Raw genomic sequence first — 61,233 nt, 5'->3', positions numbered from 1 at the left:
CCGTGCATATAGGCTACACATTCACGCCGGCATATCAACATGTAGAGAAAACCCAAACAGATTTTCAGATGTTTAGGGAAATGTTTGGAAGTGTCAGTTGTCGTATTTAGTTTTTATTGTCTCTGCATATTCACTCATCTGCAGTACATCTTCCCTGGCTTTCTCTCCTTCTCTCTTCTATAATGTGAGTCTATTCCTTGCTCCTTTTACTAAAAGGTGTCTCATTAAACTGCTGTCATACATTTTATCGATGTGTTGGAACTTTCTCTCTCTTTCTCTCTCTCTCTCTCTCTCTCTCTCTCTCTGTCTTTTCCTTCTTTTTTCCCTTCATCCCTCCTTTCCCGACTGCACCGCCAGCCAGGTTTCACGTGTCTTGTAGCTCAGCAGACTCACCCGAGTGATGTCGGGAGGAGCTCAACGCTGATTGGCTATCGCGGCGCGGCCGGCGGCGAAAAGTTCAATATTTTCAACTTCTGCGGCGGCCGCAGCATTCGCGCTGCGCCGCGCCGCCCCTGGCCGCGCCGCGTGATCCGCTCGCCGCCGGCCGCCGATTCACGCGGCGGCGCTCGAAATACATTGACTTTCTATGTAAACTCGCCGCGCGGCGATGTGCAGTGTGTTCGTACCTTAAGATGGTAATCTATTTGTGCTCCAAGAATAATGTATAACTTTTTTTTCTAAAATTCAAATCAATTCCTAAGTCAGTACATAACCACTGAGATCTTGCTGTTAATTGTATCATGTTGCAGGCAGCCTTCCATAACAGCTGTTTTTATTGTTTTTACATTGTGTTGCATTAATTTTACAAACCCCTAAATATATTATGAAAATTATGTATATTAGGCTATCCCAAATATCCCTATGTTGACAGATTAAAATTCAAATATTGCTGGGAATATTATCTTCCGTTTGGAGCCATTGCTTGAAGTGTTTCTGAAGCGTTCATTTTATATCGACTTCTTAACTTGACTATCCTTCCATACGTCTCTCTTGCTTTTACAGTTAAGCTTGTGTGTGCATGAACAAGACTACTTAGCAGGCTGATATCAAACACCAAAATAATAATGGGGGCACTCGTGGTGTAGTGGTTAGAGCACCCCCCCCCCCCCCCCCTCCATAGAGTCTCAGTCCTCTTCACAGCAGACCCAGGTTAGAATCCAGCCCGGGTCATTCTCTGCATGTCATTCCCCTCTCTGACCTATGTCATATCTGTCTCTCCACACTGTCATTAAAGCATGGAAAATGGCTAAAGATAAAAAAATTTACAAAATAAATGCTTTTTAAGGCAGATCTTAGTGGACTCATAACTTTGGTAGTATTGTAATAGTATTACTTATACAATATATATATTAATTTCTGATCTTCCTCTGTCCACCACTAGAGGGAGCTTGCGTGCCACTGTTGGTTATACGCATAGTACTGTTTCCCAAATGATGACACAGACACACTGGGTGATGCTTAGCCAAGCTTTAATCATTAAGAAAAGACACTCATAGGATCACAGAGTACATTGGTGTTAATGCTGTAAATACCCGGGTAACATACCAAACAGAAAAGTCACATTTTTGAGGCTTGAGCTTGATAGTTTCCAAGTAATTTTGACAGTAGAACATCAATACATAGGGAAACAAATTTTATAAAACCCAAAAATGTATTTCACATAAGAGATGTTTTTCAGTGTTATGAATTGATTGTACAAAATGGTTGATGGTACAAAAAAAGGAAGAATGCTTTGGATAGATATACAGGTATACAGTTTAAAATAAAAAAAAAGTGCATAGCGTATTTTTTAAATCTTATTTTAAGCGCAAGGCAATTTTTCTATCTCAGACAGTGGGTTTATGGGACTGCCGTGGATTCCATTTTAAGTTGACAAATCTACAGAGACACACTGATATTGTGGAGGGTATTGCTAAAGCAGTATGGAGTTATCCATACACACAGTAACCTATAGTAAAGACAAATGCACATACGCCCACACAGACCTGTCAAACGGTCTACACAGCTATTTTTTTTTTTATTATTATATTATCACATTTTATAATATCTATGAACATTTCTTTTCGATCAGAGTTTTTTGTAAAAGCTTATTTAAGACACTTAACTTTGATATCAGGTTTCCAGAGGTTTTAAGGGAAATGCCGATATATTTGATATGTCAATACAGATTTTTGAACAAGTGGAATAACAGCAGTCCCAAAAACCTTTTTTCTACCGTCAACCACTCTGTCTGAGTTTTTTTGACCTCAACCAGAAGTCGATGGCTTGTTGTAAAAGCAAGTTTACCAGACTAATCGGCCACGCAATAGTCCGCAACATTCCCACCGTTGGAGCAGCTTTGGCAAGTGACCAAACGGCCAATCTTTTCACAGCGGTAAATATTCCCTAGTCCGACGCTCCCACCCAGCCGCAGAAGGCCTTGTGTCCTCTCTGGCACTGTATTGGTGAAACCACTGTTGGCCACGAACGTCCTAGAAAACACGACAGCGTAACTACCGAATCGGCGAATCGCGGTTATCCTTGTGAGGATGCTGGCCTCGTGTCCGTTGCTCAAACATCTTTCAACACAAGGGGCGGCATACACGTAGAAAAACAGAAAGTCGTTCGCGTTGCATCCGGTCAAGAGGGACAGGTTGTTTAAAACGCGAAACTCTGCGTGATCGGTTGCACTAACTTTGGCTGCCACCACGCGCCCGCCCGTGTACACCTCGTTAGCGTTGTAGCTATTCCTCACGTTGTCCCGTAGGTCGGTGGTAATGACGTCGTTAAGGATGTTGTTGAGATTCTGTCCGCGAGCATCAGGGTTGGTCATGCATGCGGCCACACTGAACATGCCCCTTGTTCCATAGCTGAGGAATAAACACACAAAATATTGGGTTTTAAAAATCATGTCTGTGATCATTTCCTTATTTCCCCTATGTTCCCACATTTCTAAGTAATCTAACTATATAATAGAGAATTGTCTGTCTGTCTGTCTGTCTCACTCCTATTCTAACCTCTCCCTGTCCCCTTACTCTAACCCTAACCACGCAGCTGTGATGCCTGAACCTAATTGCCAATTTCAGGAAAATAGGGCTCTGGGAACATAGGGATGACCCCCATTAGTCAATATAAGAAAATATAGCTATTATTTTCATTGTACAGTCACCTATACGAATAAATTGGGAGTGCCAGCTGAAGGTGCACTATACATTAAAAAAACAAGTTAAAGGTGCTACAAGGAACTTTAACATATTTCTGAAACAGTCTCATTTTCCTCTGATCATCATAAATTACATGTTACAGCAAACAACACCATCAGTGCAACATTTTTTATTTGTATATAGTTGTTCTTAATGCCTCTGTCATGGGTACACTACCGTTTTTCTCCATAGGGGTGCAATAATTAACACAAGCTGAAAGTTCCTCAGAGCACTTAAAGGTGCTATTATTTATAAAAATCGTAAAAACAAGGCACAGACATTTGGCACAAAACATTTGGTGCAAGACAAGGACAGGTGATGTAATAAATAATAAATAAATGTATTCAGTGAATGAAACCGAAGTCGTCTTACGTTCCTACGATGCGATTTTCAATTATAGCGAGTGTGTTCAGTGTGAAAGAGTCCACGGTGTCTGGAGTCCAAAGGAAGAGAGCCAGCATCACAGCCATCCAGCACACAGCCATCTAAAAAACAGGTTGAAGTATTTAACAACAAAACTATCATATCAAAAATGTGTATAAAAAAACACACTTCAATTACCCTTTTTTTTGTATAATTATTTGTATTTACAAAAAAAAAAACAAGAAAGAAAGAAAGAAAGAAAGAAAGAAAGAAAGAAAGAAAGAAAGAAAGAAAGAAAGAAAGAAAGAAAGAAAGATAGAAAGAAAGAAAGAAAGAAAGAAAGAAAGAAAGAAAGAAAGAAAGAAAGAAAGAAAGAAAGAAAGAAAGAAAAAGGACAAGTGTATATGTTATTCATTGTTTGATTAAAAACATGCATCTTTAACCTTGTTTGTTGGAGGTCGGACTTCTTTATGTCTCAGTGGTGGGAGCAAGTTGCTGCTGCAGTGAATGAAGTCGGATAAGAGGACGTTTTTATAAAGAAGTTAACCACGCCTAAGAGTTGCTCCAAGCCCTTATATGGACATGTTTTTATTCGAATCACAAAGAGAGTCATACTGAAAGTTGATTAAGGAAGTTCAAACACTGAAATAAATCCTTTTTGTAATTCAGTTGTTTTAAATGTGTCTTGTGACAACACACATTAGGCATTTGTATCGTGTTGAAGTACGTTTGTCCCTCAAAGGCTAGTGTGTTCTCCCATTGCTCCCACTCCGTACACACAGGGCCGACGGGCTGCGGGGGAAAGTGCAACAGTCGTGGGGGGTCCCAAGGCAGAGGGGGACCATCAAAAAAAAAAAAAGAAAAGTAAAACAATTTTTTTTTTACTTAACTTAAATGTGGAGCCCCAATCTTCGAAGGCCCTGAACAATGCCATTCCAAAAAAAGAAATAATTGACTGGCTTTTTTCTCCCCTGAACCTTGCAAGGAGATCAGGGGCCTGCGCATGACTAAGGCATGTGTGCGGGAGAATAAGCAGGAGCAAGCCGACAATGAATTGAACTGGTGGCGAAAATAAACGCAGCAATGTTTCTATGGGGATATTTAGCTGTACAGAAATAAGTGCTGGCAAAGCTAGAACAGTTTAACCTTCCTCCTGTGTTAACTTTCTGCTACCATCCATGGTGTTAGCGGGTCGGTTTCGACCCGTGTCTGAAATCAGCTGTAAAAAACACTAAAAACAATTATCTATCATCCAGTTTGTTTCTCGTCTCTTGGTTACCTTGTTAGGCTTCCTTATCCATGAAAATATTGTTTTTAATATGTTTGGTGTAGGCGGTTGGGCCTTTTTTTTGTCAGTATGCGCCTCAATTTCAGATTAGAAAATGGTAAAATTAACCTTAAGAGAATCATATATATAAATATTTGGTTGTTGTGTTACCTGATTATTACTGAGGGGTATGAGAACACATTTCTTAACAAAATTTGTTTTATTTATTTTTTCATATTAATATTATTGACCTTTTTAACATCTATGGTGTTACTAATTATTAATTAGTTATTAATTACGACCCATAAATATTTATTTCAGAAAAGAGCAAAAAAACTTTTATTTCAGCATTATACAAACACACAATGAAAACCAGAACAAGTCACAACACAAAATATAGATTTGTAAGGTCAAATAAACAACAACCAATCAACAAATCAAACCAATCGAAATCAATTACTAGCTCCAAAACTAGTACAAAAAACAGAGTAAAAGTCTCTGTGTGCATATGTTTGGTTGTATGTTCAGATGTGTGACAAAAAGCAACACTTGTAGTGTTCTTTGCAGAGATATTTATTGCAGGTAAAGCACAATCCGTTTATCTTTCTGTCCTTAGTGCTTCGGCAGACCTGACACCTCTTATTTTTAGAATCAGGTGGCCATTTTCACCAAAAATATGATCCAGAACATGGCTCACTGTATATCTCCTCATTTTTGAATACTGCAAATAGGAGATGTGCACTCTGCAAGTCACCAACTCTATACTGAATTGACCTCACATGTCTGGATATGCCCTTCTGTTTGTTTTGCTTTTATGCAGGTATGAGGGCAAAAAAAGTCAAAATGAGAACCCCCCCAGAGCTCACATGGTTGGGAGAGGAGCTGACTGTCATTGTGTTGGCTGACAGTGCACTTATGATTTCAGTTTTGGCTCTAGTTATTGTTTTTTACATCTTGTTCTATAACCGGGTCGAAAACGACCCTAACACCACAAGTGTTATAATTTCCACCAGAGCATTTTATAATTAAAGGCCTACTTCACCGGTTTGAATATGAAGGTGTATTGAATTCTGAGATCCTATGTAGTATAAATGTGCAAAAAAAAATCAAATCGGTTCATCTTAGCCTGAGAAAAGGCAGAAAGAGTGTTTTTTTAACCCTATATTTCTCTTTCTCGTTACATCACAGAAAGAGAAATATAGGCTTAAAAAAAAACTTACTTTGTAAATATTACTGTGATGTCACAGTAAAAGACATCACAGTTTTTTATTTTTTTTATTTTGTTGAAATAGAGGTTCCTGACAAAGTCAAGAAATCTTGATGCAATAAACAAAATGTAAGTGGTTCTTTTATGCATTTGAAAACCAAAACGGGTCGGTGGCGACCCTAACACGAGAGGAAGGTTAAGACTCCATATCACTGTGGCAACACAACCTATCTTTCAGCTCAGACAGCGCAGAGAAAAGTCTGATGAATGCATGAGAGTGATGGCCATACAAAACTGTAAGGTCAGTGTGTGTTGTATTTTCGTATTCAAATTAACAGTTGTTTATTTTTATAGTGCGCATTGGCATCTTTGAGCAAAATACCCCCAACATTTTTGCCGCGCCGCACTGCGCCGCGCCTCCTGTGACACTGGCCAGTGACCACCTTCATTAAGACATTTTCTGGGAGAAACACTGCTAAAAGTAATGATTTGGTCATTCATCAGATGAAATATTGTGGAGTTGTCTGGCTCAGAGAGCCGTGTGTATTGTAAGACCGCCTTTCAGGGGGCCCATCAGGACTTTTTGTATAGTCATATATACATCCATCATACAAACAAAACAACTCCCTTAGTGAGAACAACCTGTTGCAGCATTATCTGTAACTCTATCAGCTGAGTCATGGAGATGTACAGATATGTAGAAATACTTCTGCTTGGTGGATGACTTGGTAGATTCAACCCAAAACCAAATGTTCCTGTTTTCATGTTTTTTGTCCATCTGTTAAGTAGAGTGTGTGTGTGTGTGTGTGTGTGTGTGTGTGTGTGTGTGTGTGTGTGTGTGTGTGTGTGTGTGTGTATCTGTTAAGTAGATAAAATAAACTTTTGGACCGATGCCTTTACATGCGTTTAAACAATGTGTCACCAATAATAATAATTGATATGTTTATATAGCACTTTTTTGAGGGCACTCAAAAGACACTTGAATACTACTAACTACTCTGTGTGTGTGTGTGTGTGTGTGTGTGTGTGTGTGTGTGTGTGTGTGTGTGTGTGTGTGTGTGTGTGTGTGTGTGTGTGTGTGTGTGTGTGTGTGTGTGTGTGTGTGTGTGTGTGTGTGTGTGCGCAGTGTGTGTGTCTGTGCGGTGTGTGGTGTATGTGTGTTTGTTTGTGTTTGCACGTATTAGAAAAAGTTTCATAGAAAGAGGCTTACATGTAAATGAAGCAATACAAGTCTGGTTAGCTGAGTAGATAAGTGGCCGTGTGTATTGTAAGACCGCCTTTCAGGGGGCCCATCAGGACTTTTTGTATAGGGGCCCAGAATTTGGTGCTACACCCCTGCATACACACACACACTAGTGTGTTCTCCCAGCGCTCCATGCTCCACATACTTCCTTGGCCCTGGCCCGGTTGGAAGAGGTGAGCTTCAGCACGGTGTAGGAGCACCAGCACAGACAGACAGACAGACAGACAGACAGACAGACAGACAGATAGACAGATAGACAGACGGACAGACGGACGGACGGACGGACGGACAGATAGATAGATAGATAGATAGATAGATAGATAGATAGATAGATAGATAGATAGATAGATAGATAGATAGATAGATAGATAGATAGATAGATAGATAGATAGATAGATAGATAGATAGATAGATAGATAGATAGATAGATAGATAGATAGATAGATAGATCTGACCTCACTTTATATCAGACTGTTCCCCTCCACCCAATACCTCCATATAGCCACAAGCACATTTAAACTACATGTCTATGAGTTTGTATATTAAGAAAAACATGAAGTATTAAGTGGTGGCCTAAGAGTCTGACCCTCTTGTTTTCACTGTGTTTCGAAACCTCTGACCTGAAGTTAGCCTTTCAGACGTCTTGCTTCATCTTCAGTTCCTCTTTCTAGTTTAGTGTTGAAACAAAAACATCTTCTTGACCCCGACGAGTTCAATTTGAATTTAAGCAGAAAAGAGAAGCTCCTTACATCTGAGAAAAACTGCAAAAAAATTATGTTTTTTAAGCGCTGCTATGAAGAAAATCACTGTTTTAATGATTGTACTACTGGTCAGCTGGTTGTCATTCATTTTTAATGTTGTCTTCATTTCGAACAAAAAAATAAATAAATAAGAAAAGCAAGTATGACACATTATACAAATACACATAACACAAAACACTGATAATTATAACGTGTCATAAACAATATGTATAAAATAAATGTAGTATATGTAGTGTCTATGTCCGAAAAGGAGTGAGAGGAATCCAAGGCTTATGCATTCCCACACCTTGTTCAACTGCTCGTGATTATCTGCTATGCATTTATCAGTTTTTAACAACTATTTACATAATGCACATTCAAATTGTTCATATGTATACACTACTCTTATATTTACAACATTTACAAAGCTTTATCAAATCAGTTTTGTTTTACTGGTTGTCCTTACTTGTGCAATGACAATAAGGTTGAATCTAGTCTAATCCAATCTAGAAAAGTGTTCAAGACTCAGGACTGAAGAATTTGATTTATCATTTGCATAAAAAATACATCAGCAGTAGGCCTACTCATTTGGCAATGGCTTGAATGCTGTTATCATTGTATAGGGGCAGGCACTGGTACATAATTGACCAATCAAAATCATGTTATAGCCCTGCGTTGCCATTTCATACAATTTATCCCAAGTATCCATACTCAGAAGTTGTTTTTGGTTGAATAAATCAATCCTGAATGTAAGTGACTGAAGTTATTCTGATACATTAACCCTCCTGTTATGTTCCGGGTCAAATTGACCCGTTTCAAAGTTTGAAGATCTAGGAAAAATAGTTAAAAGTATTTTTTCAGTATGAAACTTCTTCTGCTTGCGTTAATTAGGGTAATCAACATATAATATGAAAATATTTCATCTCACACATTTGCAACCACCCCCTGCATGTTTATATCACATAGATACTGTTCGGGTCAATTTGACCCGGCAGTAAAACTGGAGGTAAAAGGGTGTCAGACATGTAAGACTATTTCTTTCTTTACAACTGTGAGACATATTTCACCCAAATCTCACACACGCACACACATACACGCGCCCACGCACGCACACACACACACCCACACACACACAAACACACACACACACACAGTTGCAAGTGTTATGACTTTTGACGGGAACCATTTATGTTCCCTTGGGAAAACTCCAGCCACATTCAGTGGACACTCAACAGGGGAGGGGCAAAACATATAAAATCTTCTCTGCATGGGAGTCCTACCAACATTCCACTCTGTCAGGCAGACCTTTACAAAATGAGAAGCAGAAGCAAAAGGATGACAGGATGTGTCTCAAGACGAAGACGATCTTGAGCTAAATTCTGATTCTAATGATTCTGAATTTGAACCAGATGAGGGAATTGCTATTCCTATTCCTCCAAGCAAGACATTCATGTAAAAAAATTGTGAAATTCATCCCCAAATATGCATCAGGCAAACCTGTCTGCAGAAAGCATACAGGTGAAACTCATCTAATTAGAATATCACGGAAAATGAATTGGAATTGAGGCAAGAAGTACTGAGTACACATGCATGATTATACTTTATAGAGGGCTGATATTTCTGTATTAAAAATCCCTTTTTTATTGATTTCATGTAAGATTCAAATTTTCTGAGATTTTAAATTTGGGGTTTTTATAAGCTGTAAGCCATAATCATCAACATTATAACAAATAAAGGCTTGAAATATCTCACTTTGCATGTAATGAGTCTATATAATATATTAGTTTCACCTTTTGAGTCAAATTACTGAAATAAATGAACTTTTGCACGATATTCTAATTTTTTGAGTTTCACCTTGAAGACAGTGCCAGGGCCCACTAGGATGGCATTGACTCGTGTGACTGACATGAAGTCAGCTTTTGAGCTGGTCATGCCAGATTCAATACAGAAAATCATTCTGGAAATGACTAATCTAGAAGGGAGGTGTGTTTTTGGGGAAAAGTGGAAGGAGCTGGACAAAACACATTTAGATGCGTATTTGGGGCTCCTCATCCTGGCTGGGGTCGGAGGATGAATCTACAGCCAGTCTGTGGGATGCAGAGACAGGCAGGGCTATATTTCAAGCCACAATATCTCTGGAGACTTTTCACGTTCTCTAGTGTTTCAAAAGTAATAAAGTGGTGACACATTACAAAAAAAGTTTGAACATGTATTTTTTTAATGAAAAACGAGTGAATTATCCTTATTGAACCATTACCTGTTAGGTAAGGAACACCACATTGAACTAAATATTGATAGAATAGTTAGTAATGGAGTTGGTAATGACATGTTCACACTGCTTGTTAGGAATTCTTTTGGTTTAGGACATCTTTTGGAGATTTAAACATGCACCGGGTCAAATTGACCCGGGAACACCATAGCTGTTCCTAACAAACGAACATAACAGGAGGGTTAAGCATTTGTCAGTTCTGATATATGTATTGAGATCAGCAGAGTGCCTTTAACTATAGATTCATAAAGTATTGAACTAACACTGCACACTGAACACATTTCTAGCTACAAATGTCGCAGTATACAGTGAGATATAAAAGGAAGGCTAACTGGCTAGTGGATTTTTTATTTTTTTTACTGATCCGTTTGTAAATGCATTGTGGAACAGACATGCAGTCAAGCAGTGGCGTTTCCAGATTGTATATACACACAAAAATATTTTAATATTTTTTTTAAACTGACCAGTGACCAGTTCTAGTGGCCACTGTCCAACCATTACTCTAGTAGGTGGAAATGCAAACAGGTCCTATATCAGTGGATTTGCTGTGAGCATTGATGGATCAGTGTGATGAAAATATTCAACAACCAAAAAAAAGGTAAGAAAGTAAATAAATACATATGAGCCTGACCATGTCCTCAGTGAGACATTCACACTAATGCCCACGGCGCTATTATTCAATCAGGGCACACACAGTGAGGTACTGCCACCATTTTATCCCTGCAACCATCAGGTTACTAAACGATGACAAGAGTCAGCAGTAGGTGGAGAGCCCACCAGTGTAGCTGGGTGTTTCCAGCTGTAGGGTGGTAGTTACTGACAGGCTGAAATGAATATTCAATAAGTTGAATGTGTTTATGCCTCTAAACAGTTAAAAGAGAGACATTGAGCATTTGGAGTGGTCTCTTTTTTTTCAAGAGCTTTATGTTATATTGTATCAATAAATTATTTCTGATTATGTGTGTAACTTTTAACCTGACAAGTTATACAATACATTTTCTCTTTCAAACAGGTGCATTTGTATGTGTATCGGGTTAATGTTAACATGTACTGTCTGAAGTGATACTGATGTTATGTGCACCGCCTGCCAACCCCCCCCCCCCCCCCCCCCCCCATAGAGTCAAAGTCCTCCCGGGTCGTTCTCTGCATGTCATTCCCCTCTGTGCCCCATGTATTCCTTGTCTCTCTGCACTATAAATGAAGTATTAAAAATATCCAAAGATAATTATTAACATTATTAAAAATATGAGCAGCCCCAGCTCCGTTTCTTGGTAATCAAACTCTACATCAGCTGTCGCCTTTTCTGAGAAGTAGCAAGAAGCCAGGGGCGTAAACGACACACACACACACACACACACACACACACACACACACACACACACACACACACACACACACACACACACACACACACACACACACGATAAAGAGTATGCGAGTGTGCTTATGGTCACTGAAGCCTGCATGTCTTAATTTAGAGATTACCCAGATTGATATGAATTAACACCCACTCACTCACTCACACACACACACACACACACACACACACACACACACACATTCACACAAAGTAAAAAATATTACTTAATAGAGACTGTGAAGCTTTTTTGTTTTTTACTTTGGCACAACATTTTAAAGTTTCAGTAACTAATAAAAATTTCAAAAAGTTAATTAACTTTACTGAGTTACATTACATTACATTACATTACACTGAGTCAGTACACATTTTTAATTAAACCATAATCAATATATTTTCTTTAATCACAAGACAAAACTTAACTGAATGTAGGTCGTACAATAATATTCTTTGTTTTGTGCATTTTAAGAACAAGTGTATGTGTCTGAATATAATTTAATTTGCAAATATCAAAGCCGTGAAGGCACAGAAAATAATATGTGTGGATATAATAATAATAATATATTGTGGATGTTGAACTTAATCTTAGTTTAAAATATTAAATTAAAGCTGCTTAAAATAATACAAATTATAAATCAAAACAGTGAAAACTGGGCTCCGGGTTTTGTCTTTAATTTTAAGCCTTTATTGAAAGAAAATAAAATCATCTAAAAAATAGCAATCATATTGCGGCAATAACACAGCTAGATACAACAATTATATATGTTGAAAAGAAATCCCCTCACAAAAGAAATCACATTATCGTGAGATTTTAAAGCAAAACATGAATGCACATTTTTTTGTAAATTATAATAAAACAAGATTTTAAAAAGTATGAAATCACATAATAGACCAGACCCACCCTATGTGCCGTGGTGTGAAAAAAAGAAAACAAAGTCTGGCCCGTGGTTGTTATCTGCATGTCACATTTTTTAATGTGAGAATAACCTTCATCACTGCCTGACTGTCTGTCTCAAGAACCACGGGTTAGAATACAGCCCTGGTCGTTCTCTGCATGTCATCCCCCTATCTGCCCCATTTCATCTCTGTTTCTACAAACTGTCTAATAAAAAGCATAACAATTACAAAAAATTATCTTAAAAAAATAAAAAAATAAGCAAAAAACCATGAAGGCCTACATATCATTTTTTTTTGTTGCCAGAAATACAGCCATATCAACAAACTCATATACATGGTTGAAAGAGGACTAAAAAACGTCATGAGGCAATGAGGCACATGCAAATTAAGCAACTGAAATAATACAAAAATAAAATGGATTAAAATACTCATTAATATATGATAAAAAAACAAACAATGTTAATATTTTTTGATGTGAGAATAACCTTCATCACTGCCTGACTGTCTGTCTCACGGACCACGGGTTAAAATTCAGCCCGGGTCGTTCTCTGCATGTCATCCCCCTATCTGCCCCATTTCATCTCTGTCTCTACGAACTGTCTAATAAAAAAGCCGAAAACTATCTTAAAATATGTACACCTACAAACTTGTACAGAATCTAAGGGGGAAACTTTTTTTCATCAGCATTATTTTCTACAATAATTAAACCCGCTTTGACTTTATACTAAATTATTATGAGATGTAAATTTCTCTAGAACCACTTCCACGTTTTGTTAATTTCCAAAATGTTATAATAATAATACTTAAAAAATAAAGTTAAGAAAGTGGTTGACATGGTTGAACCAGGACTAAACAATTTAAGGAGGCAATGAGAGGCAACACATAAAAATCAAACTGAAATAAGACAAAAATAATATATGATAAAAAAAACACTGTTAATATTTTTTGATATGAGAATAACCTTATCACTGCCTGACTGTCTGCCTCTCATTTTTAAGATGAAATTTGAACAAATGCATATTAAAAGGTATAGTTCAGTATGTTCTGAAGTGTGGTACTTATGCATAGTTATTATCTTACCTTATGGAGATGGTGATCAGTGCAGTCACTATTAGGAGTTCGGGGGAGACGTGCCTGCAGCAGAAGTCAGCATTGTACCGTTGCAGAGGGGGCCAGAGGAAAAATGGCTGCACGAGTTGACAGAGTAATACATGGCCGAACTACTGTATGCTTGAAAAAAAGTAAAAAAAATAAACGTTTGTCTGCTGATGAGGTGCAGCTTATCAGTCCGCAAATCAGCAGTGAAAAAATCCTGAATTTAGTGAACAATTGAACGAATATTTACTTTTTTAGGTAAGCATTTGTATACAGTACGTGGCAAAAAAGAAAAAGAAAAAAAAAAAAACGTTTTTCTGCTGGCCCCCTCTGCAACAGTTCAAGCTTGACTTCTGCTCCAGCCACGTCTCCCCAAAACATTTTAAAATAACTGCGCTGTTCGCCATCTCCATAAGGTAACACACTAACTATCATAGTATCTCATACAACCACACTTCAAATATACTGAAGCTTTAAGCCTCTAATCAGTTGGTCTTATAGATCACAATCACCACAATCACACAGAGAGCCACCAGCACAATACTGAGCACTATGCACCTCACTGTGTAGAAGGTAGTTTAAACCCCAACGGGATCTCTGTACATCAGGAGAGTATTGGCTGTTGACACACACTGGTATTCTGAGTCCATACCTGCACACCAATACTCCCCTGTGTCCTCCAGTGAGACATTGAAGATAGTAACCGACCCATCAGAGGTAATTATTCTGTTCTGATCGAACTTATCTTGATAAACGACTCTGCCTTGTGTTTGTTTCGACTTCATGAACCAAAGGAATGTCTCACCTTCACTCAAATCTCCGATACATCTGATAGTGACATTTTCTCCTCCTGAGAAGAGCTCTACATCAGGGAGGCCAAATTTGGGGCACACCACCAGATCAAAATAATTTCTACTGTAATAACTTTGACAAATGTACCGACCTGAGTCACTTAATGCTAATGATGAAAACACTAGTGACTCGTTTTGGAAAACTTCTGGTTCTTGGGAATATTTATACTTCTCCCAACGTGGCTTGTCATCACCGGAGCCCTCGCACTGCAACACGGCCGTCTCTCCCACCGAGCGGTAGATTGTCTCTGCTGGTATTGTTACCTGTACAGGGCTACTGCTGACACACTGCTGTTGGTTCATCACAAGACAAGTGAAGTCCCCCTCGACTGGTGTCGTGATGTTGGACTGACGAGGACCTGATGCATTTATCACCACTTGAAATCCTCCTTTAACAATGTCCGTCACCGATGTCAAACCGTCCTTAAAAACGCTTGTCCATAATGTATCTATAGTGTCCACACTACTATAATATCTATCAGTCATGAGCCCCTGGATTTCCAGACCGTCAGCCGCGTCCTCACATGGCAGGTCCACTGTGTCTCCACGTCCCAGTGGGAAAACTTTTTTCTTATCTATCCAATTACAAATAATAATACTGGTGTTTCTCTCCAATGTCAGATTGCCATCAGTCCAACACTCCTCTTGGTACAGGCCTGAGTCTGAATGGGCAAGATTGTTGATCCTGTATCCCCAGATGGAAACTCTCAGTCGTCGTTTCAAGCTGTCCGGTAGTGTAGAGTTCTCAGACGAGGAGTCAGAGGTGTTCCATAGGACAAGCTTCTCCTCTCCAACAGACCTGGAGATCAGGCAGAAGGAGTTGGCCTTGTTATCGTGTCTGAAGGTGTAAGAGTCTCCTTTCTCCTTGATGAAGATATTTTCTTCTGAGTGAATGTTGCTGATGAAAGCAAACAGCATTAAGGCAAGGTGTGCGACTGCAGCCATTCTGCTCCGAGGTCTCAGTGTGTGACTGTCACTCAAACACTGACGCCAACAGCTCCGTGTCAACGCTCTTCAGCAGCTTCTGAAAACCGCAGGTCTCTACGTCATGGAAAACTTTCAAGCACGAGGCTCTTTATCGAGTCACGTTATGCCCTTTACAGAGAATTTCAGATCAATAGATTAGACAAACATACATCGTGAGGCAACTTCTCGAAAACATCCTGAGTTGTTATCTCAACTGACATGCTCATGTTATATGTTCCCTATGCCCGGTCTGAGCTTGGTAAAACCGCTTTTAGCCATAGTGCCCCTGACTCCTGGAACAGCCTACAACATACAATTAAAATAAATACACTCATAACTGTTAACCAATTTAAAATTATTATTTTGAATCAGCCCCTCTACACTTGTAACTGTTTTAATTAGGCTATTGTCTCTTTCATTCAATTGATCCGAACGTTTTAAATTCTTGTTGTCTGTGTGTGTGTGTGTGTGTGTGTGTGTGTGTGTGTGTGTGTGTGTGTGTAAACTTGTTGTGTATTCTCATTGTATATCGTGTATCTGTACAAACTCGACGTCATTGTAAAAGAGGGTCACCCCTCAATTGATCTTTCGAGGTTAAATAAAGGAAAATTAAAATTAAATTAAAATCTTGAGTTTAGGGGCACAGGACAATATTGCTGCTGATGCAATCTGTCTGTCGTCGCATTAGCAGGGGAAGTCCAGGTTGAAGTGACAGATAAGCTGATACTAACACAATTCCAAAAGTCCAATACTCTCTGCTTCCAAAAATGTATGGTGTATAATGTAGGCCACTTATTGGTGAATATTAACCTGTGATGAGACAGTGCATACCTAAAGTATTCACAGCGCTTCACTTTTTACACATTGTGTTATGTTACAGACAAGGCAAGGCAAGTCTATTTGTATTGTACAATTCAGACACAAGGCAATTCAAAGTGCTTTACAGGGGAAAGATTACAGCCTGGAATAACACTGGATTGTAGAAGTCCAAATTCTACTCATAATACCACATAATGACAAATAAAAAAAAAATGTATTTGAGATTTTTGCAAATGTGTTAAAAAGAAAAACAGAAAATATAATATGTACATTCAGTAAGTTTTCACTATTCGCCTTTGCTCAATACATTGTTGTGGCCCTTTTGGTAGCTATTACAACCTCAAGTCTTTTGAAATATTAAGCAACAAGCTTGGCTCATCTAGCTTTGGCCAGTTTTGCCCATTCCTCTTAACAGAACCTCTCAAGCTCCCAAAAGCAAAGAAACCCACGATCAATGAAGCCAGAGCCAGGATAGTTTTAGAACTGCAGATAAATTAGAATATTTTCATGTATGATCTTGTTATGGATGTCACATTGATTGATTTCCAATTAAAAATATTAATATAAATTGAACAAGCTCTAAAATCCGATAAAAAAAATAACTGTGTCCTGCCTGACCTGTTTGATACTATGGAATACTTTTGAGTGGCTGGGTTAGAAAAATCAATTATTTTGTCATTAAAATATTTGTTTAGTATTAGTGCTGTCAAACGATCCAAATATTTAATTGGGATTAATCACATTAAAGTCATAGTAGTTACATCACGGTTAATCGCAATTAATCGCACATTTGTATCTATTCTAAATGTCCCTTGATTTCTTTTAGGCCCATTATTTTTTTCTCATTTTAATGCTCTCATCACACACATTCTCTAAATTATTGTAATTCAGTGTATTTTTATCTTTAATACTCTCTCCCCTCTCTTCCTTCCCTCTCCTCTGCTCCCGTGAACACTGGACTGTGAACCCCCCTCCCATTGCCCCCAAGAACTCTGAACCAATAACTCTTAATATAATCATTCATACTCAGCCTGCACATCAATGCCCACTCCTATGTAGATATAAAATATTTATTCTATAAGGGAATACATTACAGAACTTCTATTTTGAAGAAATATGTAGGCCTGCACTAATTAAAAAATACTTAGGAGTATTGTTTTTTTTTTTTATGCTTTATTGATAGTGTAGAGACAGATTTGAAATGGGGCAGAGATGGGAGTGACATGCAGAGAACGACCGCGGGCTGGAATCGAGCCCGGGTCCGCTGCTGGCCGAGGCCCATGGGGGGGGGGGGGGAGGGGGACGTCCTACCAACCGAGCTAAGGGCGCCCCCACTTAAGAGTATTGTATTCCATTTCGACCAAGTCTGTTCAGAAAAAAGCCAATAGATTCTTCACACTGTGTCTTTAAAATAAAGTGATCACAAGGCGAGTGACTTAAAAAACACATTTTATTATGAACAAAGTATGCATGGCAAAAACTCAAACTGTTCCAAGGTAAAGAAATAAAATAAATAAATAATAGAATTAACAAAAGGGGCTCCATAGAACGTATTTAGTGAAGTGTCAATATACTCCTTTAACCCATAAGAAGCCATAGTCCTAGAATCATGTGACAAACAACATCCTGGTGTGGTGGTAATAAAGACAGTTCTGTGATTGAAACAGGGTGTAACGTCCCGAAAAAGGCAGTGCTTGTTTTAAAAAAAAAAGTGAGTTTAAACCCATTTAACCCTAACCCTAGCATTTAAAAAAAAGAAAAACATATCAGAAATGTGTTCCATGTGGTCCACTTGGTCTGTGTTATATCCCCCATAATTTTCCTTTATGGGGAAAAAAAAATATCCACTTTTGGCAATGGCTTGAATGTAACCATCATTAATTTTTTTAAAGTTACGCACTATAGCTTTAAAATATGTAAAAAGAAAAAAATTGTCTCTAATTGTTTTAAGTACCCCATTCCCCCTTCTCCTACATAATCTTAGCTTGCAAATTTTGTGGAGCTGATCGACTTAAATCAACTTTGTGTGTCAACACCTTTGGGTATGGCTCGAATGAAACCAACATTCATTTTTACACATGTACGCACTATAGCTTTAAAAATATGTCAACATGTATATTTTTAAAATCTTTTTTCTGGGTAAGAGGTTGTACCCCATGCCCCCTTCTCCTGTTGTTCCCCCACGTAATATTGGCTTGTGTGGTGTCCCTCTTCTACTAAACAATGCTCACTGAACAAGTCCTTCATCTGCATTAGCTCATCCAAACCCCTATCGAGCTCCGTTGCTAGATTTCGTATCTTCTTTGCAAACTTAGACCCGAGGCCCTTCTTCAGCTTGGGACCAGACTTTTTCAGGGTAGCCCTGACGATAGCTCCACTGGAAGACGCTAGTTTTATTGCACTGGCTACTCTCTCCGAATCCTTCTTTGCCTCATTCAAAACGGACATGGTGTGCCTCTGTAGCCTCTTTATTCCCTCGTTGACGAATTTCAGGCAATCCTGGATAATGGCCATGGTGTACTTGTATTCCTGGAGCGTTTTTTCAATTTTCTTTGTGTCCTGAGTGACGTTGACCTAGAAAAAAAACATGTTGGATACATTTGTTACAACAGCAGCTTTCAAAAAAAGGTGGAGTCAATAATTCTGGAGAACGCTTGTTGTCAAAATCACTGAATATCTCCTCATGATTCGCTACCTGTCTGTACTGTGTGTGCGTTACATAGTGCACCTTCAACTACCACAGGTCGTTTACAGCAACAGGGCCCACAGTTTGGTTTACAAACATGTTCTATAGTCTTACGTTTGGTTCCAGGTTTCTCAAATTCTTTAATTTGAGTAATGATGATACAATTATTCAATACCAAGAAAAAAACTAACTGCAGGGTCTGCAAATGTAAACAAATCCCCCTCCTCTGAAACTGCATAGGGCATCTTTAAAAGGTGGAGTCAGTGATTCTGGAGAACGCTTGTAGTCAATCAGTCAATATCTCCTCATGACATGACTGTCTGTACTTTGTGTGTTGAAAATATAAATCCGCTGTTAATAAACAGCCTAGGCTCTGTAAACGGGTATGTAAACAAAGATGCACCTGCAACATGCCCGTTCACAGAGCCTAGGCTGTGTATTAACACTGGACTATGTTTTGCAGTGCACACACACTACAAACAGGTAGCAGATCATGAGGAGATATTCACTGTTTTTTTACAAAACGTAATTGTGACAACAAGCGTTCTCCAGAATCACTGACTGCACCTTTAACTATAAAACAATAAATAGTCTGTATTCTGAACCTGCTTGTTTACTGTACATCCTTTACTTCCTGAACCGAATGCACCAAAATAAGAACAATGGTGCCTCCTAGTGGGAAGAGTAAGCTATCAAATACAATCATTTGAGAAATTAGAATCACAACAAACTATGACCTATCATATTACACAAGGCCTATCCAAACATTACACCTTTAAAGGTGCTCTGAGGAACTTTCAGTTTGTGATCATTCTAGCGCCCCCTTTGGACAAAAGCGGTAGTGTTCTTACTATGTCAGCTGTTGTTCCTGGGTGAGCGTACCCATGACAAAGGCATTAAGACAAACTATATACAAATTGCATTCTTTGCACTGATGGTCTCATTTGCTGTTCAGAGGAAAAATTAGACTCCTCGTAGCACCTTTTAATCAGTAAATCAATTTGTGTAATTGCCAAACACCACTTTCGTCATGTCTACGCCAAATATATTGTAAATTAATTCATACAAAAAAAATAAAAATCAGCGATGTCAGCAATCAAAACAACATTTTAAAAGTGTACACAAACAAACAAATACATGCTAAATTAATTTCTTGCCTCATCAAATAATCATCGATAAAAACACAAAAGATGGATGACAAATTCACCTTGTTTGCGATGGCCGCTGAAGCCCCGGTTACGCCGCCGGCTGTTGCCACGCCGACCCCGACCACGGTGAGGGCGAGTGACGCTCCGAAGGTGAAGGGAGCCAGAATCACCCCGGCAACCGCTGCTACGGCGCCCGTTGCTGAGGTCGCGCCGCCCGTTATACCTGCGATCTTTGTGCCCCTTGAAACTGGGTATGAAAGAGAAATGAATTGATATAGTCAAAAAACCATTAAAAGATGCTATGGGGAACTTTTAAATATTTCTGAAACAGTCTCATTTTTCCTCTGATGATCATAAATTACATGTAACAGCAAACGAGACCATCAGTGCAAATAAGGCTATTTCTATATAGTTTTTCTTAATGTCTTTTTCATGGGTATACGCTCACCCAGTAACAACAGCTGGCGTAGTAAAAACACTACCGCATGTAAAATCCAAACCGCAATGTATGATCATCACAGTAAAAATGAGACTGTTTCAGAAATATCAAAAAGTTCCTTGAAATTGTGACTGACAGCACATGGTTTTACCTTGTCTAAGTTGTCAGCAATGGAGAGCAGCTCCTGTGTGTGTTCCTTTAAGGTTCCCACGTGTCCACACACCAGACTGTTGTAAACCTGCACAGCTTTATACAGCTGTTCAGCTTCAACTTTGATTATCCTGCAATGTAGGAATATTATTTTAAATGTATTTTTTTTATTATCGGGAAATGTATTAAAAAGCACAATAAAAAAATATTCTCCTACAAAATCCCTACAGGACTAAATGGCAGTCACATGTAGTAGGGGAAGGTGGGGTGATTTGTGCATTTTGGAAGTTGCAAAACCCCTTGTTTCTAGAAAACCGTGGAAGAAATTGGAAATGTGACCACATATTTAAGAAGAGCCATCCATTTGACTCATCCTGTAAAGAAGGGAGACACAAGGAATAAGATATAAGCACATTTAAGCTCAAAAAACTGTGTTTTGCCTTTCAAAGTAAAATTTCCATGATCAAGGTTTTTTGATTATTGTGTCTGAACAATTATAGACACGTTTGAAAACATTTGACACATGTTTTAGTGCTTTGGTATGCTACACTTTGAGTCTATATAGTTAGCACAATGTCAACCCTAAATTGCTGCATCATGCCTATTATCCAAAATTCTGGGGATGGGGTGATTTGTGCGCAAGGGCCTGGGTGAGTTATAAGTAAGTAAGTAAGTAAAATGTATTTATAAAAGCACATTTATGACAGTTTGCACTGTCCAAAGTGCTGTACATAGTGCATTCAGTAGGTAAACAATGAAGGTAAAATAACAATAACCAAAATAAAAGACGTAAAGCCCATACATCCACATAAACACAGATAGTAGTGCAGAGGTAAGTAAGTAGTGCAGAGGTTAATGGGGAGGAAACACCAGGGTGTACATATGGGTTTTGAGCCTTGATTTAAAGGCAGTAATGTAGGGGGAATCACATTTGTCAGGTGGCAGTTGGTTCCACAAGCACGGAGCAACTAGTGCAAAGTACATTTCTGAGAGTTGTGCCAGTGGCATGGCTGTATACGCTGGTCACCAAAATAAAGTGATTGTCTACAGTAGCTCAGAAGAGAGTGACATCTCAATTCCACTTAACGACACCACTGATGAGAGTTCAGATGGCCAGAAAGATGATGATGGTGACTTTGTCATTGTGACACAATGACGCACAAATCACCCCACGTAGTGGGGTGATTTGTGCGACAAGACAACTTTTTTTCCGAAAGCTATATTTCTTAAACAGTTTATTCCAGATCCAAAGTTTTTATTGCCAGGGATGCACAACATCCTGAAATATATGTACATATTTGAGTTGGAGACTTAACTGTCAAGGCCTCACTTTAAAATCACTTTGAGTAAAAAGTTGCACAAATCACCCCACCTTCCCCTATATATATTTTGTTTTAAGATAATCTTTTGGCATTTTAAAGCTTTATTAGACAGTACAGAGTTGAAATGGGGAGACAGAGAGAGAGAGAGAGAGAGAGAGAGGGGGGGGGGGGGGGGGGATGACCTGCAGTAAAGGTCCGCGAGTCGGATTTGAACCCGCGACCACTGCAACGAAGGCCGGAGCCAATATTGTACGCGCTCTATCCACTACACCACCGGAACGCCCCGACACACATGTAATATTAGAAGATATAATTATCTACTTACTCTGTTTCATTGTCCCCCCTGAGTTTGAGGTCCATGTACAGAACATTCCAGGCTGTAAGTCAAGACAATAAAAACTTTAAAAGGTGCTCTGAGGAACTTTCAGTTTGTGTTCATTCTTGTGCCCCCATTTGAAAAAAGCAGTAGTGTTTTTACTATGCCAGCTGTTGTTCCTGGACCTATGGACCCATGACAAAGGCATTAAGAAAAAAACAATATAAAAATAGTATTCGTCGCACTGATGGTCTCGTTTGCTGTTACATGCAATTCATGATCATCAGAGGAAAAATTTTGCTTTTTCAGAAATGATTAAAAGTTCCTCATAGCACCTTTAATTGGATACAACTGAGACATAGTTTAAATAATTAACACTAACACAGAACATATCTCTTTTCAAAACTGTTTTGTTTAACTCACGTGCCAACCCTTCCTGCCAATCTGCCAAACCAGTGGGATGCTGCAATGAGAGGGTATAGGTCAATCAAGCTACAATTGTATATTTGTATAATAAATACAATTGATAGCTGTATCATCTTAAACATTATTTTAGCAAAATATCTTATTGGTTTAAAATAGTTACCAGGATTTCATCTTTTTCGTCGACTAGTTCATTTTTGTACAGCGGAGGAGGTTGGAATCGTTTCTTGACAATGGAAATGACAATGTTGTGACTTAAGGCAAGGCAAGTTTATTTCTATAGCACAATTCAGACACAGGGCCATTTAGAGTGCTTTACAGGGGCATGAAATACATCAAGATTAAAATACATCAAGTATAGTATACACATTAGAAAAGGGAATACAAAATATGAATATAAATAAAACATTTAAATAAAATAAAAATTAAAGGTTTAAGGGAAATAGAAAAGTCTTCAGATTTGATTTAAATGAGCTGAGAGTTGCAGCAGACAAACTCAAGTTTTCTGAGAGTTTCATCCAGATATCTGGAGCAAAAAAACTGAAAGCTGCTTCTCCTTGTTTAGTCCTAACTCTGTCTGTCCGTCTCCTTGTTTAGTCCTAACTCTGTCTGTCTGTCTCCTTGTTTAGTCCTAACTCTGTCTGTCTGTCTGGGGGGAATCTTAGAATACATTCTAACAAAATTAACTCAAATTAATTTGTTCAGCATTTGGTTACAGGTGCTCCAAGTAACTTCTGGTGTGTCTGAAGTGAACATTTTCTAAGTTATATTCTCCTAACTGAATAAACAACTTTCCACACGGGTAAATGTGATCCCAGGAACACTGTTTGAAGTTAGAAAGCTTCCTGAAAAGTTACTGTTTCACTATTGTTGTTGTTGTTTACAGCAGCAAATAGCAATACAGCTTAACACTTCAATACACAACTACTTCAACTGGTTAGAATCACAACAGAACGCTAGAACATAATTTAATAATTGTTTTCCTTACCGTCGGCATTGTGTGAAAGTCCCTGCTGTATTTAAGTCTGACTGCGGACACACACACACAGGTCTAAAGCTGGGCTTACACTAAAGGACTTTGAAAAGACTGAAGACTGAAACCCTCTTAAATCTAAAGACAATCAACTCACACCTGAAGACAATTAGGCATCAGTTCTCAGTCACAGACTGAGATTTTGAAAAGACAGGGGGTCTCATATTTCAAGACTACAACTAGATTCCTTTTGGAATTAATATAATTTCCAATCCTTCTACGGGGGATTAAAAGTGATTTCAGTGAAATAAAAAGTTTTTTTTAGCAGGTAAAATGGACTGGGTGTATAAACAACTATATGCCCTTATCACGTAGGCGAAATGTTTGGAGGTATTTTGCTTTATTGAATACACAAATACAACAGACACTGACCTTACAGTTGTGCAGTTTTGTTTGCTATGTGCAGGTACAATCAGACAGTACAAAACACAATTAAAGAAAACGTACTACTACTGTTTTGGTGCAATACTATGCAGACACACTAAATACAAATAATAGACCATACACTTGTGTATGCACATCAAGTGCAAATTCAACTTTTTAAAGTTCCTTTATGGATGGGGGGCTGTGATTATTGTGGACAATAGGCCTACTGTGATGGGATAGCCTATAATTCATTAATGGTTATTATTAGCCTACTTACTTGATTTATTTTTAAATACAGAGGTCATTGGTCATTTTGGAACATGTCTTTCCCAATTTAAAACATAAAAATAAAGCAGCATTGAAAATTCAGAAAAAAAATCTTGTTGGCCTACACTAGCGTGCTGTTCTACAAATAACCCAATACTTTAAATAATAAATATAATGTGTTATCCCCTTAAAATGTCTAAATGCATTTCAAAGACAGTAAAGCCTGTTACATACTCCGCGAGAAGAAAGAACAAAGTTCTCGGTGACAGAGCTGCGAGAAGAAAATTAAGTCATTTTCTTCTCTCAGCTCTTGTCTAGCTGTTCTCGCAGCTTGTTCTCGACACATCACCCGGGCCGAACTTTCTTCTTGCAGCTTGTCCGATAACTATTGTGTGATTGGTCAGTCTGAAGTCAATGAGGAAAGGGAAGTGCCCGTTTTAAAGAAATAAGGAAAATCAGCTAGTGCTACTGAGTCAATTATTTACTTTTTAATATTTCTGAAACTGTCAAATTGTTCCTCTGATGATCATAAATACCATATACCAGCAAACGAGACCATCAGTGCAAAGAATGCTATTTTTATATAGTTTTACTTAATGCCTTTGTCATGGGTATACTATACACTCACCCAGGAACAACAGCTGGCGTAGTAAAAACACTACCACTTCTGTCCAAAGGGGGGCGCTAGAATTAACACAAACTCTAAGTTCTTTGGAGCACCCTAACGTTTGTATTAGTTTTTAACATATACACATTATGATGAAAGTGTAGCTGTCCTTGCCATGTTTGATCAGGAAACTGAAGGTGCACTAGGTTGAATAGTTTGCTAAGTACACTAACCCTATTTACATCTTCTGCTCACCATTTAGTTACTTCATACATAAATAGTGTCTTTATTTTATATATCTATTTTATTTTTTATTTTTTTTCTTAGGTCGCTCAGGATCTTATCAATTTAATTAAATGTATTGAATTTATGTAGTCACCTAAATATGGCGTGTGTGTGTGTGTGTGTGTGTGTGTGTGTGTGTGTGTGTGTGTGTGTGTGTGTGTGTGTGTGTGTGTGTGTGTGTGTCTTTGCACCTGTGTCTATTTCAGTGTGTGTGTAGGTGGTCAGTGGTGGCGTCACAGCTGCAGTCAGACTGAGCTTCCTGTGTGTGTGTGTGTGTGTGTGTGTGTGTGAGAGAGAGAGAGAGTCATAGAGAGAGACCGAGACAGAGAGAGAGAGAGAGTGAGAGACAGAGAAAGAGAGAGAGAGACAGAGAGAGAGAGAGACGTGAGTGGGAGAGTGTCACTTCCTATTCACTTTTGTTAACCCTGCGATCTCAGCTCTAAAGGGAGAACACACACACATGGTGAGTCACACACGCAATTTCTCAATCTATTCATTGAGGCAGCAACATATTGTCATATTGAATTAGTTTTATGTTGACCTATGCATTTCTAAGCTATCAATACGGACTTAACTCTTACTGCACTGCAGGTAACAATATGGTGGATCCAATTGCACTTAGAATGTAATACAGTGAGTATTTAATGGTTTTTAATTTGTGTGGCTTTCAAAACATTATTTAAAGTAATAATGATTCTGGATGTGTGGGTTAAATTCCATTGAGTGTTTTAGATGTCTAGGTATGAGATACTGTTTCCGTCAATGGTTTAATGTTAGACCGGCTTCAGGTTCAAGACATACTTCTTTAAAATAACTTATGATCCAAATTTAGGTAAATAGAAGTGGAAAATGTACAATTTAAGTGAACTAACAAATGAATTAGATTAATTTTCTTTTTTTAATTTCACCATTTGTAGTCTTGTAAACACATACAATGGTGGTAGGATGTCCTAGAGTATGAGAGTGTCCTCCCAGTAACCATGAGGTCTCTGGTTGGATCCCCGGCACCGGACAGGAGGGTGTTAGTAGTAAAACTGGTGGTGGCTGCTATTACATTTACGGTGCCCACCATCTCTACCATTGTGTCCTTGAGCAAGACACGTAACCCCAAACTGCTCCAGGGGCGCTTTACTATGGCTGACCCTGTGCTCTGACCCCCTCTGGAGTGTGGTAACATAAGGAGGGGATATGAGAAAAGACATATTTTAATGTAGCCATTGACTAATAAAGTAAATTAACTTAACTTAACTATAACACAATTATAAATACTTTTATTTGTTGTATGTTTCTTTAAGCTCCTGCGCTATGGAGGCTACGGCCAAGTACGACTATGAAGCTTCAGCTGACGATGAACTCAGCTTCACCAGGGGAGAGCCATTGAAGGTTAAAGAACACACATGCGCACACACACGCACACACACGCAGGAACACATGTCAGAACACATATGCTGTACTGGCAGAGACACAAAAACACACACATCCAAACATACACACACAATCAGTATCACACACACACACACACACACACACACACACACACACACACACACACACACACACACAGTTTCTACATAGTTCCTTATTTGTGTTTTTAGCCACCTTGTGTACACAATGTTCATATTATAAATAGCGCACACTATATGAAAATCATTCAAATCATTCAAATTACGTTCTGTTTTCATACGGTGCTGCATGCAGGCAAATAGAGCAACAGCGTTTGCATTGTTGGGCCATGTGTTCTCTGGAAAATCAATTAGAATATTCCAATACAAGTTTATGTCCTACTAGCACACCTTGTTGCAATGGAATTTTTCTAAAACCATTGTGGGGCTTTTTGACAGAAGTGTTAAAATAATTTGAACAACCAAATATTGCAGGCGAGGAGAAATGTACAGGTAAATATAGATGCATTGACCACACGTCTGAAATTAAACTATAGTAATAAAATTCACTAGTTTCCAGTGTGGGAAATTCCGTGTTATTTCCAAACAGACTCTCACTTCTTTGTAAAATTTTAAATGTCTGCTGAAGACACATTTTTTTTGCACTGGCCTTCGGAACCAGCTGAGCTGAGTATTTTCTTATGTGTTTTTCTTTTGGTTTCTTATTTGTAATAAATGTGGATTATTTTATTATAATTTAACCTGTACAGCACTTTGGGGCTTGTACTTGGTTTGTAAATGTGCTTTATAAATAAATTTGACCTTGACCTTGACCTCTTTACCAAGACATCAACAGTTCAAAATGACTTGTACGTTTATAATAAAATTCAAAATAAGTATTCTTTTTTATTAAATTAGTTTTATTTTGGATGTTCATAAAGCTTGCTGTGTCTTGGATTCAAAAGGCTATCAGCAACTTGTGACAGAATAAAATGAAGAAATACAAAATAGTAACATCAGAGAAGCTGAGAGAGAATTGAGCACACACCCACGTCAGACACTCTATAAATATGTTTAGCAAACCCCACAGACACTAACCACACACACACACACAAAGAAGCACACAAACGCACAAACACAAGCACACAAATGCACAAACACACACATATTCACAAACTCACAAAACACACAAACTCACAAACACACACACACACACACACACACACACACACACACACACACACACACACACACACACACACACACAAACTCACAAAAACACAGGTGTGAGAGCAGTACCAAAGACACTGCATTTTGCTATCTAAACTTGCCTTGCCGTGAAGTAAGATAAGTAGTCCATAAATATAATAAATAATGATATAATTTTGCGTGAATGATTCTGTGTCTCACTGAGTCAGATTCTGCAGATGAATGGAAACTGGTACAAAGCAGAACTACACGGAGTCCAAGGGTTCGTCCCTAAAAACTTCATTGACATTCACCTGCCCAGGTAAAGCTCACAAAATGCCACAGAATACTCACACATAGGCGTATGTCTGTCTATCTGTCTGTCTGTCTGTCTGTCTGTCTGTCTGTCTATCTATCTATCTATCCATCCATCTATCTATCTATCTATCTATCTATCTATCTATCTATCTATCTATCTATCTATCTATCTATCTATCCATCTATCTATCTATCTATCTATCTATCCATCGATTTATCTATCCATCCATCCATCCATCCATCGATTTATCTATCCATCCATCCATCTGTAAAGAAATAACACATCTCTTCATGTGTCCTGTGTATATATTACTTTCTATTCTATTTTATATATACCGTTTTATTTTGTACCCTTGCACTATTTAGTATTTAGAATTTAATTTACTGTAAATATGAGTGTATTGCCTACTGCATCTTAACTAGATTGTTTTTATGGTCAGACACAGTATGTAGAATAGAAGACAAAAAAGAGTATACGTATACATAGTATGCGATTTGGAACGCAGGGCAACACATTCCTGTTTACAGAGCCTAGGCTGTGTATTTAAGGTGGGGTATGTGATTTCTGATTGGTCAAAATTAACATGAGTGGTAAACTTTGACCAATCAGAGCGAGGCTCCGGTTCTAAAAAAAAAAAAAAAAAAAAAAAAAATTATAATAATCCGATTCTCTGTTCTCTCTTATTGGCTGTTGGGACTGTCCATTCACTATTTGGATTCAAATCTCTATCCCAACCGCTACTTTCTCCCCAAAGTCTCCACCCCAGCTTTAACACTGGATTTCTTTTACCTTTATTTCATCTCCAGTTGGTACCAGGAGGGTTTCAGTCGCGCTGATGCCCAGCTCAAGCTCTTGCCTCAGCCGGTCGGATCGTTCCTCATACGGGGAAGTCAGAGCGCGACGCCGGGGGACTACTCCATATCAGTCAGGTTAGTGTGTGTGTGTGTGTGTGTGTGTGTGTGTGTGTGTGTGTGTGTGTGTGTGTGTGTGTGTGTGTGTGTGTGTGTGTGTGTGTGTGTGTGTGTTTGTGTGTGTGTGTGTGTGTGTGTGTGTGTGTGTGTGTGTGTGTGTGTGCGGAACCTGTCTGAACTAAAGTATGATTACTATTTCCCAGCTAACAGTTGGTCATTTGTTGAGATTGACCAAATTACTTTTAGAGTTGAATAGATATCTGACACTGGTTGATGTCAGCTATGTATGTGGGGTTTTTAATTAAGTTTTATGGCCACGGATAGAAGAAAAAAAAAATATATGCATTTTGATAAAACAAGTCAATTACATGTAAAAAGGAAAATTGAAAAACAATTAAGTAAACTAGTGTGGTAGTGTTCGTATGTGAACACAGAGTACTCTCTAACACTCTTATGTCATTTGAAAAAATAAAATAAATTAAAGAAAACAAATGTAATATACATGCAGAATTACATTTAAAAAAGGAAAAGAGACAAATATATAATAATAAAAATAATACTTGATAAGTAATTCTAGTGTGGTATTTTTCATATGTATTTACAGAGTCCTCTCAAACACTATGTCATTTGAAAAATGTATTGAAAAATAATAATAATTAAAGAACATTATAATAATAAAAATAAATAATTACATTAAAAAAGGAAAAGAGACAACAAGTAAATTGTTAAGTAATCTAGTGTGTTATTGTTCATACGTATACACTGAGTAGGCTACTCTCTAACACTCTTATGTCATTTGAAAAAATATATATATTAATAATTAAAGAAAAAAAATGTAATATACATACAGAATTACATTAAAAAAGGGAAAAGAGGTTAACAAATATAAAAATAATAATGTCAAGCAATCTAGTGTGGTATTGTTCATATGCCTACACAGATTACTCTCTAATACTCATGTCATTGAAAAAAAAAAGGAAAACACAAACAAAAAGACAAAGAAATAAAAAAAAAAAATTGTTAAAGGAGCAGTGTGTAATATGACATCATCAAGAAAGTTCTAGAAAGTTCTAGAATGCATCGCTCCCTGGGTAACCCCACCCCTTTCGAATAATAACAGAAGCTACAGTGGCCTTCAAGGACAAGAACAATTCTAAATTCTAAACAATGCACCTGATGACATTCCAACTATGACGCTTCCAATATGGCAGCGCCAATGCCTTGGTCCATGGTATGGAGAAATATGGACATATATGAGACCCTTTCTAAGGGATAATTAAACAATTCTAAAAAAGTTTTTCAACTAATATGCACTCAATTAAACGTACTTATGGATATTATAATTATTTTCTACAAAGTCTGCTAGGAAATAAAATCCAAAATTCTACACACTGCAGGTTTAAGTAATCTAGTATGGTATTTTGCATATGTATACACAGAGTACGCGGCCCCTAATACACTTGTAATGTGATGTCACTTTTAGACAGCCGTTAAACGTGGAGCATTTCAAGGTGCTGCAGGACAGCCGGGGGCGCTATTACATCTGGGATGAAACCTTCTCCTCTCTCAACCGACTGGTGGAACACTACCAGAGCAACTCCGTGTCCAGAAACAGCTATATACTACTGCTGGACACACACACACAGGTAGGAGTGGGGGGGGGGCGGGGGGGAGAGGCAGACAGACAGACAGACACACACAGGCAGGGGTGGACTGGGACAAAAATTCAGCCCTGGCATTTTTGGCCATGGCAGCCCACCATGATTATTTATACGATATGTGGAGGCAGGGGCGTTGCTCCAAATTCTGGGCCCCTATACAGGAAGTCCTGATGGGCCCTCTGAGAGGCAGTCTTACAATACAAACATGTAAAAGCTATGTTTGTCTATAGTCCAAAACGTATGAGTGACTGGTCACTCTCTGAGCCAGATAACAACACAATGTTTCTATTGATGAATGACCAAATCATTACGCGTACTTGAACACAACCCCTGGTCTAATGACTCTTAATAATCATGCACACACACAGTGTTTCTCACAGGAATTTGGGAGACTGTGTCGTGGACCCTGGACCTTCTAGGGGGGTCCGGGGGAATGCTCCCCCGGAAGATTTTTTTTCAAATGTTAAAGTAAAATTCATCAATCTGGTGCACTTTGAAGAGAAAACTAAGGATAAATCAACTGTTTCCTATGTAAGCTATTTAGTAGGCTATTATTTGCTGGAATAATGTATAGACACAGATGACCAAAAAGCAGAAAGAAGAAATGTACATGTTTAAAAAATCCAGTCAGCTTCGGGAATTTTTTTCCTTTGTTTGTATTTTTTAATGGCCCAATATAGGCCCCTGATCTTCGTAGCCCCGAACAATGTTATTTAAAAAATAACATAAATGTACTGACGAATGAAAGGCCCATGAAATCTTTTTTTTCCCTAAATAACGTTTTTCTGGGCCTTCAAAGATCAGGGGCCTATATTGAGCCAGTAAAAAAAAAAATAAAAAAAAAAATATATATATATTTTTTTGGGTGCAGCCCCCCTCTGCCTTGGGCCCCCCAAGCCTGTCCGCAGTCCGACGGCCCTGAACGTAACTGACCATCGTCAGATGCTCATAATTACGGAGTAGAAGTTGAATGCATGATAATACAATTTAATGCAGCCTCTGAATGGGCGGCCCTCTGCTGTGTGTGTGATTGGGCCAGGCCCAGCCTAGAACCAATCATAATGAGTAATGGCCTGGGACAAAGTTTTATTTAACTTTCAGGTGAAGTTGACAGCCTGCACGCACAATTATATGTCCATGGCACTCCCGAGAGGGAAGGGCCCTCGGCCCGGCCAAGTCACACAGCCGAGGGTCCATAAAAAAAAAAAAAAAAAAAAAAAAAAAAAAGGATTTTTAATTTTTTTTTTTTTTTTTTTTTTTTTTTAATAAATGGACCCGGCCCGGCCCAAAATGCCTGCCGGCCCACCGGGACGATGCCCGGTATGCCAGATGGCCAGTCCACCCCTGCACACAGGTAGGAGGGGGGGAGAGACAGACAGACAGACAGACAGACACACAGGTAGGAGGGGCGGGGAGACAGACAGACAGACAGACAGAGGTAGGAGGGGCGGTGAGACAGACACACACACAGACAGACACACACACAAACACACACACACACACAGGTAGGAGGGGCGGACAGACAGACAGACAGACAGACAGACAGGTAGGAGGGGCGGAGAGACAGACAGACAGACAGACAGACAGACAGACAGACAGACAGACAGACAGACAGACAGACAGACAGACAGACACAGGTAGGGCTGACACACACACACACACACAGACACAGGTAGGACACACACACACTTGCACCACACACACACACACACACACACACACACACACACACACGATACTATCTACTGGTTAACTGTTTAAAGCCAAAGGTAGGACAGATAAATAGATGTATCAAACCTGATTAAAGGTCGAGTCAGCAATTCAGAAGAACCAAAAAATGTGGGAAAAATCAGCGAATATCTGCTCACTTATCTGCTACCTGTGTGCGCTGTAATAAAATCTGGCGTCACTGTAAAACACAGCCTAGGATCTGTAAACGGGCATATTGCCAGATACGGTTGGACCCTTTTGTTTACATGACATACCAGTTTACAGAGCCTAGGCTGTGTATTAACACTGAACATTTTTTTCAGCACACACACACAGTACAGACAGGTATCGGATCATGAGGAGATAGGCTATTCACTGATTTTGACCAAAAGTGATTTTGACAACAAGCGTTCTCCAGAATCACTGACTCCACCTTTAACTGTTGCAAATCAAATCAACTTTAATTTGAACATATTCTGAATATAATGATAGAATACATTGAACGACCATAGAGGTACAAACTCTGTAAAGTGTGTTTGTGTGTCCCCACAGCAAAGAGCACGTTTAGACAGCGAACCAACTCTCCCTTCTCTTCGCCCACCTACGCCTGCACCACGACAGGTACTGTGTGTGCGTGTGTGTGTGTGTGTGTGTGTGTGTGTGTGTGTGTGTGACCTCTATCTCTCTATCATCTTACCACTACATGCCGCTTAATACTAACATACTTATAAAATAACATACTTATTTTCGTCAGAATCTTTCAGTTGATGACACAAGCGTGAACATTGGCCTCAGCACGAGTCTCCATGGGTCACTGGACAAGAAAATTGTCCGAGACATTTGAAATTGTGAATTTGAAAATTTCACTCACTCACTCACTCACTCACTCACTCACTCACTCACTCACTCACTCACTCACTCACTCACTCACTCACTCAATGTCTCATAGAAACGTATTGAGTTCTTTCATAAAACATTATTTGTCAATGTTGACGCATGTATCACAAATTGAAAGATTGCAGCACTTAGCCGCCCCACTATTAGTGTACTTAAACGCTATGCTATAACGCAGCCTAGACATCTGCGCACGCAAGACATTAGAAGTTGGAGGATGATGCAGATCTAATATTTTTCCATATTTTTTTGTGTGTGTGTGTCTGTGTGTCTGTCTGACTGCCTGTCTGTGTCTGTCTGTCCGTGTCCGTCTGTGTCTGTCTGACTGCCTGTCTGTCTGTCCTTCTCTGTCTGTCTCTCTCTCTGTCTGCCTGTCTGTCCTTATCCTCTGTCTGTCTGTCTGTCTGTACTTCTCCTCTGTCTTTCTCTCTGTCTGCCTGTATGTCCTTATCCTCTGTCTGTCTGTCTGTCTGCCTGTCTGCCTGCCTGTCCTTCTCCTCTGTCTGTCTGTCTCTCTCTCTGTCTGCCTGTCTGTCCTTATCCTCTGCCTGTCTGTCTGTCTGTCTGTCCTTATCCTCTGTCTGTCTGTATGTCTGTCTGTCTGTCTGTCTGACTGCCTGTCTGTGTCTGTCTGTCCTTCTCCTCTGTCTCTCTCTCTGTCTGTCTGCCTATCCTTCTCCTCTGTCTGTCTGTCTCTCTCTCTGTCTGCCTGTCTGTCCTTATCCTCTGCCTGTCTGTCTGTCTGTCTGTCTGCCTGCCTGTCTGTCTGTCCTTCTCCTCTGTCTGTCTGTCTGTCTGCCTGTCCTTCTCCTGTCTCTCTGTCTGTCTGTCTGTCTGTCTGCCTGTCCTTCTCCTGTCTCTCTGTCTGTCTGTAGCTCCCAGCCTCCAGTCTACAGGTCGTGGCTCTGTTCAGCTTCGTTGCCCTGGAGACAGACGAGCTGCAGTTTGAGGCCGGTGATGTCATCACTGTGCTGCAGCGCTCTGACACAAAATGGTGGACGGGTCAGCTGGGAGAACGGATTGGACTGTTCCCCTCTAACTACACCGAGCCTGTATGATCTGTCTGTCTGTCTGTCTATCCATCTCTCTCTCTCTGTCTGTCTGTCTGTCTGTCTGTCTGTCTGTCTGTCTATCTATCTGTCCATCTCTCTCTGTCTGTATGTCTGTCTGTCTGTCTGTCTATCTATATTATCTATCTAACTACACCAAGCCTGTCTGATCTGTCTGTCTCTGTCTGTCTGTCTGTCTGTCTGTCTGTCTATCTATATTATCTATCTAACTACACCAAGCCTGTCTGATCTGTCTGTCTCTCTCTGTCTGTCTGTCTGTCTGTCTATATTATCTATCTAACTACAATAAGCCTGTATGATCTGTCCGACGGACTATCTATATTATCCATCTATCTGTCAATCCAACTATTTGGTAACACATTACAATAAGGGTAAATGAATTCACTGTTAGTTAATGTGTAGTTAATGCCTATTAAGCATTTAGTAAGTGTTAATTTCTAGTTATTTACGGTTGGTCAATGTTTTTTAACTAATTATTGCATACATCAAATCAAATCAAATCAGTTTTATTTGTATAGCCCAACATCACAAATAACATTTGTCTCAGTGGGCTTTACATTTCTTACAATATTATACAATATGACACCCTGCCCTTACACCCTTAGCTCGGCTGAGAAAAAACTCCCAGTAAAAACCCTTTAAAAAAAAAAAAAAATTAAGAAATCTCAAACTAAGCATAACAGTTTGTTAATGCTTAGTTTATGTTTATTTTGCATTTACTAAGCATTTATTAACAGTTAGGTAATGGTAATGCTTAGTAAATGCTATTGTAAAGTGTTGCCGATAATTCATTATGGATCCATAATTTAGGGAGAAGGGATGAGATTGAATAATTACATTTTCTTCTCTTCCCTTTTCTAACTTGTAAAGCGAGTGTTAGACAATTTATTTTAATGTGTGGTTTTCATTGTTTGTAAATATTACTTTAATAAAGTTGTCTACTTGTTGGATCATTTTATTTAACTTTATTGTTTTTCTTTTACTTTTTTTTATTTTTCTTTACTTGTTCAAAATAAACTTATTTAAAAAATGAATAAATGCTTCTTCACCAGTTTTTCTCTGTATAATTTAAAATGTCTGACACTTGTTTGTGTACATACATCATCATCATCACAGATTAAAAGTGTAAACATAAAAAGCAAAGCACAAGCAATGCAATAATAAGTAAATTCACAAGTTGACTATATACAAATACTGAAATAGAAATATTTAAAATATATAAGTTGCGCGCGCAGACACACACACACACACACACACACACACACACACACACACACACACTGCTGTTTGAATCTTGGTTTGCGGTGCGAGTAGGATTTAAACAAACAAGTTTATTAATCAGAATATTCCTGCATCATATCTTTTGCAATAAGAGGAATGTGTAGAAAAAGAGCATGTCTCTAAAAACCTTGTTTTATCTTATGATACAAGTTTATATTAATGACTAAAATATTATATTTAAGCAATAGCACACGAGAGGGAGCATGTTGTCGCTCTATATCAGCACTGCTGTGATTCGGTCGTAGGCACGAGGCCGCAGGCCGAGTGCCGAAGAGAAACACAGCAGTGTTGATATAGAGCGACAACATGCGACCTCGAGTGTGCTATTGCTTTTATACAGCAGTTTTACATCTGAAATTCACAAGTTAACTTTAAAATGTTATCTTTAATCATTTAAGAATGTATTTGCTTCCGCCAACACAAATAGTTCGACAACAGCAATCAGAGCGGAGCGCGTTGCTAAGCAACAACTTTACGCGAGTGAACTTGTCTTGCTTTGTTTACTCTGGTCACATTAACCACGGCGGCCCGATGTCCCGTAACAATCACCAAAGAAACGGAACGGCGGATCTTAATCTAGTTGGTAATAAGGTCCGCTGCCCAATCCAAACCCCCACGCTTAATTTCCCAGAGTTTATGAGTGTATTTCGGCCCGGGGGAAGTAACGTTATACAATGAGGTGGGCAAGCTAGGCTAGGCTAATATGCTGCGCTCGTATTATTCAGCAGCCTGAGTTTATCTCCACACACTATTGCTGTCTTCAGTAACGTGAGTGTGAGCGACTACCGCACACTGTCTCTGTATGTGTGTGGCAGCGATGCCCTCTCACAGGGGAGAGACTCGCCACAGTCAACCTGAGTCACACACACACACAGATAACACACAAGTGAAGCTCCGGCTCATCAGTGAGCCGCGGAGTGATTTTGACAGTTGGTCTACAGTTTGGTGAACAGTCCCGAGTGATGTTGTTGGCTAATATCAGCACTCCTTCAGAACGCTCAGAAGGTCTCTCGTCCAATCAAATCACTCGCTCAGAACCAACTGCTGTATAAATGTTATTTAAAGGTGCTAATAGGAACTTCTGAAACAGTCTCATTTTCCTCTGATGATCTTAAATTACATGTAACAGCAAACAAGACCATCAGTGCAAATAATGCTATTTTAATATAGCTTTTTTTTAATGCCCGTATCATGAGTAGGCTCACCCAGGAACAACAGCTGGGTCCTCGGATCACCTTTAACACAAAGCTCAAACTATAATTATCTCAAACCATTTATTAAAAATACACTGTACAAACTTTTACAAAACTTTTGTGCCAAATAGACCAAACACGTAAACAAGGTTCAATATTATTTCAATGATAAGCAGACAAATAACAAAGAAAGTACAATATCACCACATGGTTGATATTGGTAGGATTGCCTAGTTGGAAAGAGGGGCCGACCAGTAACCATGAGGTCTCTGGTTCCTCCTCCCAGTAACCATGAGTTCTCTGGTTCCTCCTCCCAGTAACCATGAGGTCTCTGGTTCCTCCTCCCAGTAACCATGATGTCTCTGGTTCCTCCTCCCAGTAACCATGAGGTCTCTGGTTCCTCCCCCCTGTAACCATGAGGTCTCTGGTTCCTCCCAGTAACCATGAGGTCTCTGGTTCCTCCCCCCTGTAACCATGAGGTCTCTGGTTCCTCCTCCCAGTAACCATGAGGTCTCTGGTTCCTCCTCCCAGTAACCATCAGGTCTCTGGTTCCTCCTCCAAGTAACCATCAGGTCTCTGGTTCCTCCTCCAAGTAACCATGAGGTCTCTGGTTCCTCCTCCCAGTAACCATGAGGTCTCTGGTTCCTCCTCCCAGTAACCATGAGGTCTATGGTTGAATCCCCGGCACCAGACACGTCCGGTGCCCACCATCTCTACCAATGTGTCCTTGAGCAAGACACTTAACCCCAAACTGAATTTGAAAGTGCATCTGTGGCTCACCATTTGGATATTTGCTGATGGTGTATGAATACGTAACTCATGTACAATATATTTTACCTAAACACCACCTGTTGTTGGCAGGTAAAAACAAACAAAAACAAAAAAGCACCATTCGGTGGACTTATTTCACATTTAGTGATTTACTTAAAGTGACTATGAGGAATTTTAAGTTGTTGTTGATTGTAGCACCCCCTTTGGACAAAAGTGGTAGTGTTTATACATCACCAGTGCCTGCTATCTATCTATCTATCTATCTATCTATCTATCTATCTATCTATCTATCTATCTATCTATCTATCTATCTATCTATCTATCTATCTATCTATCTATCTATCTATCGCCTGCTGTCCTAAAAGATCTTTGCTGGCGTGTGCCGGCGGCGCGTGCATTTGTTTAGGAAGCGAGTGAAAGAGAGACGGCAGGATGCATGGCCATGAGGTGATGTATTTATATGTGACTATGTCAGATTAATAGGTGTCCTATAGGTAATAGGACAATGGTGAAGCAAATGTAGTGTTTAGTGTACACTTAGTGTTTCATAAACAATTAAAAGTTCCTCATAGTCACTTTAAAAGGTGAAATACACAAGACACAACCTTTATACCCAAACATCCACTTAGCCTTACATCCCACAGCAACCAAGATGCAAACGATCACCAGCTAATATCTCTTTACAGATATCCCCCGACATATTTACTATTGACACTGCGTCTTTACATTTAGCATCACCCGTCTCCTCACCTGGTGAACTGTACATTAATTTGGTCTTTAAAGCTGGGGTGGAGGATTTGGTGAGAAAATGGCAGTTGGGATAGAGATTCGTATCCAAATACCTCAACCGCTCGACTTGTTCTCTTTGGTCCCTCCCCTATGGTCCCTCCCTGACACGCTCTACACCAACAAAGTCGTGCCAAAGTGAATGGACAGTCCCAACAGCCAATAACAACAGAGAATCGGAGCCTCGGTCTGATTGGTCAAAGTGTACAGCTCATGTTAACTTTGACCAATCAGAAATCATATACCCCAGCTTTAAGGTAGGGCTCTGTGTAAACTACTTAACAGTATTGCACAATCAAAGGTGACGTTAGTTTTTAGGGAAGGCGTAATGTCTTTAAAACAATGTAATCCATTGTGTGGTCCAGAGAGTGGAACAGGTTGGTTCACCTCACGACATCTTACAGCCTTGTTTTGATTTAGTTCGACTGTTGACGCCTGTGAGGAGAAAACACAAAAACAACATGGTTATTAAAAGACACACACACACACACACACACACACACACACACACACACACACACACACACACACACACACACACACACACACACACACACACACACACACACACACACACACACACACACACACACACACACACACACACACACACTCACTCACAAGAACACACACACTTACTCTCATTGTCATCCTGTTTGGTATCCACAGCTTGCACAGAGTCCGCCTTCTTGCCCAGTTTCGGCGGCTTCTTACTGGGCCATTTGGACGGAGATTTAACCCCCATCTCCAGCTCTTCCCCCGTCTTCTCACTTCGGTTTGTCTCCGGCTTCGGACTGGTGCTCTCCGCCAAGTTATTGATGGAAAGCTTTTTGAACGACTTTCCCTTGGTGCCGAAAATCTTCCACGTGAATCGCCCCTTCTTGTCCCGCGTGAGTCCATTGGGTTTACTGAAGACTTCCATGGGGGGTTCCCCGGGCAGTGGGCTAGTGGGGCGGTCCAATCTTTCGCTGCTAGCCAACCGCGGCCTTGCTGGGCCCTGTGTGTCTTCTGTTACAGCCATGGGTAACTCCCTCTTGGGCTCCTGCAGAGACCCTGTCGCACCATCTCCGAACACCAGCGAGTATAAGGGGTTGTGGTACTTGTGTGCGGGGACTTTGATTTCGGAGTTTCGCGTCTCTCCGAGGGCCACCTGCGTTTAGGAGGGTGAAAAAAAATCAGTTAATCTTGAGTTCAGAAATATTTTTCTAACACCAGAGTTTTTAATATTAAATTAATAAATTATTTGTAATATCGGATTCAATAATCAAAGTGGAATCAAGCCAATGTGTATGCAGGAAAAGGGTCAGACCTCTTTCTCCATTGTTTTTGGGAAGATAGAATGACAACATGCACTGCCAGCTTGCAACCTTATAGCAGTAGAATTACATACATTTTGTTTAACACTCACACATGTACTCTTTGTTTTAGAACTTGTGTTTTTTTAGTGCTGTCACTTTAACGGCGATAATGCAAACCCATTTTAAAGGCGTTAATTTTTTTATCGCAAGATTAACGTTCTTCTTGGCCTAGCAAACGTTGTAGTTTTTTCACATGCTGTTGCAACAACTAGTAATGCTAGAAACACTATAACACCACAAACTGTACAAGTTACTGTTAATTCAAACTGAACATTTCCTGCTTAGTAGTTGAGTGTTAGCCTCACTCTTTGGAAATGGGGGCTTGGTAAACAGTTGTTGTAGGAAAACATTTTTTACAAATTATTATCGGATAAAGAAAGGAAAATATCAAGGAAGAATAATTCTCCTGTCCCAACCTGGAAGCGGGAGGTCATGGCCGGTAGAGGGGGCCGTTTTGAGCTCATTTTGGGGTGAATTTTCGGGGCCATTTTTTGGGGCGCAGGCGGGCTGACGTGGAACTCTTTGTACAGGTCCATCTTCTGAGAGACGGCGTAGAGCTCACGGAAATCCTGGTCGAAGAAATCAACCACCGAGCCCGTCATCACTGTGATCATGTTTCGGTCCATACGAGCCGTGCACCAAGAGAAACTAGGAGATAGGATGGAGATAAAATAATATGTAAGACAGGAATACAGAGAGAGAGAGAGAGAGAGAGAGAGAGAGAGAGAGAGAGAGAGAGAGAGAGAGAGAGAGAGAGAGAGACAGAGAGAGAGAGAGAGACACACAGACAGACTAAGAGACAGACACACACACACAGTAAGCATATACACAATAAGCAGACCCACACACATAAACACACACACAGTGAGTGAGTGAGTGAGTGAGTGAGTGAGTGAGTGAGTGAGTGAGTTAGTGAGTGAGTGTGTAAGTGCATCACAAATTAGAGACAGTTTGTGGACAAGCCAACTACCAAGTAAACCTGTACAGTTGGTTACCATCCGTCATTGCACTTAACTGTGTGCAAGTACTGTGGTGCAAAGCTGAAAACATGTCGGCCGGTCCGGTAACTTTGATGTGACAATTTAATTAGATTCTCAAATAACACACACACACACACACACACACACACACACACACACACACACACACACACACACACACACACACACACACACACACACACACACACACACACACACACACACACACACACACACACACACACACACTAACTGTAACAAATAAATGCAATATGCCAGACTATACTGTGATGGAACATAAAGCCAATGCGATATAAAATGCCGATAGTAAAAAGCATACAGGCAATAAGCAGTGATACACACACACACACACACACCCACACACATTATGTTTTCATCACTTGCGAGGACATTACATACTTACATTCATTTCCTGGAGACTTGCCCTAACCCTCTAACCCCTAACCCTAACCTACACCCAAGTCTACCCTCACCTTAAAGCAGGTATCTATCCTAAAATGTCATTATTGAGTTAAGGGGACTTCCATTTTGTCCCCAAAAGGAAAGCAAGTCCCCACATATAAACTGTGTAAACACAAACATCTCCCCACAGCATATAGTAATACAAGACCACACACACACACACACACACACACACACACACACACACACACACACACACACACACACACACACACACACACACACACACACACACACACACACACACACACACACACACACACACACACACACACACACACACACACACACACACACACACACACACACACACACACACACACACACACACACACACACACACACACACACACACACACACACACCTCTTACCTGTATGAGCCATACATGACCTTGTCTCCGTCCACCAGCATGTATTTGTTACAGAGCAGACCGGGGACTCTGCCGAAGCACAGCGCCATGCCGACTCCCTGGAGGGATCTCGCTCGCATGTTCTGAAGACACAGACAGACAGACAGACAGACAGACAGACAGACAGACAGACAGACAGACAGACAGACAGACAGACAGACAGACAGACAGACAGACAGACAGACAACAATGTCAACACGTCAGCAATACAAACTATTTGAAAAAAGAAAAGAAAAAAAAAGTATAGTTTGTGCTACGAGGAACTTTTTAAAATATTTCTGAAACAGTCGTGTTTTTCCTCTGATGATCATGAATTACATGTAACAGCAAACGAGACCATCAGTGAAAATAATTCTATTTTTATATAGTTTTTCTTAATGCCTTTGTCATGGGTATACTCACAAAGTAACTATATTGGCGTGGTAAAAACACTACCGTTTCTGTCCAAAGGGGGGCGCTAGAATTATTAAAAACTGAAAGATCATCAGAGCAACTTTAACTTGTAAAAAATGCAATGCAACCCAACCCTTAGATTGCAGCCTGAGTAAGGAATTCACCTAAGTCTCTCACACAAATGGCCGGTTAATGTTTAATGTAATAATGTTTGCCAAGGATCTAATTTCAGAAGGTGTGTGTGAGTGTGAGTGTGAGTGTGTGTGTGAGTGTGTGAGTGTGAGTGTGTGAGTGTGTGTGTGTGTGTGTGTGTGTGTGTGTGAGTGCGTGTGTGTGTGTGTGTGAGAGAGTCAACGGCTATTTTTAAACTTTGTCCACGAGGAACTTTTAAAATTGAATTCCTTTGCTGGTTATAAACAAGTCCTGTAGTCTGGTTGTCTTGCTGCAGTCACACATATGCAGAACACGTTATTGTAGTAGGCTATGTTTTAACTTAACAATGCTAAAATTAAAACATAATATATTTTCATGTCAAGCTAGTTTTGATGTACTCTTGTACACACTGTTAAATTGATGAAATAATTCAAAACATATTTTGCAACTAGCCTCAGTCTGTTGTTTAGAGCAGAACATACTGTACAAATCTCAGAGAACTGTTGTTTTCAAAATGAACTGTCAAATCAAGTGTTAACACACAGCCTAGGCTCTGTAAACTGGTATGTTGCTAGCTACGATGGGCCCCTTTGTTTACATACCGTTTGTCAACATGCCCTTTTACAGAGCCTAGGCTGTGAATTAACACCAGTTTTTCTTTAGTGCACATACAGTACAGGTCAGGTCAGGTAGCGGATTGTGAGGAGATATTCACTGATTTTGACTAAATTGATTTTGACAACAAGAATCACTCCAGAATCACTGACTCCACCTTTTAACGCATGACTGATATTTATCAACAGGTTGCAGACACACGTTCCATTTATTTTAATTACTTTTTCCCCGCGGGGTTAATCAAGATAGAACAAGTTTTCAAACTGCTTTTTCGGAGCGCCCTGGGCAAGTTACACAACATTCAATTAAATCTGTCGGAGCCCTTTGAAAGATTTGATTTTATGGAGGTAGCTGTATGTCTATAAAAAAGTGACTGGAATAATTATCTTGCTCCACAACTTTTGCACAACTCAACTCCTATGTTGAACTTGATCACCGCCCTGTTTATCTATTTGTTTTCATTTTTACCTATTTATAATATTCTTCATTTCAATAACTTGAGCCTGTTTGGTCTACACACACACACACACACACACACACACACACACACACACACACACACACACACACACACACACACACACACACACACACACACACACACACACACACACACACACACACACACACACACACACACACACACACACACACACACACACACACACACACACACACACACACACACACACACACACACACACACACACACACACACACGTTGAGCTCGAAGACCCCTTGTGTATCGAGTTTACATTTTGATCTATTTATAATATTTCTTATTTCAATAACTTGAGCATGTGTGTGTAAATATGTGCAGTCTTTCTTGTGTGTACATGTTCTACAAAAACTACAGTATATTGTATTGTTTCTATTGTATTTTATTCTATTTTTGCACAGTAATACAGAGTGTGCCATACCAATATTGAATCTGAGGCTCCGTTCCAACCCCCATAATATCGACTATTTAGTATGGTAGAAAAAAGATTAAGTAGGGGCGCCCTTAGCTCAGTTGGTAGGGCGTCCCCCCCATGGGCCTCGGCCAGCAGCAGACACAGGGTTCGATTCCAGCCCGTGGTCGTTCTCTGCATGTCACTCCCCTCTCTGCCTCATTTCAACTCTGTCTCTGCACTATCAATAAAGCACAAAAAAATGCCAAAAAAATATCTTAAAAAAAGAAAAAAAAAATATTAAGGATGTCCCAATTCTTGTGGTCAGATTTAGTATGCTTAAAAATACCCGGATGTCAACTAGATACGGCCGCGATTTTTAAGTGTTGAAATCCGCATCCTATTTGGGCGATTCTGACCCACAATCCAGTGCGCACCGGAAGTGACGTCACATCGACGGACTGATATAAAAGCAAGAGGCAAGATCAAGGTGCAATGTTATGATGGAATAAATAATTAAAAGTATGTCCCGAGTGTATGCCTACTGCATCCTAACTAGATTTTTTTTATGGTCAGATGAAGTATGTAGAACAGAAAAAAGAAAGAGTATGGTTGCGTTCCGAATCGCATACTTTCTACTATATAGTATGTAGAAAAAAGATTTAGGATGTCCCGATTCTTGTGGCCAGATTTAGGATGGTTAGAAGTACCCGGATGTCCTAATTCATGCGGCCAAGATTGTTAGTGTTGAAAAGTGCATCCTATTTGGGCGATTCTGACCCACAATCCAGTGCGCACGTGAAGTGACGTAACATCGACGAAGCCTCCATATGAAAACAAACGGGGATGCGACGGATATAAAAGCAAGAGGCAAGATCAAGGCGCAATGTTATGATGAAATAAGAGAGAAAAGTATGTCCCAATTGTATGCCTAACTAGATTATTTTTATGGTCAGATGAAGTATGTAGGATAGAAAAAAGAAAGAGTATGTGATTCGGAACGCAGGGTCTGTTCAAAGTGCCACCTTACCCGGAGGTGCTGTGATCCAATCTGAAGCCTGGAACACATATCCAGGAAGTGTGGAACGCCTCGGTCGTCCAACAGAATGTAAACGGGCACGGAGCGCCGGCACGCTGCGTCCATCAAGTCCTGTAGGATGTGAACGTCTGTCAGCATGTCCATCACTATCGCTATCACCTGCAAGAGAACCAGAAGTTAGTTTAATTTTGTTATTATTATGTCACTTCAAAAATGTCCAAGGATTGTTTGGGGTGTGGGTAGGGTTGGGTATCGGTTGGGTTTTTTCTGATACCGGTTACTACCCGGTACTTTTGAAACGGTTCCGGTGCTTAACCGGTACTTTTACCGGTACTTTAAAGCCTCAAATTGCACACACTTTGTCAAAAAATAATGCCCTTTTATATCCAGTGCCAAATTTAACACAATTAACTTTAACAATATAATTACGAGTAACTTACAGATAAACTATTTTAAAATGTAAATAAAATAAAATTCACACAATTTACATACTATCTAATACAACAATACTGTTTCAAACAATATAATAATGGAGATTAATGTGGAGACCAGGTAATCTAATCTCCATCTTAAAACTTTAGCTAAAAGTAATCATTTTGATAAGAAAGAGTCCTTATGACCTGAACAATACAACACCTTAAAAATTAAAATAGATACACATATAAAACACCCATATGAAATTAAATGCAGTATTGGATTTACAGTAAGGAAATAAGTACACCCAATGAGAACCACAGACTGAAAACAGTCAAGGAAGAGCGTTAGCCTTTTGGAATATTAACAGTGCTCATTTGCATTTAACTTGAAACAAAATTCAACTGACATAAAAAATACAAAGAAGTCTTCTGTAAAGATAAGACCACAACTATTAACTTTGTCAAATTAACCATTTTTGTGCAGAAAAAATGTCATGTTTGCCTTTTCAGGATGGATACGAGATCTTTAAAGTACATGCTGTTATAATGTGCAGCGCTGTTTATTATTAATATAACGGCCCGTCATCAGACACATGTAGCCTACCGGATGGTTTTATAAATCGATCGCTCCATAACGTTATCCAAGTCAGAGCTTTTTGTATGGGCAGAGATCATTATTTTAAGTGTGTCTTTATGAAGTGTCTTGTTAAACGTTTCCATATCACCGGGCCGCCGTGTTCCGCTGTGTGTTTTTTGGGTTTGTCTCCACCGCCGTGCGTAAAGGCAGCACTAGAACAGCTGACGGGAGGAAGCGTGCAGGCGGCCGCTGCCTCATCGTCAGCCTACACGTGCCTAATACATGCGTGACAATACTGCTAGATCGCGTGTCATTTGCAAAAAGAAATGCATTGCATTGACGTTCAACAATAGTCTGACATAAAGAGCGATCAGTCTGTGAAACTGCGAACGTGAGCGAGTGTTGAGCACTCGTGCGCGCGCTCCTCGAGACGGTCGGGCTCGTTCTCGTCACTCACAGCCCGGTGAGAAATGCTCCTTGCGGTGTTCACAGAACAGCATCCGCGAGCGGACATGCTTCATCGATCATGACATAAAGAGCGATCAGTCTGTCAAAATACAAACGTGACTACAGCAGGGGGCGGCACCCATGGACATATAAAGAAAGGCGGCACCCATGGACGGCGGCACCGAAATGAGGCACCGAAACTTTCATTCTTATTCGGTCTGGTTACTACCGCTTACGTCGGCACCGGTGCCATACTGGTACCGGGTTTCGGTGCCCAACCCTAGGTGTGGGGTGGGTGTTTTTTTTTTTTTTTTTTACTTTTTCTTACTTAAAGGCCTACTTCACCAGTTGGAATATGAAGGTGTATTGAACTCGGAGATCCTATGAGATCTCCGAGTTCTGTTTCTGTGACATCACAGAAAGAGAAATGTAGGGTTAGACAGTGAGACCATAAAACACCCTTTCTGCCTTTTCTCAGGCTAGGATTATCCGATTTCAATTTTTTTTGCACATTTATACTTCATAGGATCTCCGAGTTCAATACACCTTCATATTCCAACCGGTGAAGTAGGCCTTTAAATGTACAGGTTGATATATGCATTAAACAAAGATATTAATGCATGAATGTTCTGTGTCTGTTGGCTCATTGAGTGATGATACTATGACAGAAATATATTTTTTTAAATAATGCAGTCACATTAGCTTAGCATGAGTCTTAGTTCAGAGTAAGCGTTGTGTTTCTTTTCTAAGTTAGCATTCTAAATCAAATCAAATCAGTTTTATTTGTATCGCCCAATATCACAAATAGACATTTGCCTAAGTGGGCTTTACATTCCATACTGTATGACACCCTCTGCCCTTAGACCCTTAGCTCGGCTGAGAAAAAACTCCCAGTAAAAAAACTCTTTATCGGGATAAAAAAAAATTGAGAAAATCTCAGGGGGAGTTGACAGAGAAAGGGATCCCTGTCTCTTACTCTGAGTTGACAGAGGGGGAAAAAAACTCACTAAAATGCTCGAGTGCAGAATGCCTTTAAAGACAGACTCTAACAAAGGAACCAGTCGGTGAAGCTAATCTGCCAAACTTAATGCACTTTGCCACCCAGTAATGCATTCTTCCTGAGGGCAAAGTGACACCTGAACACCACATGACAATAGCTGCCTAGTGTGACAACAGTAGAAAAAAAAAGACACACACACACACACACACACACACACACACACACACACACACACACACACACACACACACACACACACACACACACACACACACACACACACACACACACACACACACACACACACAGAGAGTTCCCGGTCGGCCGATCAAACAGATAAGAGCATTGCAACAACAAAAGTAAATCGCTTGAGGAATTTAAGGGCCTAAATCTGTCTGTGTCTTTAGAAAAGCTTCCGTCAGCTTTGGCCTTGTCCTCTGTGAGAGTCCTGGGATTAGGATATGTGTGCACTTGATTGTACACGAACAAAGGAATCCTTAAAGGGCCGGTAATTGTGTGTATTTAACTCTAACCTGAGAAAATCCTATGTGATCAAACATACAAACCTTGTGTAGTGTACATATTTATGAAATTCAATCCAATGTTACGGTTTCCATGAGGCATTTATAATTTGATATTATTTAATTTGCATGAAAACTTGTGGGTTAAATCATACTTTCTGACTGCCTACTCTGAGAAAAGCTTACAGACATCTGTGAACATTAACGTCTCTCAAGTTATTTTAATAGAGCACTTTGCTAATGTTTAATGCTACATTTAATTGTGTTTTAATCTGAAATGTATAACTACAGCTGTGTGTATTGACTTGGTACTTATTAATTGTTATTATTCACTGTATCTCTATCACTGCATTTATTGTATTTAGTATCTTTGATTGTATTTTAAAGCCTGACCCAGGGACAAAGACTGCAAATTAGCTGAAGCTAGACATCTTATATGCATCACATTTTCCCATTTTTTTGTGGCAATGTTGTATGTATTGTACCTGTCAAATAAACATTAAAATAAAATCTAGTGTAAATTCAATTTTGGCATGAGATTCCTCTACGGGGATTTCAAACTTATTTTTTTTTTAAATTTGGGGAGATCATTTGAGGGCGTTTGTACTTGCAACCTTTAATTACTACGCACTTGCACTTTCACTCTGACACATTGTTTATTGGCGTTGAACTTAATGCCCTGTCTGTCTGTGGGCTTTATGTTGTACTGTTGTTCTCTAACTGGTCTCTCTTCAGAATGTGTCTCTACCCTGTGTCTAAATAAGATTACCGGTATAAATAGTGGTTAAAAGTGCTACGAGGAACTTTTAAATATTTCTGAAACAGTCTAATTTTTCCTCTGATGATCATAAATTACATGTTACAGCAAACGAGACCATCAATGCAAAGAATGCTATTTTTATATAGTTTTTCTTAATGTCTTTGTCATGGGTATACGCTCACCCAGGAACAACAGCTGGCGGAGTAACAACACTAACGCTTTAGTCCAAAGGGGGCGCTAGAATTAACACAAACTGAAAGTTCCTCAGAGCACCTTTAAATAAAACTTGCTAATAATTAGATGTTGATATTTGTGCTTCAATTGAGGCTCAGAGAAAAAAGGTCAAGGGGTTAACAGACAATTCCTTTTTAGTCATGTACGTTTGGGGAGTTGTTGACCAAAAGTTAAACAAGACAGGACTTGACTAAAGTGGTCAAGGCCCTGCAGCTTTATAAGACATTTGTGTATTTTCAAAAACATGTTGGAGCATGTTTCATCCAAGCCAAAGGGTGACGTTTTAAGTCCCGTGCAACATTCAGCTGTTCCACTGTTGCTCCCTGAAAAGCAAAGTCATGGGAAAAAGTGTCTGTTTTAGATTTAGCTACAAATGTTCCTCTGTTTGTGCATGAAAGGCCAGTTGTTCCCTCCCACCGAATGTCTTACTGAGCAAAAATATGCTGAGTGGACAGTGTGTGTGTGTGTGAGTGTGAGTGTGAGTGTGAGTGAGTGTGTGAGTGAGTGAGACTTGTGTGAACAGTAGAGTGAGTGAGTGAGTGAGTGAGTGAGTGAGTGAGTGAGTGAGTGAGTGAGTGAGTGAGTGAGTGAGTGAGTGAGTGAGTGAGTGAGTGAGTGAACAGTAGAGTGAGTGAGTGAGTGAGTGAGTGAGTGAGTGAGTGAGTGAGTGAGTGAGTGAGTGAGTGAGTGAGTGAGTGAGTGAGTGAGTGAGTGAGTGAGATGTGTGTGAACAGTTGAGTGAGTGAGTGAGTGAGTGAGTGAGTGAGTGAGTGAGTGAGTGAGTGAGTGAGTGAGTGAGTGAGTGAGTGAGTGCGACAAAGCAGCAGAGACACAAGCTGAGACGGATTATACAGACTAGATCAACAACAAGCAAAATAGAAAAAACAAAAAAAAAACAATGAGTAGAAATGAAATGCCTGCGTGCAAAGAGAAATATGTCTGTGCCTGGGGAACTGGTTACTCAGCTTGTGTTATCTTGTGTGTGTGTGTGTGTGTGTGTGTGTGTGTGTGTGTGTGTGTGTGTGTGTGTGTGTGTGTGTGTGTGTGTGTGTGTGTGTGTGTGTGTGTGCGTGTGTGCGTGTGTGTGCGTCAACTACTGTTTTAATAATAGCTCCTTGCGCTATTGATGAACTGTGCAACATAGCGGCCAACAACTTTGAAAAACACCATCAAACTTATAGGTATATTATGAAGTTAAAAGGTGCAGTCAGTGATTCTGGAGAATGTGTGTTGTCAAATCACTTTGTCAAAATCAGTGAATATCTCCTCATGATCCACTACCTGTCTGTACTGTGTTCCCTGTATAAAAAAAAATCCAGTGTTAATCCACAGCCTAGGCTCTATAAACAGACATGTTGCTATCTACGATGGGCCCCTTTGTTTACCTGCTCTTTGTAACCCGTTTACAGAGCCTAGGCTGTGTATTAACACCAGATTATTTTTTTCAGCGCACACACACAGTACAGACAGGTAGCTGATCGTGAGGAGATAGTCACAGATTTTGACAAGAAGTGTTATCCAGAATCACTGACTACACCCTTATGTGCATAGCAAGCTTGGTTACCAGCAGTGATCAAGGTAAATAAGGTATATATAACAGCCAGCTGACGTATATACCTGTGTGCAGCATGACGTGGTACTAAGCTAATGGCGTAAAGACAAGGAAGTAGGCTACGTGTGTGTGTGTGTGTGTGTGTGTGTGTGTGTGTGTGTGTGTGTGTGTGTGTGTGTGTGTGTGTGTGTGTGTTGACAGATTTGCAGTGTAAATCACTGTGTCAGTACATCAGCAGTCATGAGTCACCTCTGTTTGATAGAAGGAAGAAAGGCTAAGAATGCCGGCAAGCGATAGAACAACAATAGAAATAAAAACATTAAAGAAAGGAATGCAAAAAGACAACAGAGAGAAAGAAGAAAATAGATTGGGGAGGGAAGGGTATTTCTAAACTTAAAGGTGCAGTCAGCTATTTTTACAGAGCATATTGTGTATTAAGTCTAGATTTGTTGTACAGCGCACACACAGTACAGACAGGTAGTGGATCATGAGGAGATATTCACTGATTTTGACAATAAGCATTCTCCAGAATCACTGACTGCACCTTTAAAAATGTAGGATGAGTCTCATGATAAAGCCAATTAAAAAAAAACTCTTGAGTGAGTGGTTGACACACACACACACACAAACACACACACACACACACACACACACACGTTCTCCTTTAGCCTAGCGGCATAATACGAAAGGGTGAGTCTGTCTTTGTGTTACAGTGAGTGCATGGGGTGGAACACATGACTCAGTGGAACTTTGGCCGTGTGTGTGTAAACATTACGACGGGTAATTCAAACACACACACAGACAGACCCACTTCAAGCTCTCTTACTGTGTGAGCAGGCATTACTAACCCGGACGCATGGAACTGAATATGAGGCTGAAAATAAGGATAAACTTGCTTTGAGGGTGAAGAAAGTTTGAGGTGTTAAGTAAGGGTAAAGTAAGTCACAATATAGAAAGCATGTAGAGAGGCTGGTGGCACTGCAACATGTACACTACATGGCCAAAAGTATACGGACAACTACTGTTTAATCCTCTTGGTCTCTTTCCTGGTGTGTTCTTCGCAGTGTACACACACACACACACACGACCAAATAATCTAGTGTCTTAATACAACGAACAATACAAACTAATATAATATGCCACTTATATTAGCCTAGTAATCCTTATATCTGAGCCTGCAGTCCTCACCTTGCTGGCTTCTTCACACACACACACAATCTAATGTCTTCATACAACCAATAATACTAATGAATATATATATAACAAACACAAACAATCTAGTGTCTCAATACAACGAACAATACAAATTAATATAATATGCCACTTATATTAGCCTATTAATCCTTATATCTGAGCCTGCAGTCCTCACCTTGCTGGCTTCTTCCTGCAAACACACACACACCCCAAATAATCTAATGTCTTCATACAACCAATAATACTAATGAATATATAACACACACACACACACACACACACACACACACACACACACACACACACACACACACACACACACACACACACACACACACACACACACACACACACACACACACACACACACACACACACACACACACACACACACACACACACACACACACACACACACACACACCCCTCACCTTGCTGGCTTCTTGTATGAGCCTCCTCACGACCTCCTTGATGTGGGGCCCTTGACCGTCTTTGGGCGGGTGCGTGTGCACGGCCACGCGCGTCACCCCTTTAAACATCCCGCCGCTCGTCCAGCCCAGGTCCAGATTAGGAACCTTTCAAATCAAATTAAATCAAATCAGTTTTATTTGTACAGCCTAATATCACAAATAGACATTTGCCTCAGTGGGGTTTACTTTACATTCCATAGGCAAGGCAAGGCAAGTTTATTTATATAGCACAATTCAAACACAAGGCCATTCAAAGTGCTTTACAGGGGCAAGATTAAAATACATAAAACACATTAGAAGACATTTAAAAGCGAATGAAAAGAAGTAAAACATTTAAATTAAATAAAAAGTACAGGTTAAAATGGAAACAGAAAAGTCTTCTGTAGGCCTACAGTATGACACCCTCTGCCCTTACACCCTTAGCTCAATTCAATTCAATTCAGTGTATTTTAAGAAGAGGGCAGTGCAAATTCATAAAACACGTGATCATAATACATGGGTTAAAGATGCCAGAATTTGCCAAAATCCAATTAAACATTACCTCGGTGTCGGACAGCTGAGGCCAGTACGTAGAGTGGAGCCCCGAATCATTGCCGTCTCCATGGTGATCGGAACCATTTTGTTTTTTCACATCATCTGCTGACACAATGCAAACATTTAAAAAAAAACTTGCACAGATAGTATAGATAGATTGTATAGAGATTATATGGATTACAAGAAGCGAATATAATAAATATTTTTATTTTTTTTTACTATGGAAAAGGGGTAGGATTAAATAAGTGTATACTTCTTCCTGCTCCTTTTCAGGCATATCATATCAATATAGATATTTTTTTTTCTTTTTGTGAAGTCATTTAAAACATAAATTTTGTTTATTGTATTTTTATGCTTTTAATTTAGTTTTGTATTGTTTTTGATATGTCTGGAAAAAAATAATAAAAAAATTCAGATGCATTTACAAGTTTATATTTCATGATGGTGTTAAAGATTATTTTATTTTTTTAATATTTTATTTATGGATTTTTTTTAGAGAGAGAACAAACACCGATTAGTTTTTTTGACACCATCTTATGAAGTCAAATTCAAAAGTCAAAGTTATTTCTATAGCACATTTAAAAACAGTATCGGTTGACCAAAGTGCTGTAAAAAAAATTCAATACAAAACAACATATAAGATACATTAGGGAAACAAGGGAGGAGTGTCAAAGTCTAAAGGCCAATGCAAAAAAAAAGTGAGTCTTCAGCAACGTTTCCAGATGACACAATGCAAAAAAAATGTAAACCCTGCACAGATTAAACGCAACAAGGTTTATATTGTTTTCATGATGGTGTTTATGATTTTTTTTTTTTTTATTTAAACAGGCCTACTTTATGTATGGATTTTTTTATTGTTTAGAACACACACACACACACACACACACACACACACACACACACACACACACACACACACACACACACACACACACACACACACACACACACACACACACACACACACACACACACACACACACACACACACACACACACACAACCTGAAACAATAAAAGACAAAATAAAACTAAAATTTCGAACTTTACTAAGGTTTCTAAGGACATTGTTTAATCTAAAAGGTAGCCTAAATGTTAAGCAGATCATAAAAAGTCAACAAGGTGTCATGTTGTAGGTCCCTTCAGTACTGTTATAAAGTCAAGGAAATGCCATATCTGTTTAACATTGCTCTGCTTCCCCTGAAATCAACCAACATTGTTTTAAATAAACACTTTTCTGAGGGGGATGCAAATTATTTAGTTGAAATATATTTAAACATACCGCTCTCTCCGCTGTCCTCGTGCGTGTCATACTTGTTGAAACTGTCCTGGAGCCGTTTGACTTCCCTGGCCGATAGAAAGTCCTTCATGTTGTCTTCCTTGAGGCGCATTTTGAACGCGCTGTCCCCGTTCCTAAGCAGCTCCTCTATGGCCACTCGCTGCACCTCGCTGTAGTAAAACTCCGGTTTGGTCTCCGGCACGGGGGCTCCCATGCGGCCGTCATCCATGCACGCCAGCTGGGATTCAGCCATGGCTGTTGGTGGGTGGGTGGTTAACCCTTCTGGAGGCTATGTAAATGTGACACCTACAGGCTACCTGTGTGTTCGTGTATGTGTGTGTGTGTCAGTTTCTATCTCTCCCTCTCTCTCTCTCTCTCTCCCCCTCCCTCTCTGTGCCTGTGTGTGCGTGTGTGTGTGTGTGTGTGAGAGAGAGAGAGAGAGAGAGAGAGAGAGAGAGAGAGAGAGAGAGAGTGTGTGTGCGTGTGTGTGTGTGTGTGTGTGTGTGTGTGTGTGAGCGTGTGTCTGTGCGTGTATGTGACGACGGAGAGGTAAACAATGAACGGGATGTTCAGATTTCTCACCTGGCTGGGAGGGGCTCCGTGCTGCGTTCAAGTGCAAACAGAATAAAGAGTTCCAGAATAAAATACCTATTCCAAACTTAGTGCCAATGGCGAGTTCCAAATTTTCCAAATTATAACTTAATTTTTAATTTTTTTTTCAATAGGCTAATATTACAACACATATAATATTACATACATATTTAACTATTAGAAAATATAGTTGTCAATCTTTTAACAAATACATCCTACTAATTACTTTGATGTATTACATTTCGCTTCATTGTTATTGTTTAGTATATTACTGCCACCACGCATTCACAATCCATCTCTGTGCCAATTCCATTCAAATAAATATTCTATAATTTGTTTTTATTATTATCTTTTTAAGAAACTGCTCAATGCAATTTGGGATTTCCATTCAGAATGTCCTACTCACAGCTGGAACCTGAATGCATCATACATTTCCCTGGAAAGTTTCCTTGTTCTGTGGAAACATGTAGAGAGCTGTAATAATGTCTCTGTCTCTAACATGGGAAAGTCAAACTAGCTTCGGCACTACAGAGAGCTAACCTCATATGTAGGTCAAACTAATCATGTGACTACAGCCTGTGTCACATGGCTTTTTCATCCTACTATATCTCCTGTTTAGGACACCAAGTTATTACTGCTGTTTTTTAAAAATGTCTGAGTGAAAAAACAAAGAAAATACACACAATATTTGTATTTGTAATGTGCTATTAGGTTTTGTATTATGTAAAGACTGTGGCTCAGTTGGTAGAGTGGGTCGGCCGATGATCAAAGGGTTGGAGGTTCGATCCCCGCCCTGCCACTAGTGCCATAGTTGTTGTGTCCTTGGGCAAGACACTTCACCCACCTAGCCTCGTGTGAACGTCGATAGTTAGCCTGCTATCGGTGTGTGAATGGTAACGTGGGAAAGGAAAACAGGTCTCCCTTGCAAAAGAGTCTTCGGTCTCAATGGGATTTACCTGTATAAATAAAGGTTAAAAAAATATATATATATTGTTTTGTTATTGAAAGTATGTCATCTTTTTTTCAAATGTTGCTTTGTATTTCACTGACAGCAAGTTTGTTTTTTGTTTTTTTTAAATCGAACACAAGGCATTTATCTTTGATGACAGCGCCCCCCAATGGTGAGATCACAATAGTGGCACCGCAAATTCATGATGGTGAACTGTTGATTGCAATGCATGAACTTGCCACTAGGTGTCTCCCTTGTGTTCTCTTACTGCCTACACCTCAATTGTAGGACTGTGGGGAACTTTACGTGTGTGTGTGTGTGTGCGTGTGTGTGTGTGTGTGTGTGTGTGTGTGTGTGTGTGTGTGTGTGTGTGTGGCGTGTGTGTGTGTGTGTGTGTGTGTGTGTGTGTGTGTGTGTGTGTGTGTGTGTGTGTGTGTGTGTGTGTGTGGTGCAACACTGAAACAGGAAGTCGAAGGTGCAGCAGGAAGAGGCGTTGTTGCACTAACAGCCGAGTTTCACTGACTGACAGACAGACAGACAGACAGACAGACAGACAGACAGATAGATAGATAGATAGATAGATAGATAGATAGATAGATAGATAGATAGATAGATAGATAGATAGATAGATAGACAGACAGACAGACAGACAGACAGACAGACAGACAGACAGACAGACAGACAGACAGACATAGTTATTTCCTGAGCAAAGTAATATTAATCTTTAAACAGAGTAATTTTTCTTTCTTTCAATACAATGTCTTGAGAATGGAAGTAAGGGTCAAACCTTGTCAGTGATAAGTCCGTTTTCATGATAAAATGTGGAAAACTTCAGAGTAATTCTACTTCACACACAGACGTTGGAGTTCCTACACACTGAAATCTAGACACTTACTGATGTTGAAAACAAATGCTGCATTATATATTGTATATTTTGTATTAAACCAGGTGTTGGTTTAAACATTGGGTGCTTCATTTCACGCATCAAGACATACATTAAAGGATGTGGAGTGAAGTCTGTCAACACGCGAGCACAGAAACAGTAACTATGAGGAAGTGTGTTTAGTGGTTTGGTGGTTTCAGAGTGTGTTCAACTGAAGACACAGCTGTCACTCTCACAAACAGGATCCAGTCCCACATGTCAACAAACACCTGAATTACCTTTTTATTAAATTATCACTTCACCATAACACAAATACAGTACTTACAATGACACTATATACAGCTCCGGAAAAAAATTAAGAGACCAGTCTGGATTTTTTTCTTCAATCTTCATCTCTACATTACTTATTGAAAAGGCTCTTGATGACAAAAAAAAAATGTGTTGGAATGTGGTAGAAATATTGTCAGTAGTTTATATTATAGAACCAAAATGTTCATTCTACTCAAACATATGCCTATACATAGTAAAACGAGAGACACTGAACATTTGGAGTGGTCTCTTAATGTTTTCCAGAGCTAAAAGATTACTGTGGACACATTGCATTTCAATCAAAGCAGATATAATGCGTATTATTGCATATTATTGCACCGGCGAAATATACAAAAATACAGACTTGCTCCGATATGGAAGAAGTGTCAATGTCACTATATAAAATACTAGAAACTGTACAAATGCAGGAAAAAATGGCTGAGAATGTATCTATTTCCAAAATTAAGCATTAGCAACCAATATCAGATGACAACAGTGAGTGATGCTAAGATACTTTAGGGACATGTGCCATGGCATGTGGTTTATGCCACTCCCTACAGGTAAGTAAGGAAGTAGCTGGTATGTAAGTGCTATCTTGCTATTAAACAGCTTACAAGAGGCAAATGGTTACTCATTCAAATGATTTAAATGTAATAATTTGCCAAACACATGTCTGATTAATGTTATGTGACATTGTAGCAATGTGTGTGTTTGTTAACTAGATAAAACATTACAAAAATGATGCATCATTTACTCCAACTTTCTGTTATAGATTAGCCAAGGCTAGCTCTAAATTATTGTTAAATTGGAAAATATTGGTGAATAAAAAAATGTATTTACAAGATAATGGAACAAACAAAAGCTTCTCCATAATTTTATTTGTGGTGCTATATTATGCTACAGTGTCAATAATGCCAACATGTTTAAAGGCCTAGACAGTACACTTACGTCAGCACTGCTTTGGTTTTTCTTTCTAAATCTCTGAGCTACTGCTAACGTTTTTTTTTTTTTTTTTTTTTTTAAGATTTTTTTTGGGCATTCTTATGCTTTTAATAATAGTGTAGAGACAGAGTTGAAATGGGGCAGAGAGGGGAGTGACATGCAGAGAACGACCGGGGGCTGGAATCGAACCCGGGTCCGCTGCTGGCCGAGGCCCATGGGGGGGACGCCCTACCAACTGAGCTAAGGGCGCCCCTGCTACTGCTAACGTTTGCATTAAGAAAACATGTATTGCTATTTTTCATGCAAGACATTATGACACACTAGACATACATATAAAGCTGTTTACTAACCTTACCAGCAAACACCAATGTCTTATGAGAACTGAGGGGAAGTTAGGAAACATCTTGTCTTTTTATAGCATAAATAAGGCTGCTGGAATATCACATGCTTAAAATGTCTTCCCTATCCTAGATACTATGGTTGCGTTCCGAATCGCATACTCTTTCTTTTTTCTATTCTACATACTACATCCGACGATAAAAAGAATCTAGTTAGGATGCAGTAGGCATACTATTGGGACATACTTTTCATCATAACATTGCGCCTTGATCTTGCCTCTTGCTTTTATATCCGTCGCATCCCCGTTTGTTTTCATATGGAGGCTTCGTCGATGTTACGTCACTTCACGTGCGCACTGGATTGTGGGTCAGAATTGCCCAAATAGGATGCACTTTTCAACACTAACAATCTTGGCCGCATGAAGTAGGACATCCGGGTACTTCTAACCATCCTAAATCTGGCCACAAGAATCGGGACATCCTAAATCTTTTTTCTACATACTATATAGCCTAGTAGAAAGTATGCGATTCGGAACGCAACCTATATCTTCGGTCAACACAAAAATACAAATATCCACAGACACAGCTCAATCTATGGCATGCAATGGCAAATATTACATTTCTTCTTAAACCATTCTGTCAAGCTTTTTTTATGGTTTGCTACACTGACTATGAGAGCACTCAGAGATTTCTCAATATGTTTCACCTTTGACACAGTTTAAATTCAGTCTGTAAAAAGAGAAGTGGAAAGAGAAGTCCCTCTTTTAGAATAAACGACCATAGCCAGTGTCTCGTCTCCATTGTCCCGGGTCACTTGTGTGTTATATAGCAAGTTGATTCATACAACTTAAAGGAATACTACACCCACACGGAAACGGCGTTATATCATTACAACATCACTATTATAATATAATGAATGAGGAGTTTCTTCCCTCAGTCTTCCCTTGGCCCAGCTGTCCTGTTAATCCTAACACTACATGTTTACAGAAGTAATGTCACATCTGTAAAATGTAGGGTGAGACAGTGAGACCATAAAACACTCTTTGTGCCTTTTCTCAGGCTAGGATGAACCGATTTCTAAAATTGTTCCACAGTTATACTACATAGGATCTCAGAGTTCAATACACCTTCATATTCCCACCGGTGAAGTAGGTCTTTAATGATAGACACTGAATCCCGCTGTGGTGCAGTACCATAAACATCCATTAGGGGCGATGCTGGACAGCTAGATGCTCAGTCCTCCTGAGTAGCTTGGTTGATCACTTTCTTCTTACGGACCGAGACCAAGTCATAGAAGGGATCCTTGGTGATACTCGCTCTGTTTGGAAGTGAAACAGATTGTCATTATTAAAGGTGCTACGAGGAACTTTTAATATTTCTGAAACATTCTAATTGTTTTCTTGTTAATGCTCTTTTAATTGCAATCTTTAATTGTGTTTTGTAGCCACTAGATTATTAAATATACAGGTATAACCAAACCACAAACAATAGTAATAATATCTATCTAAGCTGCCTGTGTAGCAGCATAGATAGATAGATAGATAGATAGATAGATAGATAGATAGATAGATAGATAGATAGATAGATAGATAGATAGATAGATAGATAGATAGATAGATAGATAGATAGATAGATAATTTATTGATCCCGAAGTACATTTTTAATCTAATGTATAGGTTTTCCTTTGAAGACTTACTGCACAAAGTATAATCATCTTGTTTATACTACTTAAGTGTGGTGGCTACATGCTCTTTCCACATCCTGTGTATCTCGTCAATCCATAATACAAAAATTATAAGATCATATCAAAACTGGATGTGGTTTCCAACAGAAGAGACCACACCTGACTTCACCCAGCTGTGATGTTGGGTGTGGATATGTGTCTAACAGATTTATAGTTTAAAACCCACAAGAGGCACGTGCAATATTTGTATTCCTCCATACGAGATCTAGAGTTAGTTGTCAAGGGGCAGATGCAACAATGTTTAGAGAATTGACCTATTTAGAGTTTTTTCTAAAATGCTTAAACACTTAAAATGATTGTTGAAGCACAACCCGTTACCCTTGTAGCCAACACATGTTCCAAGTTTGCCAAACTGTATGCTTGTTCTCAATTTAAACCTGCAGTGTGTAGAATTTTGGGTTTTATTTCCTAGCAGATTTTGTAGAAAGTAATTATAATATCCATAAGTACATTTAATTTAGTGCATAATAGCTGGAAAACATTTTTTGAATTCTTTTTTTCCCCTTAGAAAGGGTCTCATATATGTCAACATTTCTCCATACTTTGGACCAAGGCCTAGTGCCGCCATCTTGAAAGTGTCATAGTTGGAATGTCATCAGGTGCATTGTTTAAAATTTAGAATTGTTCTTGTCCTTGAAGGCCACTGTAGCTTCTGTTATTATTCTAAAGGGTTGGGGTTACCCAGGGAGCGTTGCATTCTAGATCTTTATTGATGATGTAATATTACACACTGCACCTTTAACACTTTTTTATTTTATTTTATAACACATGTAGCTAAATCTAGTGAAACTGTTTTGATGCAAAAACACATTTTTCAAAGACTTTGAACAATATTGCAAGAAAATGTTGCTTTCTTAAGAGAGGTGTTATGTATGAGGGATTTGCTGTAAATTGTTTCGGAGTTGGTGCCAAAGGTATCAGCATATTTTTTTTAAAATAATGGTCCTCCCAAATGTGCTAATACTAACAAAGCTGTGTGTGCATGTGTGTGTGTGTGTGTGTGTGTGTGTGTGTGTGTGTGTGTGTGTGTGTGTGTGTGTGTGTGTGTGTGTGCGTAGTATATTTTGTTCTCCACATTCATTAATACTGTATAAGTCCACACTTGGTCAATAGTGTGGACACATAATAGACACATAGTCCATTATTGGTACTGTTCGTTTGTACAAGTGTGTGTTTTCTTTTTGGGTGTGTGTTTGTGTGTGTGTGTGTGTGTGTGTGTCTGTCTGTCTGTCTGTCTGTCTGTCTGTCTGTCTATCTGTCTGTCTGTCTGTCTGTCTGTCTATCTGTCTGTCTGTCTGTCTATATGTCTGTCTGTCTGTCTGTATGTCTGTCTGTCTGTCTGTCTGTCTGTCTGTCTGTCTGTCTGTCTATCTGTCTGTCTGTCTATGTGTCTGTCTGTCTGTCTGTCTGTGTGTTCTGACCTTATGGCTGCGATCCAGGAGTCCCTCTCCTCGGCGCTGGCAGCACAGATGGTGTAGGACTGGTGCTTCCCTTCCACCACGCGGCCGTCCGTCTCCGTCTTACACGCTTTGATCTTCTGCCCTTGACTGTTTGGGTTGAACAGCTCCAGACAGTACTAAACGATAGCAGAAGAACCCACTTTATTATCAATCCATTACATCTATCTATTGATCTTACTGGATTGTTAAGTCCACTGCACCCTCAAAGCGAGACACTGCAGGTAATATATATATATATACATAGTTTT

At 39.5% G+C, this 61,233-nt stretch overlaps 4 protein-coding genes across 4 annotated transcripts in view; 1 reads left to right on the top strand and 3 right to left on the bottom strand.

The window, feature by feature from the left end:
* Positions 1 to 1,543: 1,543 nt before the first annotated feature.
* On the bottom strand, positions 1,544 to 4,035 carry LOC307252125 (uncharacterized protein). The gene is made up of 3 exons (XM_080029702.1): positions 3,989 to 4,035; positions 3,555 to 3,667; positions 1,544 to 2,849 (listed from the first exon to the last, which is right to left on the bottom strand). The coding sequence occupies exons 2-3, from the start codon at positions 3,665 to 3,667 to the stop codon at positions 2,291 to 2,293; spliced, it is 672 nt and encodes a 223-aa protein (XP_079885828.1). The 5' UTR covers positions 3,989 to 4,035; the 3' UTR covers positions 1,544 to 2,290.
* Positions 4,036 to 26,603: 22,568 nt separating this feature from the next.
* Positions 26,604 to 34,421, top strand: grap2b (GRB2 related adaptor protein 2b; the record flags this gene model as incomplete). The annotated part of the gene is made up of 6 exons (XM_080029853.1): positions 26,604 to 26,681; positions 28,099 to 28,190; positions 28,994 to 29,116; positions 30,582 to 30,744; positions 33,022 to 33,090; positions 34,239 to 34,421. 6 exons carry the CDS (start codon positions 26,604 to 26,606, stop codon positions 34,419 to 34,421), a joined length of 708 nt encoding a protein of 235 aa, XP_079885979.1.
* A 4,191-nt stretch (positions 34,422 to 38,612) lies between these two features.
* Positions 38,613 to 54,243, bottom strand: fam83fb (family with sequence similarity 83 member Fb). Its single transcript, XM_080029686.1, has 8 exons — positions 53,773 to 54,243; positions 52,499 to 52,593; positions 51,919 to 52,062; positions 44,778 to 44,945; positions 41,658 to 41,779; positions 40,239 to 40,470; positions 39,104 to 39,614; positions 38,613 to 38,899 (listed from the first exon to the last, which is right to left on the bottom strand). Exons 1-8 carry the CDS (start codon positions 54,020 to 54,022, stop codon positions 38,853 to 38,855), a joined length of 1,569 nt encoding a protein of 522 aa, XP_079885812.1. The 5' UTR covers positions 54,023 to 54,243; the 3' UTR covers positions 38,613 to 38,852.
* A 2,223-nt stretch (positions 54,244 to 56,466) lies between these two features.
* Positions 56,467 to 61,233, bottom strand: part of cyth4b (cytohesin 4b) — a 21,185-nt gene continuing 16,418 nt past the window's right edge. Inside the window, exons 12-13 of the mRNA XM_080029691.1 lie at positions 60,947 to 61,101; positions 56,467 to 59,099 (exon numbers count right to left, since the gene is read on the bottom strand). Coding sequence (XP_079885817.1) covers positions 59,015 to 59,099; positions 60,947 to 61,101 — 240 coding nt within the window. The 3' untranslated portion in view covers positions 56,467 to 59,014. The remainder of the gene's footprint in view (positions 59,100 to 60,946; positions 61,102 to 61,233) is intronic.

This window comes from Ammodytes marinus, assembly GCF_949987685.1.
Source record: "Ammodytes marinus genome assembly, chromosome: 6".
NCBI lineage: Eukaryota > Metazoa > Chordata > Actinopteri > Uranoscopiformes > Ammodytidae > Ammodytes > Ammodytes marinus.
Note: the sequence above shows the minus strand (reverse complement) of the source record. Positions and strands in the feature narration are given on the sequence as shown.

Coding starts and splice junctions, on each gene's coding strand:
- fam83fb (XM_080029686.1), bottom strand. CDS start 54,022: ATGGCTGAATCCCAGCTGGCGTGCATGGATGACGGCCGCATGGGAGCC. Junction 52,594..53,772: donor CGAGGACAGCGGAGAGAGCG/GTATGTTTAAAT, acceptor TTGTGTCAGCAG/ATGATGTGAAAAAACAAAAT. Junction 44,946..51,918: donor TCATACAAGAAGCCAGCAAG/GTGAGGGGTGTG, acceptor GTTCTCTTGCAG/GTGATAGCGATAGTGATGGA.
- LOC307252125 (XM_080029702.1), bottom strand. CDS start 3,667: ATGGCTGTGTGCTGGATGGCTGTGATGCTGGCTCTCTTCCTTTGGACT. Junction 2,850..3,554: donor GAAAATCGCATCGTAGGAAC/GTAAGACGACTT, acceptor TTTATTCCTCAG/CTATGGAACAAGGGGCATGT.